Source organism: Mustela nigripes, chromosome 12 (assembly GCF_022355385.1).
Source record: "Mustela nigripes isolate SB6536 chromosome 12, MUSNIG.SB6536, whole genome shotgun sequence".
Classification (NCBI taxonomy): domain Eukaryota; kingdom Metazoa; phylum Chordata; class Mammalia; order Carnivora; family Mustelidae; genus Mustela; species Mustela nigripes.
In genome coordinates this window covers 72,119,847-72,189,879 of record NC_081568.1, presented here as the reverse complement: position 1 = coordinate 72,189,879, position 70,033 = coordinate 72,119,847, and the positions used below count along the sequence as shown (strand labels likewise).

Sequence of the window (70,033 nt, the reverse complement as noted above, 5' to 3'; positions counted from 1 at the left end):
AATCACACTAAGCAAATTTATCCAGAGTAGACCTTATGGAGCACCTGGGTGGCTCAGTCAAGTGTCTGCCTTCTGCTCAGGTCCTGATCCCAGGGTCCTGGGATAGAGACCTGTATTGGGCTCCCTGCTCAGTGGGAAGCCTGCTTCTGCTTCTCCCTATCCCACTCCCACTCCCCCCTGCCTGTGTTCCCTCTCTTGCTGTGTCTCTCTCTGTCAAATAAATAAATAAAATCTTTTAAAAAATAAAAAAGTAAACTTTGTTTCAGGAGCATCCTTGCCCCAAATAGATTTTAGGGCAGAAATGGAAAAGCCTTTTGAGTGATTTCACGCCAAGTTATTTTTGGAAAAGCTTCACTGGAGTGGATGAATTCTTCTTTAAATAAGGGAGGGAGAATTTGAATTAATTTCAATTTTAAACATTTTGGGGGAAAGGGGGTGATAGTTCTACAGCTTTTGACATACAAGTGGTCTTTGGAATTGTTTTCTTTATCAAGTGTAAAGATTCACATCAGAATGACCAACTTCACATGGGTTTCTCTGTTCCCTGGTGCCACTCCTAACCTGAACTCATCATCATACAGTTGCCATACTGAGGTGAGAGCACTCAGGGTGAATGTAGTCACGTTACTTTGAAAGTGATCAAAGTGTTTTCTGTAGTGAGGACTTCAGTATTTGACTGAATTATAGAGTATGTTGAATGGTAAGTCAGTCAGTTCTTTTTATCACTAACCTTGTTTGCACTTTTGTATACCATTGCTTGCACTAGCATCTCAGTGTGGATTTTAACAATGGTTTCACAGTGTATACAGATTGTTAAGCATAATTTATATGAAGATGTTTCTGTTTACCTTTATGTATTTTATAAAGAACAGCTACGATTGATGGTTAAATGTTCTTGAATTGAATTGTGTTTGTATGTTATTTTGATTTTGTTTTATTATTCACCCCCTATGAATTTGAGTGTCAGGAATAGAAAAATAAAACACTAACATGGTCTTTGAAAAACTCTAGTGTCAAGTTCTGTCTTTATCATCCAACTTTAATTTTCATTTTGCTCACTGGAAATTTCTTGGACTTTGAAATTATGAATAGAACTTTCCCTTTGTACAAAGATTCTTAAGAAACTTTGCTTAAATATCAAGGCCTACCTTGCCTGAAAACAAGGGCAAACTGAAGTCGAACTGACACAATATTCACTCTGCTGAAATGTAAAAAATAAAGCAACCAGTGGTTTTATCTATATCAAAGTTCTCTAGCGTTAGTATGCATCAGAATCTCCTGGGAAGATTTTATTTTATCTGTTTATTTTTTAATGTAAACTCTTTGCCCAATGTGGGGATCTAACTCACAACTCCTGAGATCAAGAGTCCCATACTCAACTGACTGAGCCAGCCAGGCACCCCTCCTGGGAAGATCTTTTAGAAAAGCACAAAAGAAAAAAATCCAACCAAAGGTGGTGATTCAGTAGATCTGGAGTGGGGGTGGAGGGCAGGAATCTGGATCATTCACAAACTTCTCAGGTTTTTCTGATACCAGAGTACATGAATTTTTCATTTAGCAGGAATAGAGATGTAACAATACTAAATACTAATAACACTAAACGATTACTGGTTCATCAGTGAAGAAAAATATTAATCATTTTGGTAAGGATTATTGAGTTACTTTTGAGACTTAAACATTTCCTACCTTTAACATTTCCCACAAAAATGGACAGAAAGACAACAACCTTTGGGCTAGCTCTTTTAACATAAGCAATCACGATTCTATTACAGTTGTGTCCATCAAATAGATCTACCTCTGGACTCAAATTATTTGTTGAGTTGAAACTAACAGGAAGATAGAGTGCAATGAAAGGACAAATAATGAGAAATAATGTCCAGTTTAGCCCATTTTCTTGAATTTAGCTATATCTTTTTTTTTTTTTTTAAGATTTTATTTATTTGAAAGGGAGAGAGAATGAGAGAGAGAGAGAAAGCATGAGAGGGGGAAGAGGTCAGAGGGAGAAGCAGACTTCCCGCCAAACGGGGAGCCCGATGTGGGACTCAATCCCAGGACTCCAAGACCATGACCAGGGTGGAAGGCAGTCGCTTAACCAAATGAACCACCCAGGCTGTATCTTTTTCAAAGGTACAAGTAATGCAATGGTCAGAGACCTCTGCAGAATGTGAAAGACACCTTGCTCTGAATAGGGAACTTCCTAAAAAACAACATAAATGTAAATGAAGCCCTTTGGGTGGTGGCCACTCTCCTTATTGAAAGGCAAGACACTGAGGCACCTGGGTGGCTCAGTGGATTAAATAAAGCCTCTGCCTTCTGCTCAGGTCATGATCCCAGGGTCCTGGGATAGAGCCCTGCATCGGGCTCTCTGCTCAGCAGGGAGCCTGCTTCCTCCTCTCTGCCTGCCTCTCTGCCTACTTGTGATCTCTGTCATCAAATAAATAAATAAAATCTTTAAAAACACACACACACACACAAAACCCAGAAAGGTAAGACACTGCTTAAAAACTTGTTAACTATAAAGTCCTAAAACAAAACGAAGGTCCTAAAAAAAGGCCTTCTTTCTGTGGCATCCCTTATACAGGGTTCAGCTAGGGATGCAGTTCACTGACAAAAGTCAGGACCTCTATTTACAAAGCCTCTTAACCTTGATTTATTTAAAAGTTAGACATTAAAGGGGTTCCTAGGTGGCTTAGTCAGAAGAGCATGCAACTCTAGATCTTGGGGGTCGTGAATTCAAGCCTCATGTTGGGTAGACATTACTTAGATAAACTTAAATAAATAAATAAATATTAGGGGTGCCTGGGTGGCTCAGTCAGGTAAAATCTTACTTCCGCTCAAGTCATGATGTCAGGGTCCTGGGATGGAGCCCCGAGTTAGACTCCACACTCAGCAGTGAGTCAGCTTCTGCCTTTCATTCTCCCTCTGCCCACGCACCCTGCCCCCCAGCCCACCATGTGCTTTCTTACAAATAAATAAAAATCTTTAAATAAATAAAAGAATAAAATTTTAAAAATAAAATTTGACATCAAGGCTCAATAGTTTTCTGGCTATTACGTAGTATATAAAGTAAGCTTTGCTTTGGAACGTGGGTTTTGATTTGGGACGTTATAACAAGTAATTTAAGATGTTTACTAAAGTCACTAACTTCAGTGATGGCAATATGCCACTACAAACAAGCTCTTTATGTTGCAAAAGTTAACTCAAGAGCTTTCTTCCTTGATTGTACTGAAAGGGCTTGGGTTAATAGGTAACACATCAATGCAGTCAAAAGGTTTTCTACCTAACAGGTTTCAAGGCTGTTTAAAAGTAAAAAAGGAGAAGAAATAATTGGAGGAGAGATACAGGCGGACAGGGGTCAAAATGGAGATTTTTGTTCATGCTTTCTTTTTTTTTTTAAGATTTTATTTATTTATTTGACAGACAGAGATCACAAGTAGGCAGAGAGAGAAGAAGGGAAGCAGGCTCCCTGCTGAGCAGAGAGCCCGATGCAGGGCTCCATCCCAGGACCCTGGGATCATGACCTGAGCTGAAGGAAGAGGATTTAACCTACTGAGCCACCCAGGCATCCCATAAAAGCAACTTTAAATGAAAAGAGAATACACCCGAACAGTTAGGGCCTAAGGGGCCAGAAACTTTGGATACCTTTTCTTCTTTTCTGTAGCTGTCTCTTTTTCTCTAACTTAAACAAGCAACTAGAGATGAAGAATGGGGTGTCTAGACTCAGACCTTACCTGAGCTGAAATCCCAGCTCTCTCTTATCAGCTTTGGTGCCCCTGTTCACTGCTTTCTTGAGCAAAAAGTAACTAAAAGTGGGGCACCTGGGTGGCTCAGTTGGTTAAGCAAATGCCTGCAGCTCAGGTCATGATTCTGGGGTCTCTGAATCGAATTCCACATCCTGCTCCCCCTGCTCAGAGGGGAGCCTGCTTCTCCCTCTCCCTGTGCCTGCTACAACCCCCGCTTGTAGTCTCTCTGTCAAATAAATAAAATCTTTAAAAAAAAAAGGCGGGCCCCTGGGTGGCTCAGTGGGTTAAAGCCTCTGCCTTCGGCTCAGGTCATGATCCCAGGATCATAGAATCGAGCCCCAAATCAGGCTCTCTGCTTGGCAGGGAGCCTGCTTCCTCCTCTGTCTCTGACTCCCTTTCTGCCTACTTGTGATCTCTGTCAAATAAATAAATAAAATCTTAAAAAGAAAAAAAAAAAGCAACTGAAGGTGAAATTCAGTATTGGAATTGTAGTCCCATTTGATCTGGGATTAGCAAAATTTCACAAACTAGAGAGATTAGAAATATTACCAAGTTACAGCACCACTTTTATGGTTCTCCTAGCACTTGGGTTTGGGTTCAAGTCTGTCTAGACCTGTATCCGGACTGGGAAGCCCATACCAGGCTGAATGCAGTCTGGAGAAAATCAAGTTGACTTTTGGCTATTCTAGGGTCTTCACTTAAAAAAAAAAAAAAAGTTGGGGTGCCTAGGTGGCTCAGTTGGTGAAGAAACCAACTCTTGATTTTGGCTCAGGTCATGATCTCAGGGTCATGGGCTGGAGCCCAACACAGTGCTTGGCAATCCACAAGGTGTGTGCTTCCGGATTCTCTCTCCCTCTCCCTCCACTCTTCCCCCTGCTTGCACATGCACATGTCCTTTCTCTAAAGTAGATAAATATAAATAAATGAATAAATAAAATTTAAAGAATTTTTTAAAGTGAAGTAGAGTTGACATACCCAATATAATGACATATTATATTAGTTTCAGGTGTATAGCATACTGATATGACAATTCTACACTTAATGCTCATCACAGTAAGTTTAGTCACTATCTGCCACCATACAATGTTATTACAGTATTATTAACTATCTTCCCTATGCTATACTTTTCATCTTTGTGACTTATTTATTTTATAACTGGAAGTTTGTACCTCCTAATCCACTTTATGTCCTGCACCTGGCCCACAACAAGAGCCGTCTTGCACACCTTTCTCTCACCTGGAATGTCCCAATTGCCTCATCCAAATTCTTCACCTTCAAGGTCCACATCAAGTTCTGCCACCTCTGAGACACATCTGTGACACCTCTGTAAAAACAAATTACTAGACTCAGAAGGCAATGCCTCTAGCCAACTGTTTTGCTGTAAAAATGCTCTAGACTAAGTAAATTAGTATAATTTCCAGGAAAACAGAAAACATTTAACTTTAGCAGAAGCATCATTTTGTTACGACAGTTTAGCATAGGAAGGGGTTTGGCCATCACAATGGAGTAACAGGACCAGTTCAACTACACTAGTGCCTTACTTATGAATAGAACTACATGATAGGGGCGCTTGGGTAGCCCAGCTGATGAAGCCTCTGACTCTTGGTTTTGGCTCTGGTCATGATCTCACCGTCATGGGATGCTGAGCATGGATCAGGCTCTGCCCGCAGCACGTAGCTCGCTTCTCTCTCCCTCGCCCTCTCCCTCTGCCTCTGTCCCATGCCCCCGCTCTCTCTTGCACAATAAATAAAATCTGTGACTAAAATAAATAAAATACTGGGATCCCTGGGTGGCTCCCTCAGTTAAGCATCTGCCTCCAGCACACCACGAGATCCTTGGGTCCTGGGATTGACGCCCCCCTGAGCAAGGAGTCTAATTCTCCCTCTGCCCGCCCCTCCCCCTGCTTCTGCCCTCTGACAAGTAAAATCTTAAAAAATAATAAAGTCCCTTAAAAAATAAAAAAATAAAATAACAGCATGATGAACCACATTTAGCTTTGGGAGTGGGTCCTATTCTTCAAATTGATTAAGTATAGTTGATGCACAATGTTACATTAGTTTCAAGTGTACAACACATTGGTTCAACAACTATATACCCAAAATTATAGCTACCATCTGCTTTCTTTAGTCTCTTAGAAATTTTTTTAAAAGATTTTATTTATTTATTTGAGAGAGAGAGAGAGAGATCACAAGAAGGTGGGGAGGGGTGGTGGAACAGGAGCAGAGAGCCCATTGTGGGGCTTGATCCGAGGACCTTGAGATCATAACCTGAGCTGAAGGCAGAGACTTAACCATTGAGCCACCCAGGCGCCCCTTTCTTCGGTCTTATAGCAGTAGAAAAAGTGGTCAAACACTGGTTCTCTCTGAATTCGTGAGGAATAAATAAAGGCCTAAATTTTATTTGTGGAATCTGGCTTTTAACTCCTTTAGCCCTTTTTTCAGCAGTAACAAATGACCTAAGCATTGTAAACCTAGGTGGAGATTAGAATCCCTACCTCCAAGGAATTGTTGAAAGGATAAAATAAGAAAATACACTGCAAAAATGTACTAAGCACTCAACAAATGGTAGTCATATATATATATGTATATATATATATATATAAAACGATGTACATTTATGTACAAAATATAGCCCCTGGGTTGTGTCCAAATAGGCAGAAGTACTGGGGGCAGGCTAAGTCTTAACATGGGTTCCCTGACTTGTCAGAACGTCCTGAACCTCTTAAAATTTGAGGCAGAACTTCATGCTCAGTCGTGTTGGTATAGTCTACTGCAAAAACGATTCAGTATGCATCAGTCTCAAGTAAGTTCGTGAACCAAAATAAGGCGCGGAACCAGGAGGGCAGTTAAGGTTTTGATCCGAGGACGAGGAATTGGGGGTGAGCTAAGGAAACGTCTCGGGTCACCTGAGGGGAAGTAAAAATCAGCAGTGCGGGTCTCGTCCTGCTGGAGATCTCAGTAGGTGACGGCCCACCCTTGCGTCTCTTTTCTCTGCCCCTTGACCCCGGCGAGGCCTCCACATCTCCCTCCACTTATCCCCAGAACCTCGCGCTGAGGTAGGAAACGCTTGGAGCCTCAGCGGTCAGCTCCAAGCAACACTTGCCCACGCGGCCGGGAGGAAGCTTCAAACTGGGCGCGGCGACGGGGCCAAGGCGCGGGGTGGGGCTGCAGGTAGAGCTCCAGCCTATGAGAGAGCGGCGTTCGGGTGACGGGGGCGGGGCGACGGGGAGCGCGCCGTGCTCGGGGACGTCACTTTGGAGAACGTCCGCCAGTGGGACTGGGTCGGAGGTCGAGTTGAAGAGCTCTAGCGCTGGAGAAGCAAAGTAGGTGGGAGCTCGTGTGTAACTAAGGGCTCCATTGCCCAGGAACAGAGTTCTGTCAGCTCCTGAAGGAAGCTCTTCAATGCTGCCTTCTTTCCTGACTGCCTGACCGCTGATGGCAAGGGCACGAAGCCATTTAGAGAACAACCTGAGTTTTTCTCCACTCCAGCTTCTATATAGGGCCAGGCTGAGAATCATCAGTCCTCTGGTAGTTGAGTAGCAGTGGGGTCCCTCCTGGACTCTCCGGGGCTTCATTCTGCCTTCCTCCTCCGAGAAGCAGTGCTCCGACTGTTCTATGAGATGATTGGACAGCCTTTGCCTACCACCCCGTATGTCAGTGCTGGGCTGGGCAAAATAGGGAGGAACCCCACTAGGGTTCTCGCTTTTTTTCCCCCCCTCTCTCACACACAAAGCTTTACATATGGGGAACTATTATTTATCACCAGGCACTTGGCAAGTATTGTGCTGCCGTTAGATTCAGTTCTGGGTGCGTGGCCTCACTTTCCGTCTGCTTCTCCTTTAGTCTGTAGGCATTTCCTGAACACCTGCTGGCAACTGGCATCACATACTGAAAAATGGGTAAAGATCTGCCCAGGAAACCATGGGAGGCAAAAGGAAAAGGTTCCAACATTACCAAGGAGGCTTTTAGAAAGCACGCACCAAAAGGAGTACAAATTGGTTAGGTGGAGAGGTGAGAGAGGATGTGCCAATTAGGTAACCCACAAAAGACAAAGGCATCACAATAAAAGCCATGTTGTAATTTGGGGACTGATAGAGCTCAGTGCCTGAAGAGGACTATGGGAAGAATGTTCTAGGAAAAAGACAAGAGTGGAGGGAAAGACTGAAGAGCATGAAGCCTGACCTGAGGAGGAAGCAGGAGAAGAACCCCAGGTTTTTCCCATCCTGTTTCTTACCTGTAATGATATGTACATTTTTTAAAAAGATTATTTATTTATTTATTTAACAGAGAGAGAGAGAGAGAGCGAGCGAGTGAGGGAACACCCAGGCACCCCTATGTACATTATTTCTGACACTGGTCCCAAAATCAGCCTTGTATGAGGTATGACCATGTTTAGCAATCCACAGTAGGAGCTAGTGATCCACCAGGATATTCTGCTCTTGGGACCATCAGATCAGGATCCAGACATGCTATTTGAAGTTGGGACCCTCTGGATAGACATGTCCTTCTTTTTTTTTTTTTTAAGATTTTATTTATTTATTTGACAGACAGAGATCACAAGTAGGCAGAGAGGCAGGCAGAGAGAGAGAGAGAGAGGGAAGCAGGCTTCCTGCGGAGCTTGGAGCCCGATGCGGGGCTCGATCCCAGGACCCTGAGATCATGACCCGAGCCGAAGGCAGCAGCCCAAACCACTGAGCCACCCAGGCGCCCCTAGACATGTCCTTTTTAAAATGCCACATTGACTATTGAGCATGTACACCAGAATGTGTGGTGCTGACAGTGGGGAATATGCTGATTTGAGGTAAAACTAAAAGTCAAGCATGAAGCTGTTGAAACAGCAGGGATTGTCAACCTATAAAACGCCTGGCCAAGCCCTGGGGTCAGTAACAGGTGGGTGCTCCCTGAGGATACTGCCGGGAGAGCGGGGAACTGAGACAGCATCAGTTCCATCTGACCCCTCTCTCTGCAAGCCTGTGACGTGGGACTGGCTTTACCTGAAAAGTGTGGGGATCTGCTGGTTCCACCAATCAAATGATGCAAGTGTAATTGTAGGAGTAAGGGGAGGGGCATACCTATCTGCATTCTAATCCCCTCAGAAAGTACCCAACTTGAAGAGTCAGATGGGCTTATCTTAACTCATCAAATAGCCTAAGGGCTGTCCAGTGAACACTGGACTGTCCATGATCTCTGGCTTCAGGACTCAGGAGGACCTGTGAATAGGAACAAGCTTCAAGGAGACAATTATAGTTGAATTTAAAGAAGATTTTTTTTTTTTTTTTTTTTTAGCACAGATGACTTAGCACTGGATTGCCTTTAAAATGGCAGTCTCTCTGTCATTAAAATTCAGAAACTGTTCTCAAGAAGTTGGTTTGGAAGACTGAGTAAGGGACATGTGGGAGGGCTAGTAATCAGGCTCACAGAAATCCCAGATGTGGAGAAGTGTTACAGACAAGAGATTACTCAGATAGAAGGGACTATAACAGATCCACCTTGTTTGTCCTAAATGTTACAGATGATGTATTTACGGAATTCCCTGGTCAGTTATTTATAATGCAGCGGGTAAAAGCCCTTAAATGGCAACCCATTCCTGACCCCTCTCACTCTACAGAGGTTTTTCCTTTCCTTTCCTTTCCTTTCTGTTCTTGCCTTCACTTAATAAATTTTCACCTCACTTCACCTTTTTGTCCGTGAGATTCATTCTTCAACTCTGTGAGACAAGAACCCTGCAACAAGATGAGCTTTCTCTTTCCCCTACCCCCCAAACTCGAGTCCTCTCACCCAGATGCAGCTCCAAAGATGAGGGCCAAGCAGGAACCAGGATTAATGGTGCAAACTGGTGCCAGTCCCATACCCTTTCTTGACTAGAAGGAAGTGCTCCTGTTTTGGGGGGTGGAGGTGGGGTTTCTCTGAGATTTGAGCATCCCTTCTGATTTCTGGTGCCTCTTCAGGGCACATCGTTCTTCCTTTGACATTAACCCATTATGGAGTCTTAACAGTGGATGAGGCAGCGATTAGGCCCACCTGACCTCCTTCCCAAGCTTCCTTCTGTAAGCTAATGGGCATGAATGTTATGGCTAGCATGTGGGAAGCCAGGCTATGAAACTAAGCACCTGTGACCAGAACCAGGCCCCAAAATGGGAGTTTTGGAACATGGACAGGTGAAGGTTTATTTTGCTGAGTCACTTTCTGTCTTGGCTTCTCCTGTAAACCACCCCACCTTGTGAGTTTCATGTTGCTCACAACATTCAGTTCTTAGCAATGGAACATTCCTTCTTTGCAAAAAGGGGTGGGGGGGATAGGAGGGATGTTCTATTCAGCTACATTCTATCTCTTGGGTTACAAGGTTTCAAGTGTACAGGACTGTGTACAGGACTGCCACCCGAGAACTCAGCTGGTAGGCTGGGGGTTTCTCAGGCCCAGGCAGCTGACTGTTACAGGTATCACAATGAGCTGCTCCCTGACACCCCTCAGAGGTGTACAACCAGCCCCTATTTCAGCCCCCACCCAGGGAGCAGACAGGCCCTCACCCCAGACCACAGTTGTCCTGGATGGGGGTAGGGAGGCCCTTGAGAACTTGTAAACAACCAGGCTCTGCCAGCTCAGATTCCAGGAAGTGAGTTAGTAAACAAATCCCTCTGGCCTCCTCACCTCTGGTTAGTCTGCCAGCCCAGAGCTGTTCTCTGCCCAAACCTCCTCTTCCCCTCCTCTTCCACCTTTGCGGAGTCCTCATTTTGCCTACCGCATGTCTGTATCCCCTTAAAACCTCTCACCTACCCTGCATGGGGGTCCAGCAGGAACTCTCATCCTCTCTCTTTTTTTTTTTTTTTTAAAGATTTTATTTATTTATTTGACAGACAGAGATCACAAGCAGGCAGAGAGGCAGGCAGAGAGAGAGAGAGGAGGAAGCAGGCTCCCTGCTGAGCAGAGCGCCCGATGTGGGACTCGATCCCAGGACCCTGAGATCCTGACCTGAGCCAAAGGCAGAGGCTCAACCCTCTGAGCCACCCAGGCGCCCCTGTCATCCTCATTTAACAAATGAAGGAATTGAGGCTCAGAAGGACCAAAATACCAGTCCTTAAATCTCCATTACACCCAAATTCCCCAGATTCCATTTCTGCAGCAAGAAGCCTTGAGTTTAAGCTTTGAGTTGGGGGACCTACAGGAGTCGGGTGCCCCAGGAAAGGCCCCAATATCAACTTCTGTTTTTTTTTTTGAAAGTTTTTTAGAATGGCTTCTTTTTGCTTAACATTTTGTTTGTTGTTGCTGTAAAAAAACAACCTTATTGAATGTGCCTTATTGAATGTAGCAGGGATTTCACCCCTGACCCATAGTATTTTTTTTTTAAATTGGGGTGAATGAAAAAACACATAGCATAAAATACACGTAGCAAGTTCTTTTATGTATGTATGTATCTATGTATTAGGGAGTGTGAGGAAAGAGGGGGAGAAGGAGAAGCAGGCTCCCGAGCAGGGAGCCTAACAACGCGGGGCTGGATCCCAAGACTCTGGGATCGTGACGTCAGTCAAAGGCAGCCGCTCAACTGAATGAGCCATCCAGGCACTCCCACATACCACTTCTAAGTGTCAAGTACAGTGCAGTCAACCATATGCACACTGCTGAGCACCAGATCCCCAGAATCCCCTATCCTGCCTCTATACCAGCAACTGAACTCAAGGGGTTTGCCGCTTGGGGTGCATCAAATTGACCACCACCCAAGGAAGTGTTGGGAGCAAAGAGTTTTTATTACTTGTCGCAAGTAAGGAGACAGGGAGATAGCTCTCGAAGCACTGCCTCCTCTTAGGGTTAATACAGGGACGTTTATTCAGTATGCTTCAGAACAGGGGCATGGAGCCCAACCCATTAAGGAACTCACCCGTATTTTGTTACTTAAGCACTTCGGATAAATTGCGCATGCTCAGCTTAGCATGTCAAGGCGCTGTGCATACATGGTGTGTTCAAAAATGGCTGAACCCTCCCCCCCCAACTCCCGCCCAAGAGATCTTAGAATTATAATGAGTTAAAGGTAACTTCAGGGCAATTTAGGGGGCTTCTCTTGAAGGCCTCAGCAAGAGTCCGGCTCAAACTGGCTCATGCCGCTGGTTATCCAGGGGAACACCTGGCCCTAATCTCCTTGGTGGGAGCTGATTGTTCTACAAAACAGACACATTCTTTTTTTTTTTTTTTTTTTTTTTTTAAAGATTTTATTTATTTATTTGACAGAGAGAGATCACAAGTAGGCAGAGAACTAGGCAGAGAGAGAAGGGGAAGCAGGCTCCCCGCTGAGCAGAGAGCCCGATGCGGGGCTCGATCCTAGGACACTGAGATCATGACCCGAGCCACCCAGGCGCCCCAAACAGACACATTCTTAATCTGCTGTCGTCCCTTCCCCCTCCTCCTTTCTGTTGAGAGCTTGAAGCCCTCTGATCCAAGTTAACTCCTCTTTCCATCCTAGCTCACGCACCTGCTGAACAGCTCCCACCTCCTCTGCTCCTAGACCCTGGCACCCGCCACCCTACTTCCTGTTTCTACCAGCCTAACTACTGAGATACCTCATATAAGACCGATGATGTAGGATGTGTCTTTTTTGTGATTGCTAATTTCACTTACTTAGCAACATGTGTTCAGTGTTCATATGTCAGAATTTGCTTTCATTTCAAGACCAGGTAACACTCCATTGCATGGATCTGACACCATTTCCTTATCCATTCATCCACTGATGGACATGTGGTTTGCTTCCACCTCTTGGCTATTAGTACTGCAGCCAACAGAAGTGTTTTAGACACTCACCTGCGTCAGTAATAAATGGCCAGTGGGCGTCAAACAGCTCTAGGGAGAAGGGTTCCTTCAAGGATGGAGTTCCATTCAGCCTTAGGCTGGGATGTGAGATGAAATGGGGGCAGGCCCGTCTTGGGTTCTGTGTGTCCTGGCTACTGGCTGCAGCCCCCTTTCCATTGCTCTTGAACTTCAGGGGTGAGCATTCTGGAGTTGTGGAGACAGTCTGGGATCTTCTCCAGTCTTACACACCATGAAAAATCACCCCTCTGCCCGGGCCATGATATAGTGGAGAACAAGAGGCTCCTGCTACGATTGCCAGGGAAAATCCAGGATGCAATATTTGGTACATAGTTGTACTGAAGAATTATTCAGTATTTATTTGAAATTCTAATTTCACTGTGGCTCCAGTACTGTTATTTGCTATATCTGGCAACCTAACCTCCAAACCCACTGAGGATCTCCCTCACAAGCCAGGACCAGGACCTTTGCCTCCCGACCCAGGTTCCCCAAGGATAGATGATGTGGATGCTTCTGAACTCCAGGCCTGGCTTGGAGCACAGGGTGTCAAGCCCAATCCTGCTTCACTAAGCTTGCCCCTAAGTCACCTGCTTGACTGAGCCCCCATCCTTGCCTCGCGCTCTCTTTGACTCTAGGCAGTGAGTCTGCCTGAAGCCCAGAAAGCTGCCCTAAAATCCATATTTCAGGATTTCTTCTTTTATCAGGCAACCCCCCAAATGGTGATCATGAAACCCCATGTCCTGCCTGTGTTTCTCATCAGGGGAATGAAGAGTAGGTGGCTGAGGCAGACTCATAGGGGTGCAGTGAGAGGGACTAACGCCATCTCTGGGAGTGTGGAGCACTCCCTCTCCAACCCGCCATTAATTTCCTCCATTGCTTTAGGAGTTATGAGATAGCAGGGCTTGGAAATCCCCGGTCCACCCACGCTACCCAGTGTGGGAACCCCATAGGCCTAAACCAATGCCTTAGCTTCTCAGGAGCCCTCTGGTCCCTTATCCTGAAGGCTGATAAAGAAGATCCTTCTCTGTGCTGGCTCATGAAGGGCCATGGATGGGGGCATGGGTGTCTTGGGGAGGTCTGGACTCCTGAAACTAGGGACTGCATGGTTGGGCCTGTTCCTGGGGTCCTTGAGACTCCTTGCTGGAGGCATCTGTGCTTGGGCCCGACGGGCAGCAGATGGCGCCCCATACCCTACCCTTGCAGAAATTTGGTGAGAACAGGGGAGGCTCTCAGAGACCCCCTCCCACCCAGCTCACAGGATGGTCTTAGTGAGTAGTGGACACTGCTCTGGGATCACATGATTAAGGTGTGTCTCCCACACTGGCCCGGTCTCTTCCTACAGGCATATGGTCATCCTAACGTCCTCAGGGCCCAGTAGCAGGTGTTCAGCGAGTGTGGAATCGGTGCAAGCAAGATAGAAGGGTGGATGAATGACACACCTCTCCTGGGAGATACTGGGAAAGAAGTGGCCCTCCACGAGGGAGCTGGGAGCAGCTCAGTCCACACTCGTCCTGTCCTGTTCTCAGGGACAGAGATAACAGAAGCAGCTGCAGGGGCAAAGGCCTAGGAGCCCCAGCCAGTTGTGAGACCCCTGCCGTGAAGCAGTCATGTGGACTTGAGTGGGTGCAGAAAGGGACCCCAGAGGGACTTGGCTGGGAACTAGGGCCAGGTCTACTCCTCTGCCTTCCCCTGTGGAAGCGGGACAAGGGTTCGCAATGGCTGTCTGTCTGTCCCTCACTCCCCACAAGCAATCCAGGAGGCAGCCGATGGCCTCTAGGCCTATGATACTCAAAAGAGTAGGTACTAGCCACATGGCCATTGAACTCAAAAGGTGGCTTGGCTACCAAACTGAGATGTGCTGTAAATGCAGAAAACACACTGGCCTGCAGAAGAATGTAAAATATCTCATTAGCAATTGTTTTATATGATCTACATGTTTAAGTGCTTATATTTGGATGATAGGTTAAATAAAATTATTATAATTCCATCTTACATGTTTGTTTTCACTTTTTAAAATGTGCGGCTAGGGGCACCTGGGTGGCTCAGTGGGTTAATCCTCTGCCTTCGGTTCAGGTCATGATCCCAGGATCCTGGAATCGAGCCCCGCATCGGGCTCTCTGCTCAGCAGGGAGCCTGCTTCCCCCTCTCTCTCTCTGCCTGCCTCTCTGCCTGCTTGTGATCTCTCTCTCTGTCAAATAAATAAAGAAAATTAAATTTAAAAAAATGTGCGGCTACCAGAATTACATGTGTGCTTGCACTTGATGTCTACCAAACACTGCTGCTTTAGACCCACAGGTGTCTTGGCCTTTCTGGCCCGTGTAGCAGCTGGGTCAGCGTTCAGGTGTGGGTCTGGCAGTCTGGCAGCAGGGCCCCTGCATCACTTTTCTGGACCAAGGTGGCCAAGTGGGCGTGGCATGGTGCCAGTGGAGGGAGGACTGAGAGGATGGGGTGCTGGGGTGCGAGCCCAGGGCAGCTGGCCCCTGTGACAGGTGGGCTGGCTAATCAGAAACCCCAGGTTCACTTCCCATGTCTTCTGTGCTGTGGCCACAGACCTTGGATCTGGAGGTAGCCTTGGGGGCTACTGCCTATTGCACCAGTGACAAAATGGGGCAATTCTTGCTGGCAGGAAACTTGAGTCGGTGGCTCTAGAAGCTAGGTTCCTTGAATCTCAATTCTACCTCTTCCCGCCTCTGGCTCTAAGAGGAGGTTTAAGATCCCTTCCGACTCTGCATAGTTTGATGCATCTTTGCACATGCCCGAGCCTTTTCAGGAATGCTGTTGGCCCTTCCTTCTACCCCGCTGCCCTTGACCGAGCAACCGTTTATTCTTCAGGTCTCTACTGGAAGTTCTAGGATGGCAGGCTCCTGGTGATGTTTGGTATCCAACCCAGCATGCTGGCAGAATGGAGGTATATGGTCAAGATTCATTGGTGAATGAGTGATTGGTATTATCCCTTCTTCAGGGAAACCTGTCCTGAACTCCTCCCATCCCCCAATCAGCCCAGGCCTCTGTAACTCCCTGTCCACTCGTCATCTGTGTACCTGCTGGACAGTGAGCTGCCCTGGAGCAGGGATTGTGGCTATGCTCCTAACACCTTCTAGATCCCAGCACCGAGCAGGTGCTCAGGCAATCAGGAATGAGAAACAAAACTTCCCTGATGGAGGGACAGGTGCCCGAGGTGCTCTGCAAACCTTCCCAGTGTCCCTCGTAGGTGGCCCACAGCAGGGTGGGACAAGTGCAGGCATCCTGCCAGTGATGTGGAATTTTGCCTCCCATCACAGCTGTGCCTCTGGGAACTTCCCTCACCCAAATCCCGGTGGATGCCAACAGTGAGGAGCAAACACTGCCCTTGAGCACAGCCCCAGATTCGGTCGGAGCATCACTACAGGACTCCTGAGCACTTGCTGGGTCACCAAGCCTCTGCTGGCTGTGGGGTGTACACCCCCCACCCCCTCGGTGCAACAAAGCCTCACACCAGCCGGCACAGAAAACATTGCTTTATTAACTGCGTTTGCCAACACACGAGGAGTGCAAAGGGCTCCTTGAGACACTGGCCCTGGTGGGAGCCCGGGTCCAGAAAGCCCTATGAGTGAGCAGGACAGGATGGGAGTGGGAGCTACGCAGCAGCGGCAACACGGAATCATGCAGGGCACGCGGGCACTGGCCGTGGCGAGGCGGCCATACATTCTATTGCTCGTTAAGGGGAGCGAACGTGGACAATGTACAAAAAGGAGAAATAGGTCTTTGCGTTAATGAAAAATACATTTTTTCTCTACAAAGGAATCTTTTCTAATACAAGAAAATAAATATTGCAACATAAGCCAAAAATAATTTAAAATTGCTCTTTTCAATATATTTTCAATATTTCTCTTGTATATTAACAAATGGCACATCACTTTCTTTGAAACAAGGACAGAAGGTGTCGCCTCCTGTGACATTCATATCATCCCCCCACCCCGAGTCGTTTGCGGAGCACAGAGTGTTTTGTGTGTCTGAGGGACAAGGTGGCAGGAAGTGCCTTAAAGAACAACCAAAAGTCCCAGACTCCATCCCTGGCTCTTTGGCCAATGTGGCCAGCTGGGCCAGGGGTGTGGGAAGTGGCCTCCCCAAGGGCCTTGTGACAGGCATCTGGATCATTCTGCAGACCTCCGGGCATGGGCAGAGGCTGGCCACATCTGGCCATGAGCAAGGAAATGCCAAGTCCAGCTGCTGCCAACGTCTGTTAGTAGCACACAGGTGATTCTCTAGAAATTGCCCCAGTCAGTCCCACAACGTGCCCATACATGGCACACAAACACGCATGCACAAGGACACAGGAGATGTGCCCTGGTACAGAGGCACACACCTATAGCCTGGCACCCACGTGTGGAAACCTCAGGGGCTTCTCGAAGGAAATCTAGACCTTCATATTACAAATGCCACACACTGTCACAAAGTCAGAGAGCTCATTTAATAAAATAAAGCCTTCTACCTTTCTTCTCCTTAGTCACTTTAAAATACATTTATGATCCATAAAAATACTTTCCTTGCAACTTATCCTTTTCTCACTGTGAAAAGGGGGAAGGTGGAGCTGTGCAGCCCAGACTGGGAAAATGGGGAATGACAGAATGAGTAACAAGAGCAGCTTCTCCCTCCCAGAAGAGGGCCAGTGAGTGGGGACATATGTGGTCAAGCATGGGCTCTGCCTCGGCCTATGGCCTGCAAAAGGCCTCCTGCTTTCTTCCCTGTTTCCAAGCTCAACACCAGGGGTGGCAAAGCTGTCCACACGGTGAGCAGTAGACCAGAGAGTAAGTGAAGAGGCTATGGCTAATGGAGGAAATGACAGTGGTGGGGACCAGCATCCTTGACCTCTGTGTAGTCTTGCTGGGTGCCCTAAAGGTGGACAGCTGCCCGGCAAGAATAACTCTAGGGCCTGGCCTGGGAGTGAAGGCCCCCTACCCCTACTTCCCTCACCAGCTGGCCGAACAGATCCCTGTGCAGGACATGGCCCCAGGGAGAGTCCAGTCCAAAGTCAAAAGCCAACAGAGAAGAACATCAAGAGGCCTGGGCAGAGGCCCCCCAAAGAGAGCTGGCTGCCCCCTGCCTGGCCTACCCAGACCAGACCCTGGCCAGACATGCTGTATTCTCTGCCCAGTTCTCTCCTGCCCCCAGGGAGCCCAGACTCTGCCTCGGAACACATGAACGGGTGAGGGGGGAAGTGCTGAGTCTACTGGGCCTGAGCCATTCCTGACACCCCACCCCCACCCCCGGCAGCATTTGGTTGTTCTTTAAGCTCGTTCCCTGGCTTCCTGCAAGGTCAGACCCGGCAATCCAGTACAGACAAGATTGTGACCCAGAGCACGGGGAAGGAGGACTGTTCAAAGGCAGTAAACAGAGAACGGGGATTGGGGCGCCGGTGCGGACACTGCACTGGCCATGACTGCCAAGGAGGCAGGCCGACTCAACTCTACATGGTACCTTGTGCCACCCCAACGCCCAGAATCCTGGAAGCCCGTCCTGAGTCCATTCCACCTGGACCAATTTGCCTGATCTTCTGAACGGAGTCCTATCTTCGCTTCCTATTTTGTTAAAATTCCCATGAAACTGAGTGTCGATGACAATGCCACTGTCGTACCTTGAAAGTTCCGGAGTCAGGGGTGGGTGGCCAAGCTGCTCCCCATCCCGCTGATTTGCAGGTTGTATATCTGTGTCAGGGGAACCACATGGTAAAGACTTTTGCCATGCTGGTTTTGCGGTCAGGATTCTTCGCCCCCTCTGTGAGTCTGAGTTTGGGAAAGCTCATGGTGGACCCAGCCCCGGACCTGAAATCCTATGCTGAGTCCCGCTTCCCAATTTGAACAGTTGAGCAGCAGCAGAACAGCATCCTTTTCCAAGAGCTCGGGCTTGTCTCCTTGGGTGTGTGCAATGAACACATCTCTACGCTTTGTTGCTAAAGAACTCCATTAAAAGAAAAAAAAAAGTCCAAGTGACAAGTTGTCAGGTCCAGGCTGTGCTGTGTTATGGTCAAAATATTCTTTGGCATCCATAGAATGATTCGACTGATTCACTGGACTTTTGCAAGGTTCTTGTTGGAGAAGTTCTAGCTTCACCAGTGGCGGAAGTGACCCAGGAGTAATTCATGAAAGAAAAAAAGCCATGTTTTCACTGAATTCCTTGTTTGTTTGTTCCCTGAGCTATCACCCTGGGGCCTCTCCACTGAAACTCTTCAGAGCAACTACCTGGGACCTAGAGGGTGAAACGGAAAAGGTGGCAGGCGGGTCGGTGGTGGGGAGGGAAGGCATAGCCAGGAGAGGGGGTCACGGCTCATAGGGATAGAGGTACCAGGAACATTCAGCAAGACTTGATCCCTATCCCAGGCCCCGGGATCCCACTGCTTGTTGGAAGGAGGAGTTTCCAAAAGGAAACTGAGGAAGAAGCTCGTCTCTTAGCAGGACTGGAAAATTTGAAAAGGCAAACGGTCTGGTCTGGTCAGGTCAGTCGTCTGGGAGTGACCAGACTTGGGCCGAGACTGGCCCCGAAGGAAGGAAGGAAGTTGGAGCCCCAGAGCAATTCTCTAAGTGGGGGAGTCCGAGCCCCACGCCCCTGTCTGGGCACTGGCCCTCCCTTGCAGCCCTCCACCGGCACTGGCGGCTGGCTGTTTGGGAGTCCCCTGAGTAAATGGCACAGCTCAGGAAGAGTTCCAGGAACCCTTTCTCCGAGCCGCCGGGCTGGGCACTGGCAGGGGTGGAGCAGCAAGGGAGTAGAGGGTCGCGGGGTGGGCAGGCAGGCCTCAGATGATGTGGGTTAATCAGGAACAGCTGCGGTTCCTCTGGAACCAGCGGGCCCTCTGCGCCCCCCTCAGTGCTTTCTTGTATAAGCTCGTTGTGCTTGTGACAGTGAGTAGACTCTGGCTGGGTATCACTTATTAGACTTCCTCGGGGATCAGTGGAGTGCAGCAGGACCCCCCAAATGGACCCCAGTAGGATTTGGGGACAAGGCGGGGCAGGCCCTGGGCTGGCCCATCTGCCATGAAATAATGCCCAAACGACGGTCTGTGTCACCCAGTGGCAGCGGGCTGGAGTCCTGGGCTCTTCCTCACCTTGCCTACATCTAGCCAGGAGCCCGCCGAGGCCTTGTGGGCCGGGGCGGGGTGCTGCCAAGACAAGGACAGTGCCCAGGACCTGCGATGGTCCTTGCGGCCAGAGCCGTGGAAGGAATCCTACTGTCCTAGGCCAGCACAGAGGAAAGACAACAGTGTGGAATTCAAAACTCTCTCTATATTAAAAATAAAACCACAACAGAGTGGCAGTCTCAAGGGTCTGAGACACTCAGCAGAGATAGGAAATGGCAGTTGTGACTGGGCTGAGGCCTCATGGGAGGACCAGGGCAGGGCCCGGGATGGGGTAGGGGTGACTTAGGAGGCCAGTACCCCCATGCGGACCACCTCCTCAGCCCCTGCTTCCCGGGGAGCCTGCTGCACCCCACTGTCCTCAGCTTCCACATCTGAGTCACTCATCTCCCCATCAGAGAAGTAGCCATCAGTCTCAGTGTCAAAGTGTAAGCTGACCTTGGGCCTCTCGGCCACAGCAGAGGGCGGTCCTGTCCCAGCATCAGGCCTGGCACCTGGCGATCTCCGGGTTCCCTTGTTTTCGCGGGGCAGCCGGAGCCGGCCCAAGGGCTTGGGGCTCACTGGAGGGCCAGGCACTTGGACATTCGAGTCGGCAGCCATTGGGACGGCCTCGTCCGGGGTCTCGGGGCCCAGAGGGGGGCTCTCGGGGGCTGCTGGGATGGGACAGTCCCCAGCTGCAGGGCTAGATGGCAGGTGGGAAGGCGTTCGCCGCGTTGCTTTCCGGGCCACTGGCCCTTGCCCCCCCTTGCCGGAGCCCGCATCCTGGCCCCAGGGCTTCTTGGGGGATTTGTCTGGAATGGTCCGTGAGCCAGGCCCATCCTGTGGTGGCTTCTTCTTGGCAGGCAGGCGGGTGCGGCCCCGGGCTTTCCTGGCAGGGTCCCCGGGGCGCAGTGATGGGTCCCGCATGAAGCTCAGCAGTGTCTCCTCGTCTTGCAGCAGCTCCTCTGACAGCAGCCCGGGAGCGGGGTCTTCACGGTGCCCATGGTTCAGTGACCACTCGCTCATGGCCATGTTTTCTGCCGTGATCTGTACTGACTGAGCCAGCCAGCTGTTGAAGAAGGTGCCATCGATGGGGAAAGAGGTGGACAGGCCTGGCCGAGGGGAGAGAGGAGGCAAGTGAGATGCTCGCAGGTGTGGGTCATACCCTCTCTCAGGAAGCCCTCTCAGACCCTCCCCAGCAGGCCACCTGCCTCCCTCCCTCACTCTGTGCCAGACCACACTGAGCTGTCTGGATTTGCTGATCCCTCCCACCAACACCACGTAAGAGGAGAAGCCACAACATATACCCCTCTCCCCCAGATCAAGCTACTCCCAGAAATGGCTTCATGATTTGTGGTGCAGAATGCAAAGGGAAAATGCGGGTTCCCTGTTCAAAAATTATTAAGATATTTCAAGGCAACAAGAGCAGAACACTAAACCAAGCAAGAGCCCTTTGAGAGCGTACAAATACACACCCGTGAAGCCAGCTCTGCCCACCACCCCCAACCCCAGGGAAGCAGGAGATAGAGGAATGAAGGGAAACACCCTCATGCCACCAGGGGGCGCTGGGTTTTCAAAAGCGCTCCTTCCAAAGCAGAGAAGCTGGATCAGTGTGTCAGGCATGAATAGGGTAGCCAAGGGCTTCTGGGTAGAAATTCCCTCTTGGGGGTCTGGGGCGGCAGGTGATCCTGGGCCTTCCTTTTGATACCCAAGTGGTCCCCTTCTTGAGACTGATGGAAAGACAAGATGACCTGAGGCCTCCCTGCTGGAGGTGAGGTCTGGAAGATGCCACAGCCATCCCTAAAAAGTGTTCCGGGGAAGCATATGACACCCCGGGAGACAGAGCCCAGAGCCGGGGGACATTCAAGAGCTGTTCTGCTTAATGCGGCTGCAGTAAGGACTCTGTGAATGACGATGGGCTGGGCCAGTACCTGTGGCATCTCCTTTGGGTCTCTCTGGGTGGCTCCAGGAAGGCTCCCTGGTGCTGGAGGGAGGGCTCATTGGAGAAATTCCAGCAGAGTGGGACCAGGATGGAGAATTCCGGCAGACCCTCATCTCCCAGCATAGGGCTACATTCTGGAAGGGCCTACATGGCCTACCGGATCCCTTGAGGGCCTCCAGAAAAATCTGGCTTCTAAGACTGGCTAGGGGAATGTGCGTGCCAGCTCCTGAGTCCCCGGCCTAGTCTCCAGGTCTACAAAAGGGGAATTTCTTGGGATCCCAGGCAGGACTCTTGAGACCCTACCTGGTTTCCCTTAGGCTAAAAGGTGTGAGCCCCTGAGTATGGAAGGGCCTGGTTAGCCCTTTGGCCTTCCTACTAGGTGCAATAGAGGTGCTGGGAGATCCTGCTGACCTTAGGTTGGAGGCTACAAATGGAGTGATGGTGTGAACCTGGCCATGTCTGCCAGGCCAGTGTGGCCACTCACTCACCCAGCTGCCCCAGGACTGAGTCAGGCCCCGCTTTCACTTTCTCTTTCTTCTCGGGGCTGCCCTTTGGGCCCTCGCGGCCTTTCCTTTTCGAGTCGCTCTTCTTGCCCTTTGCTCTCCTCCCAGACCCCTCTGTGCCAGGGAAAGAAAGAGCAGGAGGGAAGTGGTTACCCGGAGCAGCTCAGTCAAAACCGTCCTAGGAGTCCTCGCTCACCTGAGCCTCACCTTCCAGGTCACCTTGCCCTGCTAATGGGCCCCGGGATCAGAGTCATGGGCGCCTGGGTTAAGTGGGGCTCCAGTGAGTCAGGGACAGCTGGTGGGAAAGGGAGGGGTCACTGCCTACTGCTGCCCTTGAGCAGCTTGGGGAGGGCACAGGACCAGGAAGAGGGTGGAGGACACCCTGGAGGACCTGGAAAGCAAGCTGATCTACAGGCCTATAGATGTGGAGGGAGTCCTGGTCGGTGGGGGAAGAAGTTGAGCAGTCAGGACAGGCAGGAGGGCCAAGCTGAGTGGCCAGGACAGGGCCTTCAAGACCAGGCCGAGGAGCCAGGCAGGATAGGGTGGAGGAACACTGAAGTGTTGAGACATGGGTTCTAGTCAGGCCCTTGAGCAAGTCTCCTCCCTGGTCTCCTGATCTGCTCTTGAGGTCACTCAATAGATGGCAGACTAGGGGTGCACACCTGGCCCTCATATCCTTTTGATACCTGACCACACAGGTCTAGGGAGCCCCTGAGAATACTGGAACAGGGGAGGACATCTGTAGGGAGAGGCCTAGTTGCCAAAAATCTCCTAGATTTTTAGCTAAAGGCTGGCGCGGTTTCCAGATAAAGCTTCACAAGGAGGTTGAGGGATATGCAGTCTTCCCAGCTCCGTTGCTAACTGCCGGCGCAACCTCAAGCTGGGCCTCAAAAGTCTCATCTCTAAGGTGGGACCTGTGCCTACGTAATTTGGAGACTTCGAAGCTTCCCTTACGTCCCTCGGAAAGTCTGAGATCTTTGAGACCACAAGACTTTGAATTTCTTTTTTTTTTATTTTTTTTTTTTTTTTTTTAAAGATTTTATTTATTTATTTGACAGAGAGAGATCACAAGTAGGCAGAGAGGCAGGCAGAGAGAGAGGAGGAAGCAGGCTCCCTGCTGAGCAGAGAGCCCGATGCGGGACTCGATCCCAGGACCCCGAGATCATGACCTGAGCCGAAGGCAGCGGCTTAACCCACTGAGCCACCCAGGCGCCCAGACTTTGAATTTCTGACCCCATCAACCCCCCAAACCTCATTTGAGACATCATCCTTTTATTGTCCCAGTGGCTGCTAGGCCAGCCTCCTTCCAGTTTCTCTAAAAAGACAGGCTTTGGCTTCTCGGATTCCAAACCGTCCTGCCCTCCACCTGGTTTAGCTCACGGCATAAACGTCACTACTGTGGGAAGCCTTCTCCAGCCGTTTGGCCAGATAGGCGCCTCAACAATCTGCTGGTGGTAGCCATGTCCTGTCCCAGGGGCTGAATGTCAAAACCCCAAGGCTATCAGTCAGGTAGGGGCAAACCTGTCTCCCCTCCAAATGGCCTGCTCTGAACAAAGGGCTGCCTGCTGCTGCCACTCAGGTCTAGGAGCTGTAAAAGTGCCCAGACTCAACACGGGGACAGGAGGACCCTGGCTCTTGACCAGGTTTCTGGAATTCTGGAATCCTGTACCTGAGGCTACTACATGCCCTGCCACTTTCTGTCACCCTGATGGTGGGGCTCTCCATCTGCAGCCAAATGCTTCCCAGGAAGCCTGATGTGTTTCCAGAATAACCACTGCTGTGAAGCCATCCCTGATACTGTCTCTGCACTGGAGCCAGCTGCAGCCCCTCGGGCACCACTCTCCTTTACCTTTCCAGATGAGAGGCTCCACAAGGACAGGGACTCTATCCATTCAGTCCATGGCAGTGTGCCCCACGGTGCCCAGCACAGAGCCTGGCATACTGTCTACACTCAGTTCATGCTTGCTGCAAAAAATCAACAGATTAAGAGGGAGCCTGGAAAGCTCTGGCTGCCAGGAAGCTGCCAGTCCTGGGGAAGCACAGTAAGGTCTGACCTCTGCATGCACTCGACCCAGCCTGAACCAGGGCTTGTATCTGGCAGGGCTAAGGTTTCTTAGGCCAGAGTGGGTCATGATCCCAAAGGGCACAGCAGGCAGCTTGGCTGGGGCGAGGACGGGGTGGTACCAGGGGCTTGCTCTGAGGGTGGCCCAGCAGAGGCAGCTGCTGGCTCAAAATCTCTCTCCATCTGGCTACATGTCTTCCAACATTAAAGAGCCCTTTTTTGAGTGAAGCACTGCCCTCCTTAAGATGCACACACTCTGGGAAGGGCCCTGTGTCTGGCAGTATCCACACAACTAACAGACTGCAGCAATGTTGAAGCTTCTTTGGCCTTGATTTCCAGATCTTTTGAGTGCATGTCACAGCAACAGTTGAAGAAAATAAAGAAAAAACCCTGCTGGTACAGTGTCTAAATTCTATCAGATGAGGTCAGAGGATAAGAACACACAGGTTCTCTTCCATCTCTGGAGCAGCTGCCTGATTCAGGATCCACACAGAGGCACATGGGTTCAGAGAAGCTCACTAGCTTCCGCCCTTCCTGCCCCAACACCAGCCTAGAGCCACTGTTGACATGCCGTCCACTCCAGAACCATGATAGCCCTGGAAGTACTTAGGTGTTCCCAGTGGACCAGAAAGTTCCCTGGCCCGAAGCCTACATTCCCAGCTCTGGCTCCTTGTCAGTCAACACACAAGAGGGCCCTAAGCAGTCCCATCTCGGTCTACTAGTTGGTTATGGACAGTCCATGCATGGGCCAGCAGCCCCGGGCTCCTTGTACATGCCCCCTGTACATGTACAGGCCCTGAACACATACCCTCCCTGGGCCATGGCCCCCTGATAGTGTGCACACTGAGCAGGGGCTGGCAGATGGCAGGGAAGGCACCCACCTCGACACAGGTCCTGTTCAATCAGTTTCATCTGCAGGTGGAATATCTGCTCCTGGAGTTTGCAGATGGCGTGCTTCGTCCTCTCGCGCCTCGTCACCATGTAGCACAGATTTCTAACCTGAGGAGACAAGAGAGAGGTTTGCCACTTTACTCACGGGTGGTCACCCCTGACCTCCCCACTGTGGGGGGCCACCGCTGCCCACTCTGCCCAGGACATCTGGGAATCAGTTCCCAAGCGCCGAGTGTGTCCTTGGCCCTGAGCCACAGTTCTCTGGTCCAAAACACAGGTGGAGCAGAGCCTTGATCCTGCGGCCCCCACTGAGCCAGAGTCAGGAAGGGATGCAGGGAAAGCATCTGGTGAGCTCAGGCTGGGGACTCCCCCACCTCTTCCTGGCCACCATTTCCTGGCCCAGTCTGCCAAGCTGCCCCTCAAGGCCTTTCCAGTATGGCTGCCCTCTCCTATTTACAGTGCCCCAAGGCTCACTGGGACCTGGCAAGGTCACCAGGTCCATCCCTCTGCCTCCTGTTCAAAGCCTCTTTTTCTAAGACATTCCTCAGCCATAAGCCCCGTGGCAAACCCAACTCCTGTCTTAGGACACAGAGCAGTGACACCTCCAGCACAACAGCTTCTGACCCAGCAGGGTTCTGCTGTGGCCAAGCCATGTCCACTTGCTGCACTAGGACCCAAGCCAAGCTCACGCCTGCTCTGGCCAAGGCCCCTAGTCCACATGGCTATGTGCTCAGGAGGGAGGGTAAGGGCCTCTCTGACTCCCTTCGGTCAGCTAGGAAGAGTGTTGAGTGCCTGGGAGATCAGTTTGCTTAGTTCATGGGACACAGACCCACTTCTGCAGCTGTTCTGAAAGCACCTGAAGCCTGGGCCATGTTGTTCCCTGTCCACCTGGCACCCTTCTCCAGCATGCCATCCCCTCATTGCTGCTCTCAGAATGGCACACTTCTGGGGCCAAAACCGGGCCCCCTCCATCAAGACATTTCCTTGTTCCAGCATCGTGTTCAGCTCAGGGTGGAGCCTCAAAGCAGGGACAGCTGGCCAGCAGCTGTGAGCTGGAATTCTGGGTTCCACCAGGATGGTCTCTCTGTCTGTGGCTGGGTTCTGCCTTCAAAGCCGAGTTCAGGCTTCATGTCCTTAAGCTGCCCGGGGGTGACCTGTGGGTTCGAGAGTCCTTGCCTTTGTCATGACCTGCATTTCTCCTGGCCTGGGGGACAGCTGTGATCACATCCCTCTGTAGACATGGGCATCCTCCCCTTCCTTCCTGAACCTAGCAGTAGGAGAGATCCCAGAAATGCCAGGCTCTGCAGAAACTCCAAAGAGCACTCCACACTGCTAAGTGCACCCAGCTTAGACCCTGGACACGGGCCATCCATGGCCCATACCTCCCTAAGGGGCAGCCACCTGGCCCTGCTTAAGAGCCCTTGCTTCCTCTCAAATCCTGGACTTCCTCAGGACCGCCTCATAGCCACATATCCCTGAACACCAGCTGTGGCTCTGGGAACTCAGGTGGCGTTGGGCCCTGGGCTCAGCGGTGCAGAGTGCCATTGGGGAGATCCCTTCCTTCTGAGGGCTTCCTGCCTAGCAGGGCAGAGAGATGTAAAGCAAGTATTGACAGGACAAGGCAACCCTGATCCAGACCTGGGGTGGTGAGAAGGCTTCGTGCACATAGGGGAAGTCAGGCCAAGTGAGAGATGATCATGCACAAGGGTACACATAGGCCAGGCAGGGGAGAGGCAGGGCGAGGCCTTGTGGCTAGCGTGCCAGACTTTACCTGACTGAGCCAGGTCGAGGAGATCTGAGGAGGGACTTTGCTGGGGATGGGGGGGTGGGATGTAAGTGCTGAGACCCTGGAGTCACCCTTCAGGACCTAGCTCCTCCTCACGTGCCCCCAGAGCCAGTCCATCAGCACGCCCCATTAGTCCCTAGAGAACCTCATTCCTATCAGCTCCCTCCACTTCTGGTCATCATATCAACTCCACTGGGACAGGTAGGCATCCTGATCCTTCAGCTACCTCAGACCATCTTCTTGAAATGTAAAATCCCCCTCCCCTTAATACCCCCACTGGTTTTCCTACCAGGATGAACAGTGCCCCTTGCCAAATTTTACGTCCACGTGGAATCTCAGATATGATCAGCAAAGATGAGGTCATACCAGATATGAATGAACCCTAAATCTAGTGACTGGTATTCCTAGAATAAGAGGCCACGTGAAGACCATGTGAAGAAGTATAGAAAGCATGCCATGTGACAACACAGGGAGAGATGGAATCAGGGGTCTACAAGTCAAAAAATGCTAAGCATTGCTGGGAATCCAAAGCCGGGAGAGAGAGGCCTGGAACAGATCCTCCCTCAGAGCCTCTAGACAGAATCAACCTTGACAATGCCCTGATCCTGGACTTGGGAGTCTCTAGAACTGTTAAGAAAACACATTTCTGGGGGGCGCCTGGGTGGCTCAGTGGGTTAAGCCTCTGCCTTCGGCCCAGGTCATGATCCCAGGGTCCTGGGATCGAGCCCCACATCGGGCTCTCTCCTTGGTGGGGAGCCTGCTTCTCCCTCTCTCTCTCTCTCTGCCTGCCTCTCTGCCTACTTGTGACCTCTCTGTCTCTCTCTGTCAAATAAACAAATAAAATCTTAAAAAAAAAAAAACAAAAAAAAAAAAAAGAAAACACATTTCTGTAAAGGCTTTGAGTTTGTAATGCTCTGTTATAGAAGGCCTAGAAAATGAACACAGCTTCCTATGACACTTAAGAAAAAAAAAAAAAAAAAAAAAATCAGAGCCAAGTCCAAAGCCTTGCCCAATCTGACCGCCCCCAGGCACCTCACAGCCCATATCCCATAGCCCTCCAGTGTTGTCCTTTCTGTGTCCAACCCCTTTCTGCCTTGGGGCCTTTGTATATATTTGAGGCTCTTTCCAAGGCTGGACCTTGTCCTTCAGGTCCTGGCTCAAATGTCACCTCTGAAAGACCTTCCTTGTCCAATGCATCCAAGCAACCCAACATTTTTCTCCCTGTATCCTAGTCTGTTTCCCTTCCGGCAGTCGCATGGCCTAGTGTGCATGGGGACACTGGGGATGAAGAGAGGTAGACAAATTCATGGATACTCTGGAGGCCTGAAAACAAACCAGTCAACATGTTCAACCTAAAACACAGATCAGTTAAGGTATGGCTTTAAAGAAATTTACCAAATATGTCATTCTCAAACTTTATTTTTTTTTATTTTTTATTTTTTTAAAGATTTTATTTATTTATTTGACAGAGAGAGAGAGATCACAAGTAGGCAGAGAGGCAGGCAGAGAGAGAGGAGGAAGCAGGCTCCCCATTGAGCAGAGAGCCCGATGCGGGGCTCGATCCCAGGACCCTGAGATCGTGACCTGAGCCGAAGGCAGCGGCCTAACCCGCTGAACCACCCAGGCGCTCCTCATTCTCAAACTTTAACACTAACTTCGAAAGATGACCTGAAACTCAGAACTGCAGATGCCCCTCTCAAAGAAACCAACACTTAAGAACTTCCTATTAAAATACAGACTTTGGGGTGTCTGGGTGGCTCAGTGGGTTAAGCCTCTGCCTTCAGCTCAGGTCATCATCTCAGGGTCCTGGGATTGAGCCCTGCATCGGGCTCTCTGCTTAGCAGGGAGCCTGCTACCCCACTCTCTCTCTGCCTGCCTCTCTGCCTACTTGTGATCTTTCTCTCTGTCAAATAAATAAATAAAATCTTAAAAAAAAAAATAAATAAAATACAGACTTTTTTTGGTCTTTTATCTTTTACAAAAGGGTTTCTTAAGGCAAACCCAAATGAATTACCAGCATCAAGATCCCTTGGGTAGCTGGTTAAAAACACGGACTCCCAAGGCACCTACGTGGCTCAGTTGGTTAAGTGTCTGCCTTCAGCTCGGGCTGTGATCCCAGGGTCCTGAGATTGAGTCCCACATCAGAATCCCAGCTACGCCAGGAGTCTGCTTCTCCCTCTGCCTCTGCCTGCAGCTTCCCCTGCTCGTGCTTTCTCTCTTTTTCTGTCAAGTGAATAAATAAAATATTAAAAGCAAAAACAAAAAAATCCCCCACGGATTCCTAGTGGGGAGCCTGGATGGCCTCAGTCATTTAAGTATCTGACTTGAGGGCGCCTGGGTGGCTCAGTGGGTTGAGCCGCTGCCTTCGGCTCAGGTCATGATCTCAGAGTCCTGGGATCGAGTCCCGCATCTGGCTCTCTGCTCAGCAGGGAGCCTGCTTCCTCCTCTCTCTCTGCCTGCCTCTCTGCCTACTTGTGATCTCTCTCTGTCAAATAAATAAATAAAATCTTAAAAAAAAAAAGTATCTGACTTGATCTTAGCTCAGGTGTTGGTCTTGGGGTTGTAAGTTCAAGCCCTGTGTTGGGTTCCACACTGAGTGTGCAACTTACTTATACAAACAAACAAACAAACAAAAACCCACACAGATTCCCAGGCCTGGGAGAATAGCAAAGTCTCTGGGGATTGGGTCCTCAAATACATATTTTATATAGCACTACCTAATCTGAAAATTACTATCCTCAGCCAAGCACCTCCAAAGTGAGCTGCACACGCTACTGAGTTAGTTCATCACCGTATAGGAAAAAGACATTAAAATATCTACTGGTGTGAGTGTGTGTGTGTGTTTTTAAGATTTTATTTTTAAGTGACCTCCATACCCAGCGTGAACTGCAACTCCCAACACTGAGATCAAGAGTCACACACTCTACGGATGGAGCCAGCCAAGCACCCCTACCAGAGTCTTTTTGATCCTGTGAGAAATTCTGATTATGTCTGCTTCTTAATATACAGTGGTAGACATGAACAAGACATGAAAAAGTATAACATATTGTAGGTAAATGCTGAGTTTTTCTCCTGATAAGGTACACTACACAATCAGTGATACCTGGAGGCTCTTGCTGTAGAAGACAGGAATGCTTCTTCCTGTGAAAATCTCAACAATGCCTACACACTGGTTGGGATGGGACTCCCTGCTGCCCCCTCACCCTGGAATCATCAACTAATTCTTTAATTTCTCTCAAGACTGTTGGTTCAAAAAAAAAAAACCATTTGTTGGTTCCATACTTAATTTTACCAAATGGAGCATTTCTCTTCTGTGACGGCTTTTGGGGACCAAATATTGATACCGCAGAAGCTCATCCGACCTATCAAATTCCTTACACTGTCATTATTGGTTTTTGTTTTTTTTATTATAAACATAGAAAGTTCTCTTAGAAGAAAATGGGAGTGAGGGGCATTTAGGTGGCTCAGTTGGGTTGTGTCTGACATGAGATCAGGTTATCATCTCAGGGTCCTGGGATGGAGCCCCACATGGAGCTCCTTGATCAGCAGGGAGCCTGCTTCTCCCTTTCCCTCTCCTCATCCCCAGCTATTCTCCCTCCCCCGTAAATAAATAAATTCTTTTAAAAACGTCAGAGAGGCGCCTGGGGGTGGGGGGAAGCTCAGTGGGTTAAAGCCTCTGCCTTTGGCTCAGGTCATGATCTCAGGGTCCTGGGATCGAGCCCTACATCGGGCTCTCTGCTCAGCTGGGAGCCTACTTCCCCCCCACCACACCTGCCTCTCTGCCTGCTTGTAGTCTCTGTCAAATAAATAAATAAAATCTTTTAAAAATAAAAATCAGAATGAAAAAAAAAAAAATCAACCAAGTAGCAAAGTCTCCCCAAACTAGGGATTGGTCATAAAAACAGCCTTTCTATTTTGATGAAATTGTTGCAGTATCAGCAAATTTTACAGAGTGAACCTGAATACGGGTGAGGAGAGGGGAGGGGCAGGGAAGGCTTCTGGCCAGTTGTACTGAGCTAGACTAGACCAGTGCTGAGGCATCTGTGGAGACTAGGGAGGTTGTGGGGGGAGCAAGCTTGGACCTGGGTGTGCTGGACATGAGATGCTGGAGCCCAGAAGGGAGGTGTGGGCTGGACCAGCCTCCTGAGGGGGAGCAGAGCCATGGAGCAGAGCACTGAGAAGTCCCCCTGGGTGTGGTGAACTGATGATCCCTGGGGCCAAAAGAAACATAATTTAAGACCAAAGGTATGTCTGACAGTGGCTACCATGGCTGAGAATGCTGGAGGATGAGGATGGTGTAGTGGCCACGAGAGGTAGGAAGATGGAAGCTATTGGTGGCCTTGGTGGATAGTTCTGGAATATGGTGGTGGCAGGAGCCTGGCCAGAGTGGGAAGCAAGGAATTAAGAACAGTGAGGGAGGACAGGAAAGGGAAGATAGGGATGGGGGTAGTAGCGGGTCCCAGAACTAGAGGGACAATGGGGGAGGGAAGATGTGTTTTCAGAGATGCGAGAAGGTGAAACGGACTCAAATCCTGGCGATTGAGTGAGCCTAAAGAAAAGGACGACTCCTGTGCTACAGGGTGCGCACTGGGGGAAGGGGGGATAAGGAGAAAGGGGAGAGAACCGACAGAGGGCTCCACCGGCCAGACGTTGGAGGGCTGCCTCTTGTCTGAGGCACAGGAAGTAAGGTTGAGGGCTGAGAAGGGGGAGCCCAGAGTAAGATGAAATAGGGGTGCAGATGAGGAGTGTTTGGGCTGGGGAACCCAGAACATCACAGAACAAAGCTGGCTGACAGGAACCTCGGTGAGGCTTACTTGCTGCTCAGCACAATGGGATTGCTAACAGGTGGGCCTCTGCCAGGTATGTGGCCTTCACACAGTGGCAAGGGCATGGGCAGCAAGCCAAATGGGGTGGGGCTAAAGAAAACGGGGGATAGCCAAGGGGGGGCTGCGGAATGGAGCAGGGAGACAGGAGGCTATGGGCAAACAGGGGGATTCGAGGTTGCAGTTATTGATGGGGCAGCAGGGTGAGGGGGTGACCAGGTTTCAGTGGAGTGAGGACATGAGTGGTAATGTGCTAGAGATGGGCGATAGAGGGGTTGAGGGGCTACAGTTCTGGGGCACAAGGCAGGCTTTGGTGGGAGGCCAATGAGAACAAGTCCGGGTACTGAGGACAGAGGAGATGGGGTATGACTGATCTGACAAGGAAGTGGGTGGGTGGCGAGTGTTGGAGAGTATCAGAAGTGTGGCCTTGGGGAGATCCCACAGGTCTTTCCTCAGGGAGGGGGGAGTGTGTCTGAGAATTCTCCCCTCTTTCCCAAGCCAAGTCATGTTCTTAAGCAAACTCCTGGTAACCAGACCAGAGCCACAGGCATGGAGCTCCATGCAGCCCAAGCCGCTGGCACGGTTGCTAGGGGACACCAGGCGGCGTTGACAGGCTGCTCATCAGCGCTGCAATTTTTGTGTCAGCTGTGAATAACTCTGGGAGCCGGCAGCAGCCGTGCCTTCCTCAGCAGCCTGCTGGGACCACGGCCTGCGGCTGAGATTTTAGGGACACACATTTTCCAAGCCAACCATAAAACGGGACTTTAGGCTAGTGGTGGAAGCATGGCCCTGGCTTCTGCTTCTCTCAGGAAAACCCCTGCCTGGCCTTGGGGGACACAGTGATCAGGAAGTATGCTCTGTGATTCCTCCCCAGGTCCTTGCACCAGGCCTGTGTGCTCAGTCCTCCACGGGGCTCCTCTCCAAGCAGCCCACTCTTCTAAGAGCCAGACAGCAACTATAACCATGGTGGACAGCAGAGGTCACTGTGCTCCCACCTTCGCTGTGACGCCAAGGTCAGTTGGCTCCTTATTCCCATTTTACAGAAAGGAAACTGAAACTCAGAAGACACACAGCTGGGAAATGCCGGAACTGGATGCAAACCCAGGCTGCCCAAGGCTTCCGTCTCAACCCCGACCCCGGTCCCTGATGCACCTGGCCCCCAAGCTGGCCTGGTGCCCAGTCAGAAGCTGGCTCCTTTTGGCCGTTGGCACTGGGCCATGGCCAGGCCACCAACAGTCATGGGTCTCCACAGAAAGCATCTCCCCATGGCAGAGCTCTCAGCCCTGCTCACTCACACAAGCCACCAGTGCATGGCTGTGAAAGGCCCCAAGGCTAGACCTGGAGGGGTCAGTCTAGCAGTCTCTCCTTGGCCAGCCAAGGCTGTGCACTCCCTCACTTTGTTCTCAGCTGGTGCCCGCCAGTTCAGCTCGGGGGCTTCTGGACAAGCATTTTGATGGGGCCCTCCCAAGCCCTGAAAAGTCAGCCCTGCCCCCTCTTCCTGGAGGAAGAGTAGGCAGATTCACACCTGACTTTGGAGGGCTCTGTCCCTTTCCCAAAGGTGTCTGCATGGCAGCTCTGGTTGCCTGGGAACCTTCTGGCATCCTAGCTCTTGACCTTGGCTCCTGGGCACAGCTGCACCAGCTGACAGTGAGGACCAGAGGTTGGGGGGACTGATATAAGGATGCTTTCGCTCAGGAAGTGTAGAGAACAGGAGGTTAAGGCAACAACTCTCCTTAGAACAAACCTCCCACCCCCACCCCCATTCAGGTCCAAATTCAAGTCATATCCTAGAAAACACACTTTCCTCAAAGGCTCCCTGTCATTCATCTTCCAGATCCTTCCAGACCCCTAGCTTTCTCATCTGCTCATTAGGGCCAGCAGGAATAACTGTGTCTCTTTTTCCAGGTTGATGATTAAATAAGTCACCCGCCTCCTGGTTTCTCCTACACTGCCCAGCTGGAGCCAGACCATGGGCTGACCAGGACAGACCCTAGGGAGGTCAGACCTGAGGGGTCATTTGGGAAATAGGGAGTAAAAGCAAGGTGTGAGCACTGGAGCCCTGGAGGGTGCAGACTCAGGGGTGGCCCGAGGACAACTCTGGAGGCAGCTCTGGTCTCTGAAAGTACTCCATGTCCTCATATACTTGACGCCACTGCCACATGAGACAGGGCACTGGGCTGCCCAGGAAGTGGCGGCTACAACGTAGATGGCCTTGCCCTCTGGCCTGGATGGAGCCAGGGACATCTGCTGTCCCCACTCTCTACCTGCCTCTTCTGCCAGGCCAGCTACCAGGCAGTAAGCCCCCTCCCAGGCCAGCAGAGTCGTTTCCCCTTGACTAGCGCTCTGGGGAGAGGATGAGGCTGATGGAGATTGGGCAAACCGGGCCCAGTTTCAGCATCTCCATCTCATGTTCTCCCCAGTATAACAGATCACCTGCCAAACTGTTCTACCCATTTTATAGACTTGCCAACAGAGATGGACCCAAGATAAGCGGCTGCCTCACGTCACACAAAGCCCCCTGAACGTGTCCACACAGGTCTGTCTCCTAACAAGACCTGGGGCAAGGATAGGCAGGTGTCTCTGTGCCACACACGGAAGACACTGTGACATGATCTCATGTGCTCTGGAACCCTCGAACTGAATGTCCCAAAGACGAGGGACTGGAACAGCACCAGGATGGTTTAGAGACCATCCTGTTTCATCCTTGGGTTGCCTCCAACCTGGTTGTAGCACTGGAGGTAACACAGTGGGAAAGAAGAGTCGAGTTTGAGGGCTTCCCCAAAGAAGGTGGAAACTCCTCACCTCTTTTCTGGGGGAGTAGAAGGGAACTGAAGCTTTGGGGGCCTCCACTGCTCCAGGAAAGCAACTCTCACTACCCTTCAACCACCACAGCTCACCCGGAAGCCATGTGTCTCCTCACGTGACTCAGCTCCCAGGACTACCACCTTGCACCATGCCCAGACCCCCTGTCTCCCGGCACACAGCTGGGGGGTTTGGGTCACCTATCTGCTACAGGCCCCACAATTCCTTCACCAGGGTGAGCGTTTGGAAGTTGCAGCCAGAGAGGGACAGTCCCTGCTTAAAATATTCCGCAGTTTCCACACACATCATGACCCACCCACTGAGCTCCCTTCTTCTCTCCACACAGGCCACTGTGTCTCGGCCCACCTGCATGCCCCCGCACCCCACATTAACACCTGTCTTCCCTGCCCTGGCCCAGCATGTGTTTGTCGGGTTGATCCAAACTGCTATGACTCCCAGTTCCTCCCTGGCCTCGGATTCCAAGCAGAAGCTCACGTGCTGGGAATAGGCATGGCTCACAGAGGCCACAAATGGGGACAGAGACCAGCAGAAGCTGGAAGCCTAGGCTGTGGCCCAGCTCTGATGCCCTCTAGCTGCAGGACCCTGGCAGGGCCCCCAACCCTTCAGGCCTATAAAAAGGTAGGGACAAGAGGGGCTCAGAGACTCAAGGGCCAGATGCTCCCCTCTTCTGCCCCGCAGCAGACAGCCCCGCCCCGTTACAGAACCGGAGGTCCTCAGCCCCTCGGCCAGAGCACACCGTCTGAGTCCTGGAGAGCCGTGGCTGCTGCAAGGCAGAGTGCACGGGGCGGAAAGGTTCCCAGGACATCCATTGGGTAGGCAGGCTGGCCAGCGGGCCAGAGCCGGGGCCACTCACCCTCTCCAAGTCCTGCCTCAGGTGTGTGAAGAGCTTGAGGCGGCGGTAGAGGACATCCTGCTCCTGCTGGGCCAGGTTGTCCACCTCGTCGGTCTTGGGGGTCAGTAGCGGCTGGTTGGCGTTGGCTTTCCTCTTCAGCTTCCAGTACTGGTAGATGAAGTCCACCAGCGCCTCAGCCAGCTCCAGCCGCTCAGCCACCTCGGCGGGCTCCACCAGCTCGTAGAAGTCTTCCTCCAGTTGCTGCAGCCGCTGTTTGCGCACGGTCACCTTCTCCAGGTCCTCGCCAGCCGGGCTAGGCTCTGCGGGGTCGGAAGTGGGCTCCCCCCTGGGGCCCCCGTCACTGTGCTCCTGGCAGAACGACTTGAATTTGACCTCGTCGTTGTCTGCTAAGATAGTCCGCATTTCCAGGCCATGGTCAAAGGCGCATGTGACGTGGAACGCTGTGACGCAGGAAGGCATGGAACACTGGAGGGAGAGGAGGGCAAGTGTGAGGCACAAGGGGAGCCCTGAGAGGAAGGAAGAGGTTCCTGAGAATCCAGGCTCCTGGCGAGATCTGACCTAAAGTGGCACGGACGCCCAACATCCTGTGGATATGGAAGGAGCTCCGGTAAATGGGAAGGGGGAGTTCTAGGGGAGCCTGAAATGGGGTTCAGCACCATACCTATTCCGGGGAAATGGACAGTCAGGTGATCAGACAATCCTTGAGGATAAGCTGCATGACTGTGTGGGTAAAACGACTTTGGAACAAGAGGAATTAGGAGAAAGAGGCTGGGGGATGGTCGGTCACTGCCTCCCTTCCACAGCATGAACTGAGATGGAGGGTTGTGCGTCTTTGTCCTCTGGGAAGAGGGGCTGGAAGTGGGCCCCTTCCTTCTCTCTTGCCGAGGCAGCTGGGGCCAACTCAGGGTCTGCTACTCTCCCCTAGCCTTGGAAGATGGTTGTGGGCCACTCATAAAATGTTTCAGCAATACCCCACCCAACTATTAATGAACCTTTATGTTGCAAGCACAAGTCATTTTGAAAGTCTTAAAAATGGGTGGAAGTACATCTAGTGTCTGCAATGACAACTGTTGCTAGGAAAATGAGGACAAAAAATGAACCCCCATTTTCCAACCCCAAAACCAGCAGCATCACATCATCTGGGAACTTGCTGGAAAAGCAAATTCTCAGGCCATTCCAGATCCACTGAATCAGGACCCCGGGGGACAGGCCCAGCAAGCCTGTCTTAACAAGCCCCTCAGATAAAACTGATGCATGCCAGAATTTGGGACCCCCTGCTATGGACAGACTGTCATAGCCTGGCCCTGCATGGGGAGAGCCTGTTAGCTCACCTGGAGGAGGAGTGTTTCCTGCCCCTCCCACGTGTTACATTTGATGTCAGAAGTCCCTGGACAGCCACGGGGTGAAGGACCTCGTACCTGGATGCAGGTGCCCGTGCACTCCTTGCAAAGGTTGCAGGACAGAGCCCAGCGGCTGGCGGGGATATGTGAGATCTTGGTGATGGGCTCCATCTTCTCTGGGCACCCAATGCTGACCTGGGCAAGAGACAGGGAGCTGCATCAGGCCTCTCCTCCCCAGCTCAACTCTAGTGATCCCCCAGAAGGGAGTTATCTGCCAAAACCAGGCAGTGGGCACACAGGGCAGTGCGACAGCCCGAATCCCAAGCTGACCAGGAAGTAAGTAAACTAGTGTCTGCTCACCTGTGACTGGTCTTAAGTTGTTTGTGACCATGTTTGAGAGTACACATCAGTCCGTGTAGCTGAGTGTGTGTATGTGCCCGTGGCGGTGTGGGCCTTGAGGCAGGGAGGCTGCAGAACGTGTGTGTGTGTGTGTGTGTGTGAGTGTGCGCATGCGTGTGCATGTGCGCATGCAGATGCACACACAGGTGAGTATATGCAGCATGCCCGTGTCTTCTGTATGTCACCCCTTCCGTACTAGCACCTTTGGAGTTCTTATTAGAACATGTGTTTATTTAGTTTACATTTCTGGGCAGCAACTAAGGCCTCAAGGCAGCATCTCTTCTCCTCCAGGGCTTTCCTGGGCACTGGGGATATGCCTTTGTTTAGTCCTGCCTATCCCTCCTACTGGGACAAGCCAACAACCATTATCTAACTCTCCTGGGCACAGCCCACCCCTCAGCCCCAGTGAATCCATCTGCCTCCCCACTGTCCATGCCTAAGACGGCAGAAGGGCCCCTGTCCAGAGGTCCTGAACCACAGGGCCCCCGTGGTGAGGAAGAGCTCTTGCTAGTTCTGTCTCTGTAACGCCCAGCCCAGGGCACACTCAGAGGTAGTCCCAGCTTTGAAGAGCTGCTCTGGGAGCAAGATACCACTGTCAGCACAACCACGATCACGACAGAAGCCTAGTGGGGGTCGCTGTAAGAGCCTTCAGACTGAAGCCCAAGAAGGGAAAGGGCCCCTGCTGAAAGGGCCACCTGGCTTGCTTGCCGGCACAGGCAGCAACGGAGGGGGGCCATATTCCAAGTTGGGGCACACAGCAGGGTTGGGGCAGAAACTCTGGTGAATTTCAGCATTTCCTATTTCAAATAAAACAGGATGGCCTTCCAGGGGCTCAGTGCTCTGGTGACTCACTAAGTCACAGTGGGCCTGGCCTGTCACCCACGGTCCCCCACCACCTAGACTCAGACCCAGGCCAACTCCTCCATCTGAGCCACAGCCATGGTAGCAGGACCACCATCCACTTCTAATTAGCTCTCTGCCTGACTACCTGATTTCCTTTTAGGTCAGCTGGCTTATTTTTGTTTTAAGCAAGGAGCCTGATGTTGGTTGGAACCACTGCCTGGATTTCGAGGGACCCACAACACACTTTCCCCTCGGCTCTGCTGCCTGACTTCTGCTCGGCTCTCAGACCTACCCCCTGGGTATCCCAGGCTCACAATCTCACCTAAGCATGGAAACCACCACCTGAGCTCTACCCAAGTCCACAGGCAAAGCTCTCTATGGGTTGCTGCCCCAGTTCTTCTCAGGTGCTACATGAGACACCCCTTTTTACAGAAGCCTGCTTCTTTCTCAGTGCTCTGCTCCCGTAGTTCTATGCTCCACTTCCCCAGGGCCACCCCCCGCCCCGATCTGCCCACCTCAGGAATCCACAGCGCGCAGCTGACGTGCACCCACTTGGTCCCGCTTCTGGTGGGCTTCAAGGCTCCTCCTCGCTTGGGGCAGAGCAGGCACTTTGGCTGGACACCCAGGGCACATGTCCGGCACAGCCAGCTGCCCGTGGGCACCTTGAGGATCCCATAGCATGCCTGGGAAGAGAGCAAGGTGGTCACCATCTACATCTGGTGGGGAGTCAGCTGCAAACAGCCCCTGGCCAGCCCATGTGAGGAGCTACAGAACCCCACTGCTAGCAGGCTCTGGCAAGGAGGCCTCTGGACGGATTCTAAGGCCAAGACTCCAGTCCTCCGCAGAAGGGCTCAGTTCTGCCCTCTGTTGGGAGGAAAGTCATCTTGGTCAGATGTTCCTAGTAAGTGTTGGACTTCAGAAGCGTCCATGAGCTCCTAGAAGTTGGACACAAATTTGGGTTTGTATGCTGCCTGAGGACAAGGCCCTGAGCATTCTTCTCTGTTCAGAGATTTGTGAAAGGGGCTCCTTCTAGTCATGCCTAGGGCTTATGAACCTATGAGCTACTATGTATAAGGGACATGAATGAATGAGGGGTCCACTGCCTCTGAGCTCCCCAGGAGCTCTTCCAGCAGCAATGGCTAAGGAGTAGTGTGTGTTCAAGTCAGAGCTAGAGTGGGTCCACTAGGTTCCAGTCAAGTCTTCTGCAAGTAAGGCTCAGAGATGCCTAAAACCTGCGAGGTTTGGGCTCAAGATGAAGAGGGAGAGCACGTCTGGCAACACACCTGGTTTGTAAGATCAGCAGTGGTAAATACTTTTAGCCTGTACTATACTGTTTAAGCAAAGAACTCCTAGGAATAACTGAATCCTCCCAACACTAATTTTTACTTAGAGTTGAGGAAGTAGAGGCCCAGAGAGATTAAGATATTACCCAAGGTCACAGAGATTATAAAGGGCAAGGCCACAATTTGCAATCAGGCAGCCTAGCTCCAGGCTTTGCTTTCCATCACCGCACTGTGCAGCCTTTTCCTCAGTTCAGGTCGGAGGGGAGGAGCAGGGGGTCAGGGAGTTCAGTGCGGATAGATGGAGCGAGGGGCCCCCAGGAAAAGGATGTAAAGACCACTCAGCGGGTATTTACTCAAGTCTGGGGACAGCGCTGAGCCCTGGGGCACTCACTCCATCACCTTCCTCCTCCCTCGTCCTGCTTTCTGAGGGCCTGCAGCTGTGGGGCTATGGCATCCCTCTAGCAAGGACCAGGATGACCAGCTGCCAGCAGCAGGCGAGGATGGGGGTGGGGCAGAGGGGCTGCCCACCTGGTGCACGCAAACGTTGCATTTGTCACAGAAGACCATCTCGTTGCCATCTTCACCCTCCGGAGAACGGCACACGTCACAGACAACGTCTTCATCATACTCGATGCCCAGCCCCTCCTGAGTCTCGATGGCCCGTACCATATTCTGGTGGCACAGGGTCTCCAGCTCCTCTAGCACTCGCTCCAGTGTCAGCTCGTCCAGCTCTGGCCTCTCTGTGAGGACAGCAGGGGACGGTGTTAAGAGCCTGGGTTGTCAGGACAGGTGTATGGAGGGGGCTCCACTTGTCCGCTGTATGACCTGGGAAAATGCATCCACTGTCATGGGCCTCAGTGCCATCATCTGGAAACGGGATGGGCTGGACTGTTCAATATCACACACCCCTGGCGGCTGGTCCTGCTCTTCTGACTTTAGACAGCCAGCTTGTGACCACACATGTGTACATGTGGACAACATGGAAGGATCTTTGGGATGCAGCTGCATGCATGGGCAATCCACTGCCTGAGCTGCATATATGGGCTGGGCGGGGGACCATCCTAGGACATATTGGTGGGCTCCAGCCAGGAGGGCCCTACTAACTGACCCCACACCCCATCTGTCATCCTAGCCTCACTTATGTGCTCACTTAATCTCTGCGTAACAGGCTTATCAATAACCTCAAGAACTCTGCAAATGACAGGTCATTATTGTTCTCACCTGACAGCTATAGCACATGAGGCACAGAGACCCCAAACAAGTTCTCTGATCAGTAATGTGGTAGTGACTTTCTTTCATATCCATGCAGCGCCAAAGCCTCGTGGTGGGCACTGCCCTTCTGAGGGTGAGAATGCTGCCATTTAAAGAAAACTCTGCCTGGCCTGCCCCAATCCCGCTCTCAGCCTGGCAGGTCACCTACCCATCTCCTTGAGCTCCGAGTTGATGAGCTCCAGCCAGTAGGCATCAATCTCGTCCAGGTCATAGCGGCTACCCCCAGGCCAATCAGGCTGGGAGCCCTCGCCAAGTTCAGAGCAGCTAGGGGACACCTGGGTAGGGGGGCCTTCCAGCGGCGGGAGGATCCTAGGAAATCAAGAGAGGGTAACATGAGGGGAGGGACCCTCAGCCTGCCACCCTCACTGGGTCTGGGGACCTCCAGTGAGTTGGCCAGCCCAGCTGAGGAGCTGGTGGGCAAGTGAAGTGTGAGACTTTGAGGTCACCTCCTAATACTACCTTGTCCTGCCTGCCCACCTGCAGAGACTCCAAGGACTATGGGTAAGCAGGAGAGGAGACCAAAGGACAGAATGTGGACTGGGAGTGGGTGCTGACCCACTGTCCTGCACATCCGTAAACATCCATCCTGCCCATAGCACACCTCTCCTGGTCCTCTCATGAGGGCATCTGGGCTCAGTTAAAGCTCCATGACCTAGAACTGCCTTGCCTGGGGCTATCCAACAGGCAGTCCATGTGCTCTTCTGGGCAATGCTCTGTGCCAGGCACTTTGGGAGAAGTGGGGTCGAGTCAGTAAGGCTTCAGGTCCTTTAGCATATACCCCTCAAGGCTAGGTGGGAGGCCAGGGATTGTCCTCACATCTCCACAAGGGGACGTGAGGCTAGGCCTCCTCTAGAGTGAGAAGGGGCCTTATCTGGGGGGTACAGTATTGCAGGGCAGGATGGCCCTCTCTACAGAAAAGGTCTCCCTCCCCAGATACAATGCAACCTGGGCCGTAAGTCTCTCACAGTGGTGCCTCCACCCTTAGTGCAAGATGGAGGCCTCCTCCCCTGGACAGAAAGATATGCCTACTACATTCCCAGGACCACACTCCAGCGTGGCCCTCCCTTGGGCCACGCCTCTCCCTGAGGCAGATGGGAAGGGTCCTAGCTGCAGAATGTGGACTCAAAGTCCTGATCCGCTATTTTCTTTTAAGTAAACCCTAGCCCCAATGTGGGGCTCGACCTTGGACCCCAAGATAAGAGTCACAGGCTCTACCAACTGAGCCTGCCAGGCACCCCTTGACCTACCACTCTGTGCGATCTGGGCAAGCTGCTTAACTTCTCTGGGCCCAGTGACCTCATCCAAAAAAATAACCTAGCAGTAACAGTACTTACCTTCTATGGCTGGCAGGGGTTAAATGGACGGATATGTGTAAAGCTCTGAGAACAGTGCCTGGCACACAGCAAGCCCTACAGGTGCTTGAGTGCGTATTTTAAGTCCTCTGGATATCACTTTCCTCCTTCTGAAATGGAATAGGAGGGCTTTTTGCCTTGGGAGGGCCCAGTTTCCCCTCTTGGCTCAGCTGTGTGCTGCCCCTGAGTTCCCGATGCCAGTTCAAAATGCCAGCTCTTCCCACCCCCCACCGGTTGCCATGGTTATCGCTGCGGAGCCTGGTTTCCATCTGGCCAGCCCTGCCAGGGCTGAGAGGCCCCTCACTTGCCCAAGAGGCCTCCTGGGGTCGAAGGCAGGGCTGCCAGGGGCTGGGACTCAATGCAGACTGGGGAGGAGAAGGCAGGGTGGCAGAGACGTGGCTGAGCTGTGGGGAGGACTCCTGGGCTCCAGGAGTTGGCACGTGTCAGCCAGAGGGGCAGAAAGGATGGAGGAGAAAGGGAGGCAAGAACAGCCTGCAGACCAGGAGGGGAGGGTCGGAGGAGGCTGAGGGGCGCAAGGAGCAAGGGAAAGTGCTTGGCTCCACCCTGTCCCACGTGGGAGGCCCAGATGAAGGAAGCCTCAGGTAACCACTAATGGTGTGACTTCCCCAATCCTCCTGAAAGACACATCATTCCAAATGGATGCAGTACCGATATTCTCAGTCCTACAAAGTCCCCTGAGGGTCTTATTGGAATTAATATATTCTTTTAAAAACATAGATTACTTTTGTCTTGACTCTGCTTTGTTTGTGCCCCCCAGAGCAGGCTCAGTCAGGTTTTGGATCTGAGCTTTGCCTCATGACCTACTGGCCTCACGCTACGACCTGTGTGGTCACTCAGCTGCCACCTGGCCAGACCCCTGGATCCAAGATCATGTTCCTTTCTTTCTCGAAGAATCTAGGGTTCAGGGGCTCACGTCAGAGAAGGCATTTTCTGTCCTTCCTGGGGCCCTCAGCTTCCTCTGTGACACCTCTTTGGCTCTGGCAGAAGGTCTCTTCCCAGGCATGGGCTTATCTGACCCCAGGCTAAGGACACCATCTCAGCTCTAGCCGGCAGGACAGAGGTCAGCTGCAGGAAGTGGATGGCTGGGCTGGGACCTGGGGGAGGGTGTCTACTCCAAAAAGAGGACACCTGTACCAGAGGCTGGCTTTGCCCTGGGTGGAGTCTTCTGGCCACAGAGAGGGAGCAGCAGAGGCCATCACTCAGTTCGCGATCAGGGGGTGAGACAGGTTCTCATTACCCGGAGAAATTTCAGACCATGAGGTAGGCAGACCTGCCCCAGGGCCAGGAAAGACTGGATTAAAAGGGGGGAGATGGAACGCGCTGGGGTAGCAGCAGGGGAAAGGCAGCCAGAGCCAGTATGCCAGTGTGACTGGGGCACAGGTTCTCTCTGGGCCTCACGGGGGCAACCCGGGGCTTGTAATTTCCTGGCCCAGCCCCCGAGGCCCTGGCGGTCACGCAGGGAATTCCCCAGAAGAATTTCCCAGCTTCCTCATCTATCAAATCAGGGCAGTAAGATGTACTTTTAGAGCTGGTATGATAATTAACTGAGAAGATGAACGTAATAGGCTCAACCCAGCAGATTCTCAAGAAGAGCGGCTGTAACAATTCTGCCTGTGCTGGCAGCTGCAGTGGCTTCTAGATAAGGGCCTTTCAGTGGGAGGTCCACAAGAAGACGGAGGGACTGGGCTGGAGGGAGACAGGGGAGCCTTCTCCTCGAGAACAGCCTGCCCTGCTCCAATCTGTCCTCTTCAGAGAGCACGGACAGGCCTGGCTCCTGTCAGCTTAGAGGCGCAGTGCATACCCAGGGAATGCACCTCCTTGAGCCAGAGCTGCCTGAACACGTGCTCTGTTCTTGTTGTCAACAGATAAGGCATTGAGCTGGCAGGCAGAAGCCATGCTACTGGTGTGGAAGCATTTGCAATTAATTACCCAGGCCACTGGATGTTTCTGGAACCACCTGACACTGACGTCAAGGAGGGAGAACAGACAGCTGGGCCAAGCCTCATCAGGAGGCACCTCTCTCCCCAGCTGCTGGCCTGCCCCGCCCCTTTGCTGCCTGGGTCCCTGCCATGTGTATTCTCCTGCAGTCCCCATCACACCATTAGGCAGCTACTATTATTAGCCCCACTTTACAGAGGAGGAAACTGGTTCAAATAGGTTAATAACAGTTCCTTAGTCTGGTGAAATGAAGGTGTGAAACTGGCTAGGAGCTTAAGCCCTGTTTCTGGCCCCAGGTAGGGGATGTGGAGAATCCACTCCCTCTAGAAAACTCCACATGTTCTCCCTTCTAGAGAAGCCTAGAGCTCCCCTGATTCTCAGAGAGCCTGACACCAAGCGCTGGCAGGCACTCAGACCTTAGAAGCCACAGCATGAGCTCTGCCCAGCACCCAGTCCTCACAATGCACCTAGGCAGGGTACAGAGTCTGATTTATCCCTGTAATCCTGTGCCCAGCACAGACCTGGCACCAGCTGGGCACTGAGGGTCTGTGAGCCACTCTAGGTGTGGCTGCCAGCAAGCAATGGTGCCAATGTCAAGGGCGATGAAGGCTGCACTCTTTCTCTCAGACCTGGTCAAATGGGCCTAAGAGAGAGCCACCGGGCTGCTAGTGTGCTGGTGGGCCGGGGAGGCCAGGGCATCAGGTCCCTTGGCCCAGAGACAAGATTTAGGGGGTTTTCCAGGGTGCAGAGAGTAGCACTTGTCTGTCTTCTGTCACTGGAGGAAGGGCCACGGCCAAGACACACCAGGGGTCTCTCCGATCCACAAGACCAGAATCTACAAAGCCTAGAGAGGATACCCACTGACCCAGCCCTGACCCAGCCCTGACCCAGCGCTGTTGGGGAATCCTCTTGAGGATGGTCATAGCCAGAGCTTCCTGAGCATCTGCTGTGTGCCAGCATAAATCTCCCTCCCACTCACAACTCCTTAAAAAGGTTTAAGAAGTCAATAGCACAGCTTAGCCCTGTCTGAGAGACTATTTAGACCCCTGGAAACTTCCCTGATGAGATCCGCTCATGGGACTCAACTTGGATTGACATCAAGCTAATCCATGGCCAGTTTCTACCCAGCACTGGTATGTGCCAGGCCCTGGGCCAAGTGTCTCCCATGCGTCACTGTCCTGTCATCCCGACCACCATACAAAGTAAGAGGTATTGTTACTGCTCCCATTTCACAGACAAGGAAACTGAGGCCCAGGGAGATTACATTTCTGGCCCAAGGTCACAGTGAATGGAAATGGCAATTTGAACCCAAGCCATCTGGCTCCAGAGCTGAGCCCGAGCCCAAGCCCAGGCCCTTGCCTCAAAGGGAGACTACTAGTATTTCTGGAATTTTTCAGTGGTTGAGGAGACCAAAGCATCTAAGACAGACTAGAGACAGGCCACAAAGGTCCCTTGCCCCAGCCTCTTCTGTCTAGGGCTCCCTGGCATGGGCTGTCTGGCTTACCTCACTACGGGCTCTGGAATGGCCTCTGCCCCAGCGGGCACCTGCACACCCTTCTCCCATTCCTGTCGCCATGGGTCCGCTAGGATGTAGTAGTCATCCGGGCTGAGCTGGCAGGAGTCTGGGATCTTCATGGCTGTGATCAAGTCTGTCCGGAAGACCTGTCAGGAGGAGGGGAGGAAAGAGTGCCTCAGGGGGGTCTGCTCTGCAGCCAGGGCAGGAAGAGGCAAAGGCAGCTCAGGTGGGCTTTCCGCCCGCTTACTTCAGAGTAAGAAGCCAACATGAAGGCAATCATGACAATGACACATCTTCTCTGAACTCAGCCCAGGGCTCTGTACACAGGAGATGTTTGGTAAATGTGGAACTGAATTCACCTGTGTTCTGATATGTTAAAGGACAGAGTTTGAATGACGGCTGGCAGTGGACTTCAGAGGGAAGGGGAAACACTTAAGGGCAAAACCAGACAGTAGAAAGGCTTCTGTGAAGGCATTACTGCCATTAAAGGACTGCCTCCTGGGGGCCTTTCTATAGAAGGTTTAGAATTATGTTCCTATTGCCAACAGAGGCTGGAGGGGAGGTGCGAAGGAGTGCAGGGCACCAACGCCAGGCAAGGGAAAGGCCAGGACCTTATGTCGACAGCTGAGGGAGAGGCCAGCCCCCGGCAGAGCTTATAGATGGGTGAGGGTCTCCAGTGTCCCTTAGGAACAAGGACAGCATGTTCCCTGCTCAGCCGGGGCAACACAGGGCCATGCTCTGTGTGTGAGAGTCAGAGGTGGATAGGGCTGCATTTTTTCTCAGTCAAGCCCATCCAGATCTTCTCAGAGCCAGGCCATGAATGTCCGCACCCTCCTGCTCAGTGTTCTTCCAGGCAACGGCTCATTCAAGAGGAAGTTGCTCTTCCCAGTGTTGTCTGTCCCCAACCATCCCCTCCGCCTTCCTACCCCAGAACAATCTGCAAGCCCAGACCAACTGCCACCAATGCCCTCTCTCCCCAATGCCTGACCTCACTGTGGCCTCCACAAAAGGCTGCCTCAGGTCTCAGTGACAGCTCCAGATCACCCAACGAGAAGGACTAGTTAAGAAACCACTTCCAAGAGCACTGCAGGCCGCAGACGAAACTTCAACAAACCTCCCCGTCCCCAGAAAAACCAGCTTCACTGGCCTTCCAGAGGCTCATGACCAAGCCGTTCCATGCTAACCTCTGCCTACCAGGGGCCCAACTCACTGGTTGTGGGTATCTGCCTCCTTTGAATCGAGGGCCACGACAAGGAGAAAACAACCGAAATGGGCGCACCAAGGGGACTCAAGGCAGCATCTTGCAGAAATCTAATTAACATTTGCATCTGGCTAGAGAGGGCCCCGGCTTGGAAAAGGTCAAGTTTCCTGAAGACTCTATTTGCCAATATAATTTAATTGTTAAGACTAACACCCTAACATTTAATTAGGGTGCCAGTGTGAAAAAATTAAAATGAGATTACGATTAAATACTAATTAAGCAGAAGATGAAATGCGGCGAAGATCTCACAGCCCTGATAATTTGCATATCTTATTAGCAAGCAGTGAAGACGGCTGATACAAGAACACAAACTCAGGCAGTGGGTGCTTCCGTGCTGTTCTTCCCAAGTCCCCGTCTCCTGGCTTGGGCCTTCCCTAGGTGACGCCTCTGCCGAGCCCGGCAGGACTGGGGCTGGGTTATTTCCTTCTGGAGCCAGGATGGGGCCTGATGGGGTAAACTGAACCCACAGGGGACACATCACAGCCTTCGAGTTCTCTGATCCTGGTAAACCAAGTGGGGTCCAGGCCAAAACCCTGTCGCTCTGATGCCACAGGGAGCCTCCCACCTGGGACAGCTCATCATCTCGGCCCAGAAATCAACCCTTCACTACTGTCACTAAGCGCTCCTCCAGAGACTCACGGGTAAGTCTAAAAGCTATTGTTCTTCCCTCATCCTGGCTGACATATAAGCACCATCTTCTTTAGGATTCCTTTCCCAATCACCCTGACTCCGGGAGTGCCCAGCGTCCCACAGAGCCACTTTCACTCTGTCAACCTACCTTGCTTCCCAGCACTTACATCCCAACAATTAACTGGTATTCTTCTGTTGTTATTTATTTATTTATTTTTTGCCACCTCCCCCCATCTCCCTTACGGTAATCCTGCTGTCTGCTCTGTTCTCAGTGCTTGGCATGATGATTGCCACATAGTAGGTGCTTAGAAAATAGGGGCTGAGTAAGGAAATGAATGAATGAAAGGGCCTCTCTGGTAAATTACCCGAGGGGGTCTGCGGCCCTCAGCTGGCTCCTCCACAGTGCTCCACGGTGCTTTCTAAAACCCCATCAACAAGGTAAGGTACCTCAAGGATATACGTAGAGCTGAAGTCCCCAAGCAAGGGGACCCAACTAGAGCAATTCTCAGCCTCTGGTCTGCAGGGCTCGAAGGACCAGTGCCCTACCAAAGTTGGAGTCTTTTTTTTTTTTTTAAAGATTTTATTTATTTATTTGACAGAGATCACAAGTAGGCAGAGAGGCAGGCAGAGAGAGAAAGGAAGGGAAGCAGGCCCCCTGCTGAGCAGAGAGCCTGATGAGGGGCTCAATCCCAGGACCCTGAGATCATGACCTGAGCCGAAGGCAGCGGCCTAACCCACTGAGCCACCCAGGCACCCCCAAAGTTGGAATCTTAAAGACCAGAATGCCAAGCCTCACAAGCAGGTGGCCCTGAGCTAGGAACAGGCATGATGTTGAGAACTCAGCAAGACAGAAGGGATTCCAAGCTCAACTGGGTCAGATTCAGTAAGGAGAGGGAAGGAGAGAGGGGGGAGGTAGGGAGGGAGGGAAGGAAAGAGAGGAGGTGAGGAAGACAGAGGGAAAGAGGGAAGGAGGGAGGGAGAGAAAGAGAGAGAGAGAGAGAAAGAGTCTAGCCCCAAGAGAGGTGCACGTTTCATCCTGGTCACTCAGGGATCAGGTGTCAGACTGGACACAGGTGGCCCTTTTGGGCAGGGGACTGATGGAAGTGCAGGAAGGGGAGCATTGTCATAATGGCAGCAGCCAACAGGTGAAGAGCACTGTGGGATATGGTAGCAGTGTAAGGGATATTCTGGAATTAATTTAATAGTGGTCCCTACACCACCTCTGTGAGGCCAGTGCTGCCATCCATCAATGCCTATTCTGGGACTTTAACCTGAGATTAGTTAAATAACCTATACCAGGTCCTACATGGTAGAAGTGGCAAAGGATCCCCGACCACAAACTCTGAGGCCAGCCAGCATTCCCCCACAACCCCCTTGCCCCCTTTGGCCACGTGCTCAATGCCCCTAAGGAGCCAAATCAGCTTCCCCAAAGGCTGAAAAATGCAAATCAGATGGTGGCTTTTGCAAATTCCACACCCTGCCCTTGGGTGGCTTTCCACTGTCTTCCCTCAGGCTGAGCTGCAGGGCCAACCAGCCCCTGTGGCCACACAGATACACATAGTCTGTGGAGCACTTTTTACCCTTGGCACAGAGAAGCACCCTGCTGGGATGTTCTTCTCTCTTACCAAAGTGGTGCCGGCCTATTATATCTTGGAGTTCTCGGTCCCATCCACATCTGCTCTGGAAAACCTTCCCCAATCCCAGGCTGGGTTCTGGGCTTCCTCTGACCTCCCACAGCCCCTGTATTGGAATTACCATGTAGCCCCCACAAGAGTTGGTGAGCTCAGTGAGGTCTGGCCAGGCCACAGGCTGGAGCCCAACAGTGTACATGGGGCCTAGCCCCTGAGAGGTGCTAAACAAAGGCTGAATGGCTCAAGAGCTTTCCACGGACCGGAAGCCACCTTCTTGGGTTGCTGCCCAAGGTTACGTACAGCTGGGCAGTTGGGTCCTCTGCACCTTCCAAAGGAGTCTCTGTACATTTATACACAACCTGTCCATAAATACGGCAACCCAACTGCCACCCAAACATCCTTTTTGTTCCAAATGACCAGAGGTTAAGCTTGAAAAAAACTCAATTATTCTCCCCAAATGCCTCTGAATTATTTATGAAAACTAAATAAAGAATAAAACAGACACTGATGAACCAGAGGCCTTGCCAGGGCCAGAAAGTTAGAAGGTGGAAAACAAGTAATTTTCCAAGAACGTGTATGTTTACTATTTTTTCTCTCTTATGGCAGAAAATGACAAATTGTCTTTAAAGGTCTGCTGCCTAGCAACCACATTCTGCTGGGGCTGCTTGGGAGATGTTAATTGTAGCTTCTTCAAACAGTATGAAGAACATCTAAAGGTCTAAAACTCAAAGGTAATAACCAATCTGAGTGCTGGGGAGCCAGAGCAGCTCTGGAGGAAGCACTCGACCCTGTTCTGCCCAGACGCAGGGATACATGCACGGCCCTGACCTCCAGTTCCTCTTCCTGAGACTGAAGACGACAACCACGAACAGTCTGGTTTTCCACACCTATTTCCCCAGGAAGAACCCAGAACAGGCTCTACCAGAAACTAAAAGTGGAGGCTGACATGACCTCTAAAAGCAAAGACAACAACCACAGGCAACTTTCCCTGGGTCGTTCTTATACATGATCACGAGATTAGTGGATGTCATTTGAACATCTCATCCTGGGACCTTGGTCTCTGCTTCTTTTTCTCAAGGGTGAATTATTGTATCAGGGTGTATTTCAGATCGAGAGACACCAAGAGGAAGTTCAGTTATATAAGGAATGGCTCTGCCACTTATCATTAATTACAAAGTAGGATTATTTGTGTAATTATTTGTTGGATGTCCATCTCCTCCAGTAATTCAGCTGAGAGAAGCAGAGGCTGCATGTGTCCTGATTATCACTGGACCGGTCTGTGGCACCATTCCCGCCATGCAGCAGGTGTTCAAGAAATGCTGTACAGCGAATAAATGAATGAACCCCAGGATTTGTCTGAAGTGGAACTAAACTCTGAAACTTCCTATCCTGCCTGGTATGCAGGGGACTGGCTCCAAAGATTATTCCAGGTGACTTTAGGAACTGGTCTTGGTCACTGTCCCAAAGTCAATGAAAATAGCTTTGGCCAAGATGGCCTCTCCTTGACCATTGTCAAGGAGTCCCAATATAAAGCTAGGAGTGGCACCTTCCCCCAAATCTTCCAAAGGATGTTTGGGGGTATGTCCTAAAAGAGCCAAATGAAATTACTACTGAATACCTCATTTTAAATCCCAATTGCTTTTTTTCTGAGCACTTCATCTCATTAGAAACAACAGCTAAGGGGCACCTGGGTGCCTCAGTGGGTTAAGTCTTTGCCTTTGGCTCAGGTCCTGATCTCACAGTCCTGGGATGGAGTCCTGCATTAGGCTCTCTGCTCAGCGGGGAGCCTACTTCCCCCACTCTCTATCTGCCTGCCTCTCTGCCTACTTGTGATCTCTCTGTCAAATAAATCAATAAAATCTTTTTTTTTTAAATAAATAAAATCTTTTATTAAAAAAACAGCTAATTTTGAAAAGTAACTGTCCTATTAAATCAGGTGCCATTCTAAATGTTTTACGTATATATAATATACATGTATCTCTACATATAATGCCAACTGATCCATATCACCTCCATTTTACAGATAGAGAAACTGAGACTCAAAGTAAACCACTATTTGAGGTCTGCACTATATTTTAACTGCTGCAATATTACTGCCTGGGAGCCAGCCAGGTATTTCTTCTTTTACAAAGTCTCTCCTGGGGGAGGGGTGTGTGGGTGGCTCAGTCGTTAAGCATCTGCCTTCTTCTCAAGTCATGATCCCAGGGTCCTGGGACTGAGGTCTAAGTCAGGCTCCCTGCAGATAGGAGGGAGCCTGTCCCTCCCCTACTCATGCACGCATGCTCTCTCTCAAATAAAAAAATAAAATCTTAAAAACAAAACAAAACAAAAAAAGCCTCCTGGGCTGGAATCTGATACAAAGAGTATCTCAGCTAGGGGTGCCTGGTTGGCACAATCAGCTAAGCTTCCGACTACTGGTTTCACCTCAGGTCATGATCTCAGGGTTATGAGATCAAGCCCTGTATTGGGCTCTGCTCAGCACTGAGCCTGCTTAGGATTCTCTTTTCCTCTCTTCTCCCCTCCACCCTCCCCTGCTGGCTCTCTCAAATAAATAAATAAATCTTAGAAAGAAAAAAAAGAGAGTATCTCAGCCAAGAGCAAACTTACTTTAAATTAGTCATAAAACACCAGAGAAGGACTCTGAACACAGCCACCCTCTGCCCAGCCCCATTCAAGCTACCACTAGGCTAATTTGGTCAGACTTCTTCATCTCTCAAACACATACCCTCTTTCTCTTTCACAAGGATAACAGCACTTCCTGCTCTTTAAAAGAATTTATTACACACATTTCTTTTGCAAGACAAGCCCCAGAGGCCAGGAGGACTTTCCAGCTGGCGAGAGCAGCACTGGTTCTAACTATACTGGAAGTGGATTCTGCTCCCCACTCCAGAGGAAGGCAGCAGGAGTCTAAGAAAGCAGGCACTTGGCCCAGTGGAAGGGCTCCCCCTCACCGCCTGCCTGCATGCCCCACGGGGTGGCAGAGGAACTGTTGACTAGAAACATGGCTTGAAACCACAGGGCAAGCATAAAACCTTTCTGGATTTCTCGTATTTTATCTTTATTTTTTAAAATTAATTTATTTTAAAAAAAAGATGTTATTTATTTATTTGACAGAGAGAAAGAGATCACAAGTAGGCAGAGAGGTGGGGGTCGGGGAAGCAGGCTCCCTGCTGAGCAAAGAGCCTGATGCAGGCGGGGCTGGATCCCAGGACCCTGAGATCATGACCTGAACTGAAGGCAGCGGCTTAACCCACTGAGCCACCCAGGTGCCCCTTGTATTTTATCTTTAAAGTTTGTCGGCATTTTGCCTTTTACTGTAACATATGCCATCACTGTTTTAATAAAAAATGTTATTTCAAACATCTGGATAGCACCTGTGCTCCTCTAGGAAGGCATCTTCTTTACCCTGTGGTTTTGCACCCCAACACATTCTGGCCACCCATGCCGGTACCCAGGGTAGAAGGATCCCATTTTTTAAAAGCAACAGGTCAAGCCATTAAGCTGCATCCTTGCTGCCTTTTCTGGGGGGGGGAACTTAGAAACTTTCATGGACCCTGAGTCTAGGGGACACCCCAGTGGTGACAGAGACTGTGCATTCACAAGGATCATCTTTTTCTCTGAGGCCCTGTCCCCAAGGGCAAGAAACGGAGTATGGTAAAGGGCCCCTGTGGAAACTGCAGAGAGCCCTATTCTCTCATCTAGGGGGTTACCAATTTGTCACCAAGGCCTACAAAGGAAAAGGACAGATGCATCCCAACTCCTATCCCACCCCATTCTGGGACCATCGAGACTTTGATCCCAGGGAGGCTGCACCTCCACTCACTTCCTCCACCTTTGGGATCCACAAGCCTCAGGGAAGGACAGCTACTTCTACTGAACAGAGAGGCCATGGCAGGGCTCTACAGATGATGACCTGGAGGCTCAGGGACGAACAGTCAGAGTTCCTCAGTGGCAAAGCTGGCCGCACCTCTCCTAACAGACGCTTTCCTGTTTAGCACCTGCATCCTACTACCAAAGGACCAGCTCCCTGGAGACAGCACCTGCATTTTCTGCATCTCCCCCATCCTCTCCCCGCTGGCACCCAGCTGGGCCTGTCAGGTGCCCTCACATGCTTGCTGAGCTTAATCACTATCAGTAGCTCTTGGGTCCTGAAGACCCGGGTCCCTGCCCATTGGCTGATTTTTGGGGGCTCAGACTTCCTGAAAACCCTGCTCAGGGGAAACCCCCACCGCTCGGCCTGTCCTTCCGTCTGCCTCTTTGCACCAGGCCTGAGAAAGACACAGCCTCAAACAGCAGCTTCCAACCTACGGGGCCAGCCTCAGGTCTTCTCCTGAACTGTCCTTCATACCAAGGCCAGGCCGATGGTTTGGCAGAAAACTGTCAGTCCCTTGGCCACTGTTGGTGAGGGAGGGATCAGCAGGTGGACCCCACTCACCCACATTCCCTGCCTTTGCTTAGGTCACTGAACCAGGTTGGAAGGCCTCCCCTTTTTCCTTCGGCTTCAGGGTCCTTCCAGGGAGGATCAAGACAGGAACTCCCATCTTGGCAAATTAAGGAGAAAGGTCTGTGGCAGTAGTTCTCAAACCTGGTTTCCAACAAAAGGGCTTTGAGAAAAGTACAGAGACCTGGGGTCCCCACTCTAGACCATTTAAGTCAGAGCTTCTGGGGATGAGGTAGGATGGGGGCCTGGTATTAGTATTTAAAAGAATAGCCTTCATGATTCCATCAGATTCGCAGAGTTAGGACCCACGAAGTGGTAAGCACCAATAATGGTTATGCGATCTGGTCAGACAAGCCAAGCCAGAAACCCAAGGCCATAGCATGGTTTATAACTAGTACCCCCTTCCCAGGACAGGCTAAGCCCTTCCCTTCCTTCAGGGCTGGCCTGCTGATTTAAGCCCTAAGGGACACATCTCAGCTTTGTTGGGATCCTATAGGCAGGCAGAGCAGAGGAAGGGAGCAGCCTGTGTCCTTGGGGTCAACTATACCTTTGTCCTCTACTGCCAAAGGGGATCCTGCAGCCGACTTCAGACTTGGTACACTTCCACCGAAAACCCATTTTCCCAGGAACCCCTGGGCCTGTCCCTTCAGCTCCAGTACTGAGGCCTGTATTCCCCCACCCCTTCTTTCACTCTGGCCAGGGAGGCCACTGACTGGTTAAAGACCAGAAGGGAAGCTGGGCCTCCAGGCCTCAGCCCTGTCCAGGGTCCTGACTCCTGGTCAGAGCACTTTTTTCCAGCCCTGCAGCACCTTACTCTGGTATAGAGAGAACCCCTAGATTTATACCTTCAGGAGCACTGAGAAGGGCGGCCCCTGGCAGGTCATCACAGGGGCAGCCGCTGGTCTGGCGTAGACCCAAGCCCAGCCCTTACTGTGGCTTTTGGCTTCACTATGTGCTGGTGCTGCTGCTAAGCTAAGAACTCCTAGTTATCAAAATCCCCATGCCATCACTGTCCACACTGAGAAATGAAGAGACAAAGGGAACCATGGGCTCCCCACCAGGGACAGGCCTGCACCATGCACATCAATTTACAAGTATTCTGGCTGGGATCTTGGGTCAGACTGGAAACACACTGTATGACCAGCCTGAGAGCCACCCCACAGGTATATTACTGCAGGGGACTGGACAAATGGGACTCCCAAATCCCCTTCCACCAAGGTGACCAAAGCTCTCTCCCCTTAGGCCCTACAGACTATCAAGGGACTCCTCTTCAACCCCCTCACAGAAAGAGAGGGAACAGCCCAGCGAGGAGATTTAGCGCAAACATTATCTGCCGCCAAATCCTTGCTTTTCATCTCTGCCTTCTCATGAGCCAAATAATTTGGAAGCTTTCATTGATGGTTTCCTCTCGGCCCCACGATCACTTGGAATTTATGCCGGCTATGGTTCAGCCTCCTCACTTAGGGGACGAGGGAAACCTCACAGGCTGCACTCCAGCCTGCTGTGGGAGGAAAAACTTGTCCTTGGCCACAGTTCAAGGCAGGGAGGGCTTCCTCAGCCCTCCTGGAGCCCAAGACTTGAGGGCGGATGTCTTCAGTCAGGCCTCAGAGCTGCTTGCAGAGGCCCTGGGGCTCAAACCCAGGGCTATACAGTCCCCAGCAGAGCTGGGCATCGGCACCCCTACAAAGATGTGATTCTATTTTTAGGTGGAGAAAGGTTCAAAGGCTCTGTGCTGGAAAACCCAAGAGGGAGGGGAATTTTTAGCCTCATGCAAATCACTCTTTCCCCTCAGCCTTCACTGACACCTGTTTCCTCCCAGCCCCTGGCCTATCCAGGGTACAGATGGCAGCCCTGCCCTTGGGATCGCTACCTTGAGAAATGGCCCCACCTCCTGCTGGTGCTTGGAGAAAGCAGGGCAGGCAGAGTTGGGGGAACCAGCCATCCCCAGCAGCTCCCCAGAACTACCCACTCTTCTCCAATCTGAATAGCCACAGTGGGCAGGGGCAGGTTGAATTCTGAGACAGGTTCCTCATCTCCAAAAAGGGCAGAGAATTCCTGCCTCCTAAGTATAGGAAAGGAACATAAAGTGGCTATTGTTTTACTAATGCAACTATAGTAACTGGGGAGGCCCAGTGGCTCTAAGTTGGGGGTAAGAGGGCAGGAGGGGAGTGAGGGTAGAGGAGAAGAGAGGTGGTCCCAGAGGCTCCCAGAGTCCTACAGCACACTCTGCCTCGTGCATTCCAGTGCCCCTGAGCACATCCATCTACCCACTGAGCAGGGCTGATACAAGAGGGCGCTAAGAACTTCAAAACAGTATCCCTCATGCCCACCTAATTCTCAGCTTTCATCCCAGTCCTTACTGCATTCCCAGAGGCATCTCTTTCCACCTTTACCCCTCTCCCATGGGGCCAAAGGAGGGCACTAGGTTGGGGGACGGGGATGGGAGGCATCAGGTCCCAATCCGCACCCTACACACACAAAAAAGAGAATCCTAGGGTAGGCCAGCTCGAGGAGTTTTTTTTCCAAATGCAAGGTTCTGTGGAAGATGCCCCCCCTATCCGCAAGGGACAGGTTAACTACCGCTGCTCAGGACTGCCCCCGAAGCCATGATTGCTTCTGCAGTTAGTGGGGAGCGGGGCTCCAGGCTCAGAACAAAGATACCTCCCCGACTCCACTTCAAGGGCTATGCACCAAGACTCTGGGCCTTCCCACCCTTGGTAATGTTGGCCTCAAGAGCTTCAGGTCTTCGCTACACAACCCTGGGATCCTCAATTTCCTCATTGTAACAGATGCACTGAGAAGGATCAAAAAAGTGAAATGTCCAGCCCAGCTCCTGGCTATGCTGTAGGGCCAGATTCAAACCCCATTCCTGGGGGCTCAATGCACTTGCACCTGCATCTGTGCAAAGGGCCTCTTCTGTGCCCTGTGCAATGCACTGAGGACCTGAGAGAGTGTGACGTGGTCCTAGGATGTGATTTTTCAGGGGCCACAAGAAGCAGGATCATGATGTCCATTCATGTCCAACACCACCCACCTCCGGTGCTCTTTTTCACAGCTCGAGAAGGCAGGCATACCTACCTCTACCTGCCATAAGCAACATCCCAGGCCCAAGTACGGAAGGCTTGGGATGCAGATGCATGGGACTCGGGCAGAAAGAGCAGATAACTTAATTGGATGATCCTGAGGACCCCAGCCCTCACCCCCATATCAGCACCTCGTGGTGCCCTTGGCTTATCCTCCGGAACATTTCAAATCTGACTGCTTCCTCTTCTACTGCCACTACTTGGCTGTCAGCCACCATGGCTTCTCTCCTGGACAGCTGCAGAGCAGTCCTCCCGGCTCCCACCCCTGCCCACATTTTCCTTTCTCTTCGTAGCAGCCAGTGGGGCCTTTTGTGAACACGTCAGACTCGGTCATTACCCTGCTTATGATCCTTGAAAGGCCTCTACTCTCACTCAGCTCAACTGGAACATCTTTACAACAACCTACACGGCTACTGCTGGCACATGTACCCCCTTCTCCCATTCATGGCACTTAGCAACACTGGCCTGGCTCTGCAGGGCTTCTTCTCTCTGGGGGGAAGGCTCCCCCCACCTCACATCTGCAGCGTTCCCTCCCTCACTCTCCACGGCAGTCCGCTCCTGTCACTTCCCCACCACTGCTTCCTCTTTGTCCAGACACTCATCACTACCCACCTCTGAGGGCTTCTTTTCGTTCTGCCGGGGCCAGCCCGACTTGGTGCTGCTGGGCAGTTTGGAGCATCGTGAAGCAGATGTAGCGTGACCTGCAGAGAGAGCATAGCCCATTAGGGGCCCCTGGAAGGCCAGGGACACCACCCACCCACCCACCCACCCACCACCTACCCCTGACCAAGGACAGGAAGCTTGTAAGGAAGGCTCTGACTTGCATGTTCAGGAAGTGGAAACCTCTGTGAGACCCTGTCCCTGCTCTGGACCTCTCCAAGGACGCGTGGGGACGTGAGTGCTTCCTCCGCTCACCAAGCATAGGGGCTTAGGAAATAAAAGGCAGTGACCCAAACTCAGGATTAGCTTATTCTGTGATCCATTACAGGTCTCTTGCCCTCTCTGATCCTCTGCTTATTCCTTGGGGAAGGAGGCCATCTGTGGCCATGCTTCATTCCTGCCCTAGGTGGGGATAACTGGAGACACTATCTTATCTGGGATGATGCCCAGTGGATACGCAGAGGCACGAAAGGCCAGTAGGAAGAATGCTGCTCTAAAGTAAACCATGGGGTGCCTGAGTGGCTCAATGGGTTAAAGCCTCTGCCTTCGGCTTGGGTCATGATTCCAGGGTCCTGGGATTGAGCCCCACATCGGGCTCTCTGCTCAACAGGGAGCCTGCTTCCTCCTCTCTCTCTGCCTGCCTCTCTGCCTACTTGTGATTTCTGTCTGTCAAATAAATAAATAAAATCTTAAAAAAAATAAAAATAAAAATAAAGTAAACCCATTTGCTAGCTTGTCACCCTGGGCAAATGACTTAACCTTAACTTAACTTAACAAAAAGCTGTGAGAATTCAGGGACGCCACGCCTCTTAAGGCTTAGCAGAGTCCCCGGCCCAGAGCCTGGCTCGATAAACATGAGATATTACCACTAGAGTCCGAGGCCCTTGCTGGACCGCAGGACTACAGCCTTTATCCCGTGGGTCGAAGGGGCAGCAGCCATGGGTGGGTGCATGAGTGGGGGGCTGGTGGGAAGGGAGTAAGCCACAGTCCAGCCCAACTCTACTGCAGCTGCCCGGACCCCCACTCCTGCAGGTGCCTGGCCCTCAGGGGTTCCCGTGCCTGACTGAAGTCAGAAGCAAAGGATGCGGTTCTTCTTGGCTCTGCTGAGACAAGCCACAGCCAATGTGGTTGCGGCCACAGAGGGCGGGACGCTGTGATCTCCTGCCACAGGGAGGAAGGGCTGGCCAGGTTAGACACCAGAGCCGAGCTGAGCAAACAGATTCTAAAGGGCAGTGAATGAGACCTGGAGGTAGGGAAGGGGCTGGGACTGACTGGCCATCTTGGTGTCTGTCCTCAGGATCTTGGGGGGCTATCCCCAGCTGCTCAGCACATTCGTGAACAAACTGAGGTGCAGAGCTGCAGGGCTCCAGGCCCAGCCTCCCTGGCAATGAGCTCAGCCTCTTCCTCTGTGTGGGTTCCCACCAGGCTGCAGGGAGTTGGCAGTGTACCTCTCCTACGTAGGGTACAACAGAACTCCTTACTGGACCAGCTCATGCAGGGCAGGTTCCTAAGGCATCTGGGAAGAGCGGCCTTCTGGTATCAGAGAAAAGCTCCCACCTTCTGCAAACCTCCCTTATCTCCCCCCACATTTGAGAAGGGGCTCCCTAAGCCTCTTTTCTCCTCGACCATCCCTGTGACCCCCAACCCCAAGTCATCCAGCTGCCACACAGCCCATACACAAGTCTACCTCTCAGATTCTCCTGCCAAGATCCCTTGTTAATTCCGTTGACAAACATTTACTGAACACCTATTATGTACCTGCTCTAACTGGGGACACAGCAATGAGCCAGACATGACCCCGCTTATCAAGGAGCTTACTGCTAATTAAGAAATGATACTTCTATCAGGTAATTATAATAAAACTTAACAGATTTTCTGTCTGTTGTGCAGAGACTTTCAACAGGGTCCTGATCTAACATTAAGGGCCAGAGGGAGAGGGATGTGCTCCTAGCAGCCAGGAGCAGCAAATGCAAAGAAATAGAGGGGAGATGATCTTTTCCAACCAGAGAAAAACACGTGGGACTGAGACCCAGGGGGTAGAGGGGAGTAGGGTGAAGAAGACAGCAAGGGTCTAGAGGCCACACATATGTACGACTTTCTCAGTACTAAGTACAAGGACCTGGCCTGATTAACACTTTCATCAACACTGAGACAATGGGGCAGCCTCCCCCCATTTGGGCCTGGGGGCCTGATAATTACTCAAATGCTTTCCTTGTAGGAGCCCCAAATGGAAGGCCTTACTGTCAGTGGTGTCAGAGTTGTCGCTGCTGATGGAGTATTTTCGCCTCTTCTCTTCCATCTGCAACAAAAGGCAGGCTCCATTATACTTATAGGAGGCTTGGGGAATCCTCAGATTCTCAGAAAACTGCCCAATAACCTACCTCCCCATACTCACCCTGCTGCAGTTAAGAACAAGAACAAGGCCCTCTTGCCCTAGCCTTCTCCCAGCCAGCCTCACCCTCTCTCCCAAGCCACCCACAGGAGCCCTGGGAGTGGGACAGAGGGCTGCATCTCCCACCTCCCGAGTCCAGAGCCCCAAGATGAGCAGGAGTCCAGCCAAAGACGACAGAAGGAGGGCAAGGGAGTCAGTGGCCCCAGAACAATGATTAGGGCCTGCTCAGCCCTAGCTTCCACTCAAGGCAACTCAGGTGGTCCAGAGAATCCACTCCCACCCCAGAGGAGATGCAGGAAGGGGAAACAAGACTGATTCTTCCAGAGGGACCATGCCACCTGAGTTTAGAGACAAGCCAGCTCAGATAGCACTGAAGGCACATTCTGAGGGTGGTGGCCAGAGGAGTGTGGAAAGGACATAGGAGGAGGGACACTCCAAGCTGGGTTCCTGAAACACGCCCGGCCCAGGGGGATTGGTCCTAGGCTGGGCTACCCTCCTTCAAGCGATGTCCTTCCCCAGATAAGAACATTAACCACCTTTATCTCAACTACAGGATTTTACTTCAAGGTAGGATGAGCAGCTCCCCATACTGAACTCCTTCCTCTTAACAACACTGGCTCGGCTCATGATCCTAACACCCCCGGAAGCTCCGAGCCATTGGCTTCCCTGACTACCGAGGCACCGGGCCTTGTCCAACTCTAACTGGCTGAACTGGGATTTGAATCCATGTGGTCTTATGCCTGAGCCCACACTGAGAGCTGCCTTTTGTGCCAGGGTCAGCTCTTGCCTGTGGGGAACGCTTTCCCACCCACTATTTCCTTGGATCCCACAGAGTCCAGGGTGGCAGGGCTTGCTTTTGTCTCTTCTTGGAGGGGAGCAACCCAAGGGGCTTGTTCACCTGCCCTGTGTCTCACAGCTAGTCAGTAGCTGAGTCCTAATGTGAGAACAGATCTGGGATTCAGAACCCATAGCATTTTCCAATCACTTTCCTGTTCGTCTGGAACCTGGGCCACCTCACTGCCCGAAGCAAAGGGCAAGGAGCCAGTGTCAGTCAAGAGAAGTCCTGCTGCTCAGTCTAGCTGCCGGCCAACCGGGGTCCCCACCGGTCCCCATGGGGCGCCTGTCACTGCCACCCACTCCAACAAGTCTGTTTGTGCCGAGCCCTGGGTTTCCCATTATATCCCGGTGACCCTGCAGAGACAAGGGAACATCAGCTCTTTAAGGTGGGGCATGACCATCCAGACCTCTAGGCCAACCAGGACCCTCCGCCTCAGACCTGACCTCAGCCAAGACATTCTCCCCACTCCAGTGTCCCCTAACAGCAGGATTAGGATGATAGAAAGATTCCCTTGGGCAGCTCCACAGGGGCAGGCAGAGCCTGAGGCTACCAGCGGCATAAGTGCCAGGGATGTAAATTCCTCAACACTGTGACAGAAAGAGGAGGATGCCTTGGTACACAGGGACCTCATGAAACCCTAAGAGCAGACCCTCTATGCCAGTGGGCATGATGGCTGCTTCCCTTTTGCAGATGAGGAAAAGGAAGCACAGAGGTTAAATGACTTGCTCAAGATCACAGTGCTTATAAGAAGTTTATCTGGTTCAGGAGCACCTGCTCTTCACCTTCAGACTTCTCTGCCTCCGTGCAACAGAGTACAAGCAGTCCCATGGCCCAGGTTGTGGATTGAATGGGACAATAATGCTCTGCTACCCACAGCTTCCATCCTTACTCTCCTCCGGCATCTGAGTGTGACAAAGATGACTTTGACAGGGCCCTGAGCCTAGCCTGCCTCTTACCAGCCCAGCACTCTCACAGGTGGGGGCAGCAGCAGGATATGTGCTATGACCGCCTCTACTTTTCTTTCTTGCAATCCTGCCCGTGGATCCCAGGTGCTTCCACTTCCAGGCCCACATCTCCCAAAGAAGAAAAGAAACTCTGGGTTTGGGTTATTGAATTCAAATTCTAACTCTACTCCTCTACAGACCTGGGTTCTTGGGAAAGATGTGCCTCCCAGACGACAAGGATTCCATCTGGATTTTCACATAAGTCTCCTGAACTTCCAATGTTGGCAATTGTTTCAGAATTTTAAAAAACACTTTGAGAGGGCCAAACTAAACACATCTATGGGCCAGAATCGGCTGGTGAGAATAAATGAGAGCAGCGTTGAGCCCTGAGCGCAGTGGCTGGCTCTCCACATAGGTGCTAGTCATTCTGTGATAATCTGGGGCCAGGTGAGAAGTCCTCTGAGCCACACCCCCTCACCCAGGGGCACCTACACTGTAAGTCAGACCAGCTGGGACAGGACCCTCTGACGGCCAATGCCCTTCTGGTAATGTTGTTTCCTGCTGCCCAGGGACCTGTCACAGTGACTTGCAGCATGCAGACCTGTACCCCACCCTCAGCCCTGTCCAACCTGCCCTCTGTGAAAACACCCTAGAGTTCTCTGGGATAGGGTGTTATTAAGGGAGCAGATTGTGTGTGGCTTAATTGGAATAATAACTAGGCTTCAGAGGGAAGTTACTGTTTTGTGAGTGAAGCTTATTTCCTTTGAACCAGGTCTGTTCCAAAGGCCTCCCTGCCTCAGGTGAGCCTCCACTGTAAGTGGCTAATGAAGTGCCAAAGGAGGCCTGGGCTCTCCCATGGGACAGTCCTTTGTCCCTGGAACCCCCATTCCAACACAGCTAGGAGACAGGGAGGACTCCTTCACCAAAGCCAAAATCCAGGCCAGGCGGGTGGGTGCTGACACTTGGGTTTTGGCCTCTAGTTTCCTCTCTCCACTAGCTCCTCCAACCTGTCCCAAAGCAAGGTCTGCTCTGGGAGAACACCCTACTGTCCTAAGGCACTTACTTGTGGGGGCTTTTGAAGCCCTACCTATAAAGGAGAGTCTAGGAGAGCAAGGGTCCCTTTTTCCTCCCCTTGGCACCTCCCACACCATCCCCAGCACAGAGACACAGAGACACAGAGACACAGCTCTCCTCTGAGCATGGTGTCCTAGGGATCCTTCAATGCAGCAGCCCCACGGCCTCTCTGCAATCTCTGCCCCACAGCCAACCCCTGACAAGTCCAGTGGGCTCTCCCTCCAGAACTTACGCTGAATGCATCCATTTGTCCTGCCTGTCTACTGCTACCAACCTGGCCCGAACCAGTCCCATCTCTTGCCTGGACTTTGCATGCATTTCCTAGCTCCCGCTATCGCTCCTCCCCTATCTAGAATCCACAGAGCAGCCAGAGTGACCTTTAAAAAAACATAAATCAGATCGTGTCATACCCCCTCTTTTTAAAATCTTTCAAAGGCTTCCTGCCGATCAAAGGACAAAACTCAAACTCTTGACCACAATATCCTACACGATCCGGCCCCTTCCTACCTCAGCAAGTTCACAGGGCCCACTATCCCCTTCCTCATGGCTTTCTAGCTACACTGGTCTCCTTTCATCTCCGGAAAGAAGCCACAAATTCCATGCTTTGGGACCTATGCACAGATGTGCTCTCTGCCTGGAAGATTCTATGTAGTGCGTACATGTCTGATGTTTTATCCTTCACATTTCAGCTTCAATGTCAAGGAGGTCTTCGCCTGCTACCTTCTCTAAAGAGAGCCCACAACGCCGTTAGTCAACATCTTTAGAGCCTCCACCACAATTACAGTCTGGTGATCTACTTGTTGAATGCCTTCCTCCTCAGAGAGGGGAGTGAGAAGCACGGTCTGTCTGGATCTCTGCGAGAGCCCCGATGGCCCCTGATGTTATCCCCAGCACACGATATGGGCTTGGTACCCAGGGAGTGTGGAGTATGTTCTTGTCCCTTCCCTACAGAAGTGTGGGGAGCACAGAGCCCAGCTGGCCGGCCTGCAGCTTGCAGGAACAAACACCCCAGGCCAAGATTTTGTCCTGTTTTCACAGCCTGCCTTCCCCATCTTAACCTCACACATTTTCCAGGAGGCTTTATTTGGTTGGGCTCCTGGCTAATGATCAATGTCAACTAAGTAATAGGGCAGCAATTTGGTGGCAGATGTTTTCTTGGCAGCACTAGCCATTGGCCTTAGTGGGGGCCTTGGGTCTGGACTTGAAACATCAATGCCCAATGCCAGCCCCCTTTAAAGACCTCTCTGCAAATAAACTCAAACACCCTGGGCCTCCATTAACGCTCTTCCAGCTGACCCTGGGAACAGTGGGCCTTTCAGCTCCACTAGTGCAGCAGCTCCCTGGGCAGTTAAAACACCCCAACCTGGCCTCCAGCCTCTCCTCCCTGGGGGCGACCAGGCCTGCCCTGCCCGCCACCACACACAGCAGGACTTCGTCTTCTTCCTTAAAAAAGGTAAGGGGGGGGGAATGGCTTTCAAGCAGGCAATTTACCATTCCAGACAATCTTTCAAAGAGAAACAAAAACTCTCCCTGTCTGAGGCAGACCGCTTAGGCGTGTGTGTAATAAGATGCTAATACAATTTAATGATATTTCGGCTGGAAAACCTGTCCTCAGAGCCTCCTTGTGTCGGGAAGGCCAGACATTCAGAAAACAAAAACTGCATGCTCTTAAACCGCTTTAAGCGGGGGTCGAGCCCCGCTCTTTCCTATCTCTCATTAACTTTAATGCCTTCTCGGGGACAGTAATTGCTATTACAGAAAAGATTTTGTACACACAGATCCTCAAACTTGCTTCTCTGAGCATAGGGGCACCTTAGTCCTCCTCCAACACTCATCATGGCCCACCTGCAATACCAAGTGTCCCAGAGGGTACCCAGCTCCCTTGAAACATGCTGCCCACACTCACCCCCCAAACCCAGTTCTGGGGACATACCTAGGGGATCCTGGAAGAATGAAAGGGGCTTTGTCTACTTTGTCCTTCTGCACCTTCTCACCCTACCCTCCACCTCAGAGAGGGCAGAGCTCAGTCCGCTCGCTCCCACAGATGGCCGCCCATTGGCCACTGCAAGGTCCTTCCGAGCCCTTCTTCAGGGAAGGGAGCTGGCTCTCTGGCCTAGCCTAAAGGGGAGAGATCAAAGGTCAAAGCTGCATCTGGGCCCTCTCCAGTTCATTAATAATAGTAAAAATGGCCAATACTAATCAAGTGCTTACCACATGCCTGGCTTTGGGTTTAATCTTCTTTATGCAATATATTGCTCAATCCATATACCAATCATGGGGTAGGGACTGTTATTAACCCCACTTGCAGATGAAGAAAGTGAGGAACAAAGCAACTGTCACAGCTGGTGACTGCACAGCTATAGCATTCAAATTCAGGTTATCTGACGCCAGGTGGTGTACCCTGCCCCCTCCCCACCCCGCCACCTCCCGATGGTACTCAGGCCTGTTGTAGCCCAGAGTGTGGCTGGGGTACTCCAGATTCCTATGAGTTATCTGAGAACCTTTCTGGGTTCCTAAACTTTGAGCCACACAGTCAAGGTCTTTTGTGGATGGAAGACAAAGCAGGCCAGGGGTTAACTCCTCCCCACAATCCTGACCTTGCCCTGGAGCACCTAAAGGTAGAACTAACTATGAGGTCTGTGAAGAGCTTGCTAAATGAGTTGTGAAGAATTTGGACTGGATGTCACTGAACCGGGTCTTGGGTATAAGATAACCTCCTCCCTGTCACCAGCAACTCCAGTTAGCCAGAACACCCTGCTCGCCACCCCCCCCCCACCAGTGCTACCTCAAAGATGTGGTAGTCAGTGTCAAAGGCCTACTCTCAAAATTCTGGGGTGCACCCTGGGGGCTGGGACCAGCAGTCCCACCTCACCTGCCAATGAAAGCCAAGTGGAAGCTCTCTTGGATTAGTGTTACTGGCCATTTAGCCGAGCAATTTAGGCAAAGGAAAAGCATGCTGGATGGGAAATGTTCTGGAAACATTGCTGCATCCCAAGTCCAAACAACTTTGTCCTTAAACACTTCATCTCCAAAAGTGCTAGAGAGACCTTTGGCCAAACAGTTTCAAAATCAACATTCAGTGCAAGGCTTGCTGCCTGGGGCAAGGACTTCCCTCTGTGAGGGATTTGCTGTAGAACCAAATGCTTTTCCACTCCAAACACCCAACAGCACTTGGGACAACGCAGAGGACTCCAGATCAAACAAACATCCCCTTTTTTCCCCCACCATGCAAACTTTCTCAATAAATTATTCGCCCACTTCAGATCAAAGCCTGTTTTGCAGCCTGTGACCTAAAAAGCAAATAGCGTCTCTTAAACATGAAAGCCCTCCTCCCTGCCTGGGTCGGCTTTATTACTCATTCCTTCCCCTTACAGTTATTCTGTTGTTATTTTCCTCCTCTGCTTGTTAGATCGCTTTGCAAGTCCCAACCCGCCTGAGGAAGAAGAGACGGGAGGGATGGTTCCTTCACTTGGGGCCCTAAGGTGATAGAGGAAGTCAGGGTAGGGGAGAAGCCAGCACCCTGGGAACCCAGGAAACAGGGCCAGGCCCGGTTGGCAGCTCCTTGCACGGCCCCTTTGCCAAATGTCCTACTGGGAATTTTACCAGTAAAGGGAGGGAGTTAATGCCACTGTGGAAGGAGGGGCCAGGCAGCCGTACCACCACCTGGGCCCCTGATTCAGTCTGCAAACAGAAACGTAAAGGGGACATCCTGACCGCCAGTCTAGGCTCAAAGCTCAGGGCTCCTCCCCTTTCCAACAAAGGCAAGGCTGCTGGCCAGTCCTGCCCTTTCAGCTCCTCCCCAATTCTCTTTAGCGCAGCTGTGAGTGCAGACAAGGAGCCTCCCTATAACCCCCTACAAAACTCAGCCTCTGGGTAAAACTTTATGTCCCGCAGTGGATGAGCGAGGGGTGCTAAGCGCGGGAGCAAAGTCTGGAAATCTGCAGAGACCAGAGTCGCCCGGCGCAGCGTGTCCTTGGCTCAGGGAACAGGGAAACACGGTCCCTCCCGCCCCCAACAGCCCGGGGCACAAGAGACCTGCAGCCAAGGTGGTTAAAAAAAAAGCGTCCCGGCCCGCGGTTGAGGCTAAGAGGATTGGGAGGAGGGGTGGCGCGTGCCTCCAGCCTGCCCCTGGAGGCAGTCAGCGGGACCGCAGGCTGGAGGCGCGCCGGCGTGATTCCGACCGCGGGAGCCGGGAGGAGGAGCCGGAGGTGGCTGCGGGGGGCTCCGGCCCAGGCGAAGGAAGGGCAAGAGGCGGTTCGGGCCGGGGTGGCGGACCTGACGCCTGGGGCGGGGGGAGGGCTTTAGGTGAAGCCGGTAAGAGGAGCCGAACCTCTAGGGAAGTGGGCAGCTACGTGTGGCGGGGGACTGGTTGTGTGTGGGGTGTCCTGGGCCTCTGGAAGCCACAGCGAAGCCTTCCTGCCTGTCTCGCAGACATCCCCACCTTCTGATATAACAGCTACGAGTCGCCAAGCTGACCCCTTCTCATCCCTTGGCCTGGAGACCAGAGTGTCTTAGGCTCAGGGATAGGCGGGAAGGGACCGGAGGGAGCCACAAGTCTGCAGCCAGGCGGGGAGGAAGCGGGCGGGTGCCGCTCCGCAGGCGCAGGCGAGTGGGTGGGAAGGAGGGAGGGAGAGAGGGAGGAAGGAGGTGAGGCCGGGAAGATGCCACTGCCGGGGGCGGGGCGCGGCCGGGGATCCGGGAGAGGGACTGCAGCGGTGCTTAGTGGGGGCTGGGGCTGCAGTGTCACTTATTTGAGGGTCAGGTGTGTATGTCCCGGGCTGAGACTGCCACTTGCCTACATCTTCCCGGTACCACCCAGGGGGCAGAGACGGAGGCGGAGGTTAGGGGACTGCAGTACTGTCCCCGAAGCGGGACGCGAACCGGCTGAGTTGGGAGAAGGTAAACAAGGGCCACGCCCCCTGCCGTCGCCCCGCGGGCGCGCACCCGCCGCTCCGGCCGCAGCCGGTACATTTCCACTCTCCTAGCGCTTCTCCCCCGCCGGTCTCCCGCGCAGCCCCGAAGGGGGGGCTGCCCCCGACCCCAGCCCCCGCCCGGTACGTCGGGGCTGCACACCCGGCATACTCACCTGGAAAGGGTGTCCCCCGCCCCTCCAAAACACTGTATTTAATTTGTGCAGAGCCTCCGCGCCCGGGAGCTAAGCATGCTGCCCCCGCGTGCAGCGCTCGCGTGCACCCAACCCAGAGAGGGGGCGACAGGGCGGAGGCGGTGGCCCCCGGAAGGTGTCTGGGACCGGACCGGCTGCACGTGAGCCCAGCGCGGAGTCATGTGCACCGGCTCAGCCCGGTTCGGCGGCCGGACGTGCTGCGTATCAACAAAATGAAACTCAGGGCGACAGGAGGGCAGATAGCTCCAGGTCCTCTGAACGCCCATCCCCGGCGGAACGACCTCCCCACCACTGCTGTCTCCCGCCGCAGCCCCTCCGCGCGGCCAGAGCCCGCGGGGCAAGTTGCAGCCCTGGCGCGCCCCCGCCCGCCCGCGCCCCCTCACCGGCCCGGGGGCGCTTTGCCGCAGTCATTAATAAAGAAGGTCGCCAAGCTCACCCTTCCAAAAGTTGTTGTTGCATGCGCCCCTCTCAGCCTCCCCGCAATGTACTCTTTAAAACACGACTGACCAACATGCGCAATCTCTCTCCCCTGTGCTGTGCATCTCCCGCCCCCCCCCCCCCGCGCCCTGGCTTCCTAGAACAGGCAGCCAGCAGGAGAGAGAGGGAGCGAGCGAGCAAGAGAGAGAGAGCGAGCGAGAGCGAGGGAGCGAGGAGCGCTGGCAGATCTGTTGCAAAAAACACAAAATAACGCCGTGGAGATGCGCAGGGCCCATCGCTCGGGGCTGGATCTTACCTTCCTCCACGGTGCCCTTCCGAGGGGCGCTGCCCTGGACTACGCGCCGCGGCGGGGGCCGGCGCGGGAAGGATGCTCCCGAAACCCCGAGCTCCTGGGGCCGGCGCGGGCGGGCGGGGGGCGCGCATCCATCCGGGGTCGCGGTGAGGGAGGCGGCCGGGCCCGCGGCGTCCCCGGCCCCGCACCCTTGCTGGGGACGGTCAGCCCTCTGGACCTAAACCCTTGCCTCTAGGAATGGGCGCAAAGTAACTCCATGGACGCTACTCACCACCCCCCCTCCAAAATAGCCTCCAACTGCGATGGCCGCGGTCGGCACCATTCACCAATCCCCCTGTGTATGTTTCTGTTTCTTTTTAAACCAAGACTTCCTTGTGATCTCTTTAGAAAAAAAAAAAAATGTGTTGGGGTGGGGGTGGGGTGGGGGCGGGCGGGAGGAGCGAGGGAGGGGGAGTAGCCACTTTTTTCTTATTCACTCGGATCTCCACTCCTGACACCCCCAGCCGCCCGCCCCACCCCCAGCCCAGTTGTTTGGCTTCAGAAGCGGGTCCAGGTAGCGTTGCAGGCCTCATGGGGGAGGGTGTTCTGCCGGGCTGCCCGTCTGCCTGCACCTCGGGCCCAGACTCCCCATGGGCTCTGGGGCGCCCCCAGCCCGCCCTGTCCCCAGGGCCGGGCCCGAGCGGCGGCTGCGCCCGTGCAAGTCCCATCAGGTCTGCTCACACTTCACACACTCACACACATACCCCGCCCCTCCACTCTCTCACTCACACTTTCTGCTCACACTCCGCCCCCTTCGCTCCCCAGACCCGGGCGGCGCCCCCCGCAACCTTTAAAAAAAAAAAAAAGCAAGCTTATACTTAAAAAAATCTTTTGGCGCCATATTAATGACGTACTTAAAATTTGCCATTTCTCCCTGCGTCAAAAAGACGTTTCTTTGCAAATAACAGCCTGAAGGCGACACTCGCGGAGGGAACGAGGTTTGCACTGAGCACCCCGCCTCCCGGGGCTCCAACGCTGGAAGACCCTCGCCCTAGGCCCTGCTCCTGAATCGCTGGTTTAAAAATGCGAATCGAATAAATCGCGTGGCGCTTTGCAGCGCCAGAAGTGAGCAGAAAGTGCTGGCAGGAGCGGAGGGGAGGGGCGCGCGCGCGAGTCTGGGGGAGGGGGCGCGGCCCTCCTCCCCCACCCACGGCAGATGGAAACTAACAACCCGGGCGGGGGGAACTTGAAATTGTGGGCGACCTCAAGAAAGAGGGGCGGTCCGTAGAGAGGGTCCTTCTCGGGTTCGTCGCCCCCTCCCCCGCCCGGGTGCCTCCGAGCTCCCAGCTCTGCCCCGCATTTCCGGGGGTTGGGGAACGCAATGATGGGTGGGTGGGTAGCTGCTTGCCCGGGTCCCAGTAGGAGTTTGCCCCACAGTGTCCCCTTCCCCCAACCCCCAGCTCGTCCTTCCCATTACCCCTAAAGGGTTAAAAATCGAGGGGGCAACTTCCAAAGGCTGGCACTGGGCGAGGAAGCGGGGCGCCCCTTTCCCCACCCTTCGCCTCCTCGCCCCTCCTCCTCCGGCTCCACTTCCCGACTTGACCTTGTGGTGCACAAACAGTGCGCTCGGATCCTCGCAGTTTCTGGAAGAAGCGCTTGCGCTCGCCAGGCAGGCGGGCTGTCGGGCGGCTCGCGGGCGGTGGCGGGGCCTTGGATCGGTTCCCGGAGCCACGGGCCACACCCACCCAACCCGCGGCACCCGCCGCGCTCACCTTCTCTCGAGGAAGGAGCTGGGCTGGCCTCCTGGGTGGGGTGGGGTGGGGGGCAGCTGCAGCCTTCTCCGGATGCTCCCAGCTGGGGAGGGGGTGGTCTGGTCTCAGGCTGGGTTTGGTGGGGGAGACCTGGGAGCCTGGGTCAACATCCCCAAAGCATCGTTGCCAACTTTTCTTTAACTCTCCCTTTTGGCTGCCCCTCAG

The 70,033-nt window shown here is 52.4% G+C and overlaps 2 protein-coding genes across 9 annotated transcripts in view; one reads left to right on the top strand and one right to left on the bottom strand.

Moving 5' to 3' along the window:
• SAR1B (secretion associated Ras related GTPase 1B) overlaps positions 1-1,005 on the top strand; it is a 32,933-nt gene extending 31,928 nt beyond the window's left edge. The window contains exon 7 of the mRNA XM_059417597.1: positions 1-1,005. This exon is cut by the window's left edge and continues 4,340 nt beyond it. The gene's annotated coding sequence lies outside the window, so the exon portion shown is untranslated.
• A 15,011-nt stretch (positions 1,006-16,016) lies between these two features.
• On the bottom strand, positions 16,017-69,759 carry JADE2 (jade family PHD finger 2). 8 transcript variants are annotated; one of them, XM_059417593.1, is made up of 13 exons: positions 69,661-69,756; positions 64,157-64,341; positions 59,217-59,274; positions 56,928-57,016; positions 45,258-45,415; positions 40,591-40,751; positions 39,699-39,910; positions 38,403-38,570; positions 36,724-36,840; positions 35,306-35,770; positions 25,011-25,128; positions 22,053-22,181; positions 16,017-20,734 (listed from the first exon to the last, which is right to left on the bottom strand). In XM_059417593.1, the coding sequence occupies exons 3-13, from the start codon at positions 59,272-59,274 to the stop codon at positions 19,929-19,931; spliced, it is 2,481 nt and encodes an 826-aa protein (XP_059273576.1). In that variant the 5' UTR covers positions 64,157-64,341; positions 69,661-69,756; the 3' UTR covers positions 16,017-19,928. The 8 variants fall into 8 exon arrangements, with proteins under 8 accessions (XP_059273576.1, XP_059273575.1, XP_059273574.1 ...); XM_059417592.1 differs by lacking the exon at positions 69,661-69,756 and adding an exon at positions 68,082-69,632; XM_059417591.1 differs by lacking the exon at positions 69,661-69,756 and adding an exon at positions 67,785-67,882.
• Positions 69,760-70,033: the final 274 nt, after the last annotated feature.

What these genes read in the sequence shown, in the direction of transcription:
- JADE2 (XM_059417594.1), bottom strand. Translation starts at nt 59,274, where the DNA reads ATGGAAGAGAAGAGGCGAAAATACTCCATCAGCAGCGACAACTCTGAC. An exon ending in CTCGGAGCTCAAGGAGATGG is followed by an intron (nt 39,911 to 40,590) that starts GTAGGTGACCTG and finishes CTGTCCTCACAG; the next exon opens with AGAGGCCAGAGCTGGACGAG. An exon ending in TGAGGCAGGACTTGGAGAGG is followed by an intron (nt 25,129 to 35,305) that starts GTGAGTGGCCCC and finishes TTGTCTCCTCAG; the next exon opens with GTTAGAAATCTGTGCTACAT.